Source organism: Ptychodera flava, chromosome 7 (assembly GCF_041260155.1).
Source record: "Ptychodera flava strain L36383 chromosome 7, AS_Pfla_20210202, whole genome shotgun sequence".
NCBI classification, from domain to species: domain Eukaryota; kingdom Metazoa; phylum Hemichordata; class Enteropneusta; family Ptychoderidae; genus Ptychodera; species Ptychodera flava.
This window is the reverse complement of record NC_091934.1, coordinates 9,471,220-9,532,167: the sequence shown is the minus strand read 5'-3', so window position 1 is coordinate 9,532,167 and position 60,948 is coordinate 9,471,220. Positions and strand designations below refer to the sequence as shown.

General features: G+C 36.5%; 2 protein-coding genes across 2 annotated transcripts; both read right to left on the bottom strand.

Annotated features, from left to right (window-relative positions):
* Window positions 1-2,435: 2,435 nt before the first annotated feature.
* LOC139136731 (acid-sensing ion channel 2-like) lies at window positions 2,436-11,992 on the bottom strand. Its single transcript, XM_070704545.1, has 9 exons — window positions 11,830-11,992; window positions 11,362-11,514; window positions 8,857-8,981; window positions 8,196-8,377; window positions 6,901-7,045; window positions 6,589-6,645; window positions 5,843-5,993; window positions 5,156-5,247; window positions 2,436-3,940 (listed from the first exon to the last, which is right to left on the bottom strand). The coding sequence occupies exons 1-9, from the start codon at window positions 11,889-11,891 to the stop codon at window positions 3,834-3,836; spliced, it is 1,074 nt and encodes a 357-aa protein (XP_070560646.1). The 5' UTR covers window positions 11,892-11,992; the 3' UTR covers window positions 2,436-3,833.
* A 9,700-nt stretch (window positions 11,993-21,692) lies between these two features.
* On the bottom strand, window positions 21,693-38,695 carry LOC139136729 (acid-sensing ion channel 2-like). The gene is made up of 10 exons (XM_070704544.1): window positions 38,380-38,695; window positions 34,781-34,948; window positions 34,345-34,497; window positions 32,374-32,498; window positions 30,726-30,907; window positions 29,544-29,688; window positions 29,245-29,301; window positions 28,801-28,951; window positions 27,093-27,184; window positions 21,693-24,626 (listed from the first exon to the last, which is right to left on the bottom strand). The coding sequence occupies exons 1-10, from the start codon at window positions 38,622-38,624 to the stop codon at window positions 24,520-24,522; spliced, it is 1,425 nt and encodes a 474-aa protein (XP_070560645.1). The 5' UTR covers window positions 38,625-38,695; the 3' UTR covers window positions 21,693-24,519.
* Window positions 38,696-60,948: the final 22,253 nt, after the last annotated feature.

Genomic DNA, 60,948 nt, shown 5'->3' with positions numbered 1-60,948 from the left:
TGCTGAAGCAGATTAATTGGTTTATGACAATACAATGCTTGTGCCATGATATGATAATGAACAAAATTGATTACTTCTGCATGACGTCATATTGTGGGTAATCCTTTTGATATGCCGCAAAAATGCGCTAAGCTACAGCTCTGGCCCTGCCAAGTGTGATGCATCGAATTGACTATAAATTTACATTTCTTATAAATGGTACATAAAAAGCATTAAATTTTATTTCTACTAGCATGTACTTCCTTTTTCATGAACTTTTAATGCCATGTCGGTTACATTCTTCAACTGAAGTACTAACCATGGCTATCGTATGACTTTAAGAAAACCACTTTGCCAGAAACAAGGTTTGAAAATGATGAAGTAAATAAAAAAATAGTCTCAGAACATATAAGCGTAAAATAAATTGCTTTTGTTTCACTATTTATATAACTGCTAAGAAGTAAGCTAAGCTGATTCGCAACAATTTCGTCTTGAAGATAGATCCTAATTTTATTGTCCGACTGCAGAAGGAAAAATAAGTCTATGATAAGTTGCAGAGCACCCTTTATCTTCACTCTACACTGCAACATATTACCAGTCTCGTTCTCAATTCCAACTGGAAGGGAAATACCTGAGTTCATGGCAATAATAACATAATATATTCGACATTGATGGATTACAGGCACGATTTGGCTACTCTCCTGATTAAGCATTGGGTTGCACACTATTGCACCAATTAATACATTGGTCACTGGATTATAAGTATAAGCTGCTCAATCCAAGTATGTCAAGGCTATGATGAACTTTCTTGATTCACACATGTCATCATTAGGGTAAAATCAGAAATTTAGGCCGGCAGGGAAGGACTGCAAAATTCCATCAATTTTCACATAACCTATAAAACTTCTCTAGGGGCGTTTCACCTTCCAGGCTACTCTAAAACATAAAGTGACGTGAGCCTGAGAATCTTAATACAACGTACGTTCTATAGTGCGAAAAAGATATGCACTAGGTCAAGAAATTGAATCAAAAAAGGTAGCTAGATATTTCACCATTATACTGCAGAAACAAAAAATTTGCGATTGAACTTTTTGTTTTTGTACTTGAGTTGCAACTGGCTGCGCTCAGTAAATGCGGGGACACGGCTAAGTTTTTGAATGACAGATGCTATCCTTGTTTGCTGGCCAATCGACAAACTCGATACCTTGGTACCTTAATATGGTGGCGATTTGCTACTTGACGAGTGGAACATTATCACATTGAACGTACATCTAATTACGTCAGACCTATGACGGCTATGCGATAAATGACGGTGGCAAAATGATGTGAAAAGAACAAAATTTCTAAAGTGGTATAATGAGATGACTGATAGGGAAAGCGTTTTGCTTTTAAGAAACAGCCAATAGCTCAATGTAGGACCGAAGTTAATGCATGGAGCGTCAACGAATCTGAATGTTTTCATCGAATGCAAGTGCCAGCAAATCAATGTCTCTTATCTCTTAAGTATATTCTTTCGAAAATGCTAGAGATTGTCCATCTGCTGACAATCGAAAAAGATTAAGTGTAACATTCATTCTATTTTGTATAAACTTATACAGCAGAGAGCAAGCTGTTGATATCGATTACTCAAAGCCAACCTATCATACCTTTAAAGCTTATGCATTAGATCCGTTGACGTGTTCTATTGATTCTTTCGTGTTTCAGTTGTATAATCAGTAAATATACAGCAGTACAGAGTATAACTTACGATCGTTTTACATAATGTTACCATAGTCCTAAATTGACCAATTATTTAATCGTTTCTGTAAATATAGCCATTGCATGACACTTTGACGCAATTACAAGTTTTCCATTCCGTTCCTTTTGTTTCTTAAATGGTGGACAAGGCATGCGAATGCCGAACCAGACAATTACTTGCACTTACAGCAAACTTACGTAATGCACAAGGCCCATGCAAATAGCTTCCAGCTCTGAGAGCAACCACACACCAAATCGTTTGCTATATACTGTAATGAGTCCGTTTTGTCAAGCCTTCAAGATGGTTGTCATGATATAGGCCTTAGTTCAGAAATTGTGCGACTCAGCATAATTTCAGAGGCTGCATTATATTTGACAACAATTTTATTGAAATATAGATAAATAAGATTAAAAAATTTTAAGATTGCATTGTTTGGTTGCCCTTGGCGTAATTCGGCATACGCGGGAACACGTAATCATCTGTATAAACCACCCACCTAAAAATATGTAGTAGTTTCCCATACAAACATCTGGCATTTTGTACTGGTCTTTCGTTATTGGTGATAATGATGTAAAATTTAATTTTTGACCACCAACAGCTTTTGCGCTTCACTTTGTGATGGACAGCAGTTTAAAATGCAAAATGGTTACCTCTGGACGCAACTGACGGCATACGATTGGTATAAAAAAATCTTGAGGCAGGATTTCACCAAGAAGCCTATTCCAAAACAATAAGCAAAGATAATATGTTGGTACAGACTTTTATTTATCAATTTTATAAGAAAAATGTCAATTTTCAGGAGTTGCCCTTGTTGTTTCTATGTGTTAGTCATACCGGTAAAAGGCCCAAGGCAACAAAGAGATGGTGCCTTTTATAACCATCCCGCGCCTTTAATGCCTTTTGATAGTATTAATTGCCTCGACAGAATGCATTGCGGCAGCCTAACTCTTTCCATAGAAAACATTAACTATTTAGTAGCCTTCATGTCTGTTTAAATCTTCAAAAACCTAAATAGTATAATTACATACACAGAAGGTGTTAGGTTGAGTATCATTCAGGTGGTTGTACATGCACTGCAAAAAAATTAAACAAATGTACTGTAAATACAGGAAATGTTACAATAAGAACATGTTCCTTTGCAAGTTTATAAGATGTTCTTTTGACATTTACAGTTATATATTAAGTTCGTGTTCCTATTGCGAGAAGTATTTGCTCTTAAAGTTTAAAGCAAGTTAACAAGTTTATAAAAAGTGATATATTTAACTAACTTGCCTTATCACCTTGTCTGTTGTAAGATACTGACCTTTACATCTGGATCAATTACTGACCTTATCATGTGCACGTAGTGCCATTTCAGAGGGGATTCTAGGCGACTTTACCTTTGTCTCTGAAATCTTGCGGCTTTTATATTGTACAACAAAGAAATTTTACACGTAATCTTCCAGTGAATCAATTTATTAATAAGGTGTGTCAAGTTGTGTAAAATAACTAGAAATCAAGCTGGACAGTTTTATTAAATGAAATTCAAAGATCATTGTCACCATAAATATTTTGACATGTTTTCTATGTTCTCTTCTCAAGACAAAGTATAATCCAGTCAGTTTATAATTGCAATCATCTCAAACCTATCGATTTATCTATGCAAGGCAAATTAAAAGCAAAACCGTAAACTAGTACTATGGAGTACAAGAAAGTACTATTGAGGCAGACAAAGTATAGAGACGTTGATGTAAAATGTCATTATATTACTATTGCTAAAGAGATACTAAAAAGTATCTGTAACTACAAAAACACCTTTCTGCAAAGAAGTTCAGAGGTATTTTAACTGTCACATGTGAATTATACTCTATGCAAGTAGATTCTCAATAAAAATATTGACATGACGTCAGCTTTGGGCTGATAAATAGTATCATTGGCAGCTTTGTGTCAACTATAAAGTCCTGGTTCCGACAGCATTGTCATCTAACAACAAATAATACCAGAGAGTCTTCCAGCATCGTTTATAGACATCTTTCACACACCGGTAAATATTGTGGTTTTAAATTACCAAACATGGTGAGCGTAACAGAAGATCGGATCCCGTGCGTGCTGTTGTCGAACACCGATGATGACATTGCTAGCGCCATGCAGAACCAAAACATCCTTTGAAGCAGATATCAAGGATTTCTATCACCGTGAGAATGCTTCCGCCAAGCCATAAACCAAGGGAGCCACCTATGTCACCTAAATGAGTTAAATATGTAGATTTTCAAAACGTATGTTTGATCGTAGAATGCTTATAGCATAGTTGATCTAATTACAAGTCTTAGACAGGAAAGTAGATAATACGAAAACAGCTTGGATGTTATTCTTTGAAACTGTAAAGTTCAAAGAATGCACGTTATCGACCAAAGCTAGATTACCACTGCCTACATGTTAACGTCCTTTTCCATGGAAACGAGCGTAATGACCCCCCCCCCCCATTTTTTATTTCATTGTTACACTCGCACAACTTCTGAGAATGACTGTGCAAAGCTCCACAAAAATGACAATATTGTTTTAATTTTGACGTAATTCGTCATACTCATCCTTAATGTACATAAATAGAAAAATAACTGCAGCCATCAATGTAGCCCGCTTTTGGATACTTTAAGATAAACTTTTCGAATTGTCTATACTTTTAAAGTATTAAATCTATGAACGCATTTACAGAAAACTGTGTTGTAGGCAAACCTCTATGTAAGACTTAACAGGAGAGTCATTTCTTTTCATTCTTGCTGCTAAATTTGATTAGGTCAAGACATGATTCAATAGTGGCATTTAATCATAAATTGGTTCAAGATGGTCCTACTTAAATTTGTAAATCATAAATGTCCCATGGACATGGTAATGTATTACACTGCATTAAAACCCAATAAAACTTAGTGCATTTGAATGGATTATTGCCTGTATTTTAGCTGAAGAGTGCATATACAGATGAATACAGTTAATAATCCATTGCTTGTATTTAGCAAACCTTTATTCATCTGGATTCATGTGAATTTACGTGTATCATTCTATAATACAGCCAACTCATTAAAGTGACTTTATCTGTATTATTGAATTTTAATGCAGTGTTACCTTGAATGGAAATGATTATTGGACCAGTTTAATGTCATATTGTCCTTCTATCCTATTCAATTATGATTTCTATTGAACTAATAATAATCTCTCCGACAGTTCTGCATGAGAAATATCATAGTAACAACCATAACAACAACAAAATTCAAAACAGAAGAGACAGCAACAATTTAAAAACGAAGAGCAGGAAGAGACCCAAAATTATGCTATAAAAATTGGTATTTTCAAAGGAACAAAACCATAGTAAGCAATATGTTTTGTAATCGTAGAATGTGTAAAAATAAATCAATACCAAATATCACAAATTAGACGTTTAATTCTGAATTACATATCACTTACATAGTAGTCCAAATATGTTGTAAGCCTTTTCTTCCTCAACTTCGTGAACAGCCAATTCTTGGAAGAATATATTGAGCTTTGCTAAGTTTTTCCTAGGAATGTATTCACAAACGTTAATATTTAACTAATGTGCAAGGAAGGACCAAGAAATTAAAAACAACAGAAAATGTTAACCGTAATACAAAGGTCGTTCTGATATTATCTGCCTAAAACGAGACGGTGCGCGACTTTTTTATAACTGGCATCCAAAATTTTGACCCAAAACACTGCACATATATCACAGTAAATACACGAAAAATCGTTGCGAGTGTTGTAAATGTACTGTATGTTTTTTAAAAGGGTAGCTAGAATCTAGATGCTCTCGTAAGTATTTTCACATACCTTGAATTGTCTGTGGTATTATGCTTATTTTGTTCCAAAGTCTACCCCTAACTTATTCATTTGTATTCCTCCTTCTTTTTCATGAAGATTTGGACCTTCACAAAGAGCAATACGTGAGAGGTGCAGCATTTCAACTGGACCAACAAACAGTTTTATAACACTCTGTGTTTATGAAGATCTTGATATAGATGGTTTGGATACAATTTTCAACAATAATAATGCACATTATAGATACAAGGGGAGTATGCAAAGCGACTATTCAGCCGTGAATCACGCAAGAAGCCATCAATTATTACAGCTACTTACTCAAAGTGCCCGCTGGGTAAGTGATAGCGGTTTTCTAGATGGGCGCCGAGGATATCAGACGTAAACTTTGCACCCGAAAGGTTTGGTTTATAGATCAGCTGTGAGCAAGGAACTGGGCATTCACAAGTACCATTGGTGTTTCTTAAAGTAACTGAAAAGATGATTTACCACGACTTAGACATTGCCAACGAAATAGAAAATGAGACAATAATTTGCGGCATTTACTAAACAAAGAAACTGAATTATCTACTATCTCATAGATTTATAGTTCGTGTTGATCATTGCAGTCGTAGCATAAATAATTGTACAGAAGTGGAGATAAGCTGCATTCTCTATGATAGATGATGGTAATTGGTGTTATATACGGTATAGACAAAACAAAAATATTTGAAATAGAAAATAAAAGATATGCTTGAATATTAATGTTCATATTTGTATTGGACGTATAATGAACACTATTAGAAGTTATCATAAAAACTACATTGGATACGTTGATATTCATAACACTGTTCGACAGCTTTTGAGCTGATCTAAAGAATAAGAGATAGTCTACAAGGCACGCTAATAACGTCACGCCTTTTTAGTTTAACTCTATTAATCAAACCAGTAGGTCAGCAATGTTCAAAATCAAAATACAGCAAGTACAACGTCTCACGCCTACATTCAAAAGAAGAAGTTGATAAGATGCGTTATCGGTCGAACTTTTGCGTTGATAATGCCGGCTATGGCGCTATAAATCAACTCACCCGACGCTGCTTGACCACAATAAAAAGACTGTTGGATGTCACATACAGTAATATTTCCTGTTGACAAATGAAATAATTACTTTAAGACGTTTAACGGACTTACTTTCTATCCAACACAATATGATAACGATGATGATCATTAACTCCACCAGTCCCTCTGCAACCATTTTAAAAACATTCTTAATCGTGCAAACACAAGACTTATATTAAAGAGACAAAGTGTTAATAATTGGAATAATAGATGAAGATATTGCTCTTGTAACTTCTAAGTGACATTTATCGTCAATGAAAGCAATAACGTCAATGCAATACCTGGCATGTAAAACAGTTTACATCCACACATTTGCACCATAAAATCTGTGGAGCACTCCATTCTGCAAGCATTTATCGAGTATTTATCGTAATATTTCAAAGACTTCTCTCCGCAACTACCATGTGGGGGCGTGATATTCGTAATCTGCAAAATCAAATGGCCATTCAAACACATTTACACCCGTGGCTACTTTACAGTAGATTAAGCCTACTTGATGCAGTCAGAAATTCTGCTTGTATAAAGACAAGACAGACCCTGCCAAGGGTTTTAAATGAGAGCTAACGATTGGCACCCTGGTGTTAACAATTGAGACACAAGATACCACTTTTATTTATTGAAGGCTCTATTAATTAGTTTATTGCGGCAAAACACCTTTATGACATCACTGCTATAGCATCACGCCAACTTGTGTGTCCCATGCAGACAGTGTGTCTGGGCAAACGGGCCCCAGAACTTGTGAGTAGTGCGCGCTGCAAATATTTTGCAAATTCTGAGATATTTTGAAAAGTGTCTTAACTTGGCCAAGAAGTGCTCCACTTTGTTTTGTGATTAATTATGATGTTTGTATAAATCACAATTTTCGTTTTAGCTGTAAAGTTACTATGTTTGCGATATTATTCATGTTCACGGGTATGTAAACAAACCTTAACTTTGTATCTGTGGGCAGTCACGTGGTTCAGCTTGAGCAATTAAAATGCGATGGACAGGGCATGGTAATATAATGTACAATATAAGAGTGTGTACATATGTTTTTCTGTCTGTCTCCCTCTCTGTCTGTAAAAAATATACATAAATGCATGCTTGCATACATACATACATACATACATACATACATACATACATACATACAAACAAACATACACACACGCATGTATGCACACATCGATACCTGCCTACGTAACATACCTACCTACCTCCCCACCTTCACATAATACCATACAGATATATACCCACACTCGCCATACAGACCAAGACCATCTGTCAAGGAGATTCAAACCACTTGATCGTGTATTATAAAAAGATTGATAAATATGATACAAATAAATTAAAATGAGAATATAAAAGCTATTTAGACTTTATCACAGGCCTCTGAACATCCATATCTTAACAAAAACTGATGAAAAAGAGGATGGTGTAAAGTTTGTTGTGCATGCTCATGATAAAAGCATACTCACCTCTTTCATAAAAATTGGTTTCATATGTCAGTATGCATACAGTAATATATAATATTGCACAGTCACATTCCAAATCTAGTATTTACATTCAGGCAAACGGAATTCTAATGTTTACTTACATTGGTCACATCAATACCGATACGCACTTCTTGACCGACCGATACAGCAAAGCCCAAGTCACCAACCAACGGAACGTCCCCTTGGCGATACAACATCACCTGAAATCCCACTGAAAACCGTGGTCCAATAAAGTACTCTGCCTGAACAGCATCTACCATAACACTAAAGCCAAATGATTCTCCTGTTTAATGAAGACAAAATGGTTGCATTGTAACGAAATGGATATGACTTTGACAAAGTAAGGTATGGTTTTTTTATAGTATTGGAAAACATAGCCTGTTGACACTGTATGCAAACAGAGCACAGAATATGACCTTAATCTTGATCCTAACCCAGAAAATGGGTGACACGTTACCGTTTGTACCACTCGGGTGCGATTTCAATGTCACGAAGATGTTTTCTGGCTACGTATAGAGTTCAAACTCATGTAACAATGTTTGCATGGCAAATCTTGTATCGCAGTAGGAATTTCATAAAATGTATTAAATGATAGAGGTTGTTGTGCTTTGATCACAAAACGGTTTATTGATTCAAAATACCATAGTGTAGATTAAGAACATAATCGGGTCATTATCTTTACCGACATAGACAATGTACGCAGCTAAATATGAAAGAACTCAAACGAATTTAGATTTTTTAAAATTTCAATAAGCATGTTACCTGTGTATTTGACTTTACGTATCTCGTCACCGTCTTCTCCTGTATTGAAGGCATAGCAAACACCGAAATCTGTCAGAATCGGTTTTAGAACGTGCACATCGATGGGTAGCCCTTGCCACAACAGTCTAAATGAACGCAAGGAAGTACGTCAATCAAATTACAAATCGGAGTCTTGGAACGAAATATATGTGTGCGTTTATTCAGTTTGCTTCTGATCTCTACAATATCATACTACAAGGCACACTTCTATTGAATCCCCAGCAAACAAACAAGTGTAACGGGAAAACTTCTTCAACGGGTGTTTGAATAAAGTTTGTTGCAATAATATTTAGATTTGGTTTCTCAAGGGATCACCCGAGCACAGGCTGACATACCAAAAACTCGATAGTTTAACAACACACTTACAGTTTTTCTAGAACAGCAATGGTATTCTGAGCGATACACATATATTATTGCTAAGTTATATATGAATCTATACATCAAACTTTTAAGTAATTAATTATAGCTTTCATTATATTCACACTAGCATCTGGCCATTCAAAATGATTATGAAAAATGCAATACCAACTGACATTTGTTATACACCCCGTATATATCCCATTCTGACCACCCGAACAACACAAAGGGAGGGCCATGTCCTATGTATTCCGTATGACACTCATGGGAAACAAATATAGATAATCAATTTTCTATACAGTATAACATGAGCAAGCAACGTTCAATAAGTTATTAATTTGTGTGTTTCCTTGCCCACTTAGAAGACAGACAATGGAGATGCCTCATATTGGTATCGTTAATTTGCAAAATTTTACATTTTCCTTTTCACTGCTAATGACCAAAATACAGCCTTGTGATCAAGTTGAGTGCTGTGAAATATTTTAGTTCGATATGTGAGAATGTAAGATGTCCAACCCCAGGATAGGCGCTAGACTGTGAACAGCTGCATGAGCCCAAGTTGTTTGCATATGACCCCCGATATTGCCCTGAAATAATACAAAACCCAATATCTAATAGCATTAAAAAAGAGATATAATATTGGCCACAGATACAGAAATATGCTTTGCAACCTTTGGTATGGCATTAAGCAATGTACAAACTTTTAAAAATTGCTATGAAACTGAATATGGAAATGACTATTTAGATCATCAAGATTTCAAAACAAGCTAAGCATCCCTGGGAACAATGACCACACTCCTAGCAATTTACCTATCTCGAAATACAGGTAAATTAAGAAAACAAAGTTTGTGTATATAATGCAACTGTTATTGCGCTCCTAGCAGCCACCAAATAAGTGGTTTTAATACTAAAACACAGTCATGATTATTTGAATAACTACACAAACACCAAGAACATTGTAGAAAGCAAAGTATATGGAGGAGTTATGATCGTGCTCTTTGCAGTTAACATTATTTCTGCATCGAAAGGACACTGTTGATGACTTTGTAATCAAAATACAGAAAAAAATCAATCTTCAATCATAATATTACCATCTACTAGCTCTTTACAGATTCCCTCGCAAAATTATTGCTGTATACCAAAGAATTATTTGTTTGCTCGGATATCTTCTTTTTTTTGAAAATAAGGCAACGTACAGTCTCCGCCATACACAATATTGAACTTTCAGAAATATGGTGAACGACGTTGGTCTGTTGTGACATCACAAACACCGAATCGCGCACAAATAGAATCAAGCCAGAACAATTGACTATTCTGGCCTCTCTTCTTCCGGACACGATGACTATCATCGAACCAAAGTTGGGGATTAAAAATTAATAAATGTAATTGATGAAGAAACCCTCGCCTTGGTTTAAAAATGCAAAATATGAAGGATCAAACAAATGAGAATCAAAGGTAGCCCAAGTCACATGACCAGTGAAAACCATCAATAGGATTCAGCAGCATCTAGCCACGTATCACGATAGCACAAAATTGTACAAATATGAGGACAATATCAAAAATTCTGTATTTTGTTTCGTCTGATATGGTGTTTGCTTATTTGGTTGGATTCTCAAGTAATCCTGATTGCTCTCCTCTGCAAAAACAACTGAATATTTTGTACTTGCTAGGGGCGCGATAACAGCTGTCATTCATTTTCATTTTGTGTTTACTTACCTTTTAATCCGGGTGTTTTGTTTTAGAAGGGTTGGAATTTAGCTCGTTGCTAAGGATATGGTTACGGTTGATGGACATACCTAGTTTCTTTTACAAGTTTGCTGACCAAAATACTTATCACAATCTTTGGTTTCGTCAAAACTTATAGTTATTACATATTGTTTTGCTAAAACATATCGGGTCCAGTGTTTATACACAATTGGTTAGTAGTACATATAGAATAAATTAATACATGCAGGGGTGATACAGCCCTTGCTATTCGGTGCAGCCCTTGACTCTCGATTGTGGGGAAATCATTCTTACATATACTACGGCACTTGCACAATGGCTAAGACATTACTTGCAGACTGTAAGCTATCGAGATAAGCTTGCTGTACAAATTGATCTACTTACGCATAAAACATTGAGTCGAGTTGGTGTGCAGATTGTATATAGAATTGTTCTGAGGCCGTTGATGAGATGTTAACACTTGTGAAATCCGGAAACTCGTATGAGTACATAGCTTCAAAAAGTCCACTGAGATTGGCTTCTGCGATGGCCGAACGTCTAATGGATACAATATAATTGAACACTGATGTCATTGATGAGACGTTACATTTCTGGTAAACGATATCCATGCTTGACTTGCTTTATTGTCAACTTGCAAACTCTCAAAGATTTACGATATTAAGATTGTTGAGAAATCTTTCTAAACGTTTAGATACAGTAACCAGACCACAAATATGCAAATATGTAGCATATAAAAACAGTTTACAAAGTTTTTAAGTAAAAGCAAGTATAGTTTCGTTATATACCGGTAGATGTGATGCCTTGATTTCTAATGCTTTCCATCATCTTATATAATGTTTTAGAGATACATACCTATGCAAGTTAAAGTTACAAATAGCAACGGCGGGGAAGGTCAGCTCGTCGACGTATTTCATCCTTACATTAACATTTACAGGGAAAGCGGCAAAGTAAGATATTCTATCCCAGATCTGGAATGACACCAATCCCAGTCCGCTTATCAAGACTAGCAGCCATAAGGTCCTATAGTTGGTCGATGAAAGTAAACGTCACCAAAGGAGCAGTTTAAAGGTAAAAGAGCCTGTAATACATTTCCCAGACAATCTTCATTGTACGTTAGTCTGCAAACGGGCTTTTATGAATGATTGTTTAAAATAGCAATTAATTTGTATGTTTGTTGCAAAGGAACATTGCCGGTTTAGAAATACAAAATGGAATTTTATCGTTTGTGTTTTGCTACGTATTGCGCATCACCATTCTGCTATTCACTCATGCATACATGATTCCTAATTATGTTACTCTTTCCATCCGGACGCTAGAAAGCTGTCAATTCCAAGGAACTTACTTATTTACTGTGGAAGGTGGTGAAGATCATACATGACTAGCCATGTTTTTCTGATTAGGTAGTTTTTAAGCAAAACTAATGACTAATACTTCTTCGTTGCGAGAACTCTAGATGAAGCGTACTTTGTGTAGTACATTGTCATGAAACCAGCTTGTGAGATATTGAGAAATTCAGTGCCGCATTCATAATATCTGAGAAGAATACTAGTAAGTCGCTTATTATTGGCATATGCTAAATGATCATGGACGGTCAAATATTAAAAGCAACATAACAGCTACTTTCAATCACTCTTTCTCTCTCTTACCATTCAATACAAAAGCAGCCGCCGATGCTGGGACTGACAAACGATATCTTGAAATGAAACTTTTTTATTGAATAAGAACAAATTGAAATTAGTAATGTGTTGTGGTAATTTCTTGTTTACTAAAAATATACCCCAAGTTTTGAAGAATATACAAAGTTGGCAATGTTTGATAGGAAAACGGTTGCACGTATATGTCCCGTGTATAATATATCTGGTAATAAGAATATTTCTAAGTTGGTTTGGAAGGGTTTGGTTTGACATTATGTGACATAAAATAGAGAAATGCAACAATAAAGGGAATGTGTTATTCTTCATACACTGCCATATCCCGACTATTTGCAGTATGTTTCATCCGATAAGTAGAGCATTTTTGTTCTTGAACACCTAAACATACACTGAATTGATGATAGTCCAAGTAGGTTCCTTGACCGCCTCCCTCTTTTGCCAAGAATACGCTTTCATCGGTGAAACCTTCATGAGATAGCCCGGGGAATTCTGATAAAAGTCTATTCTTACTGACATGATCTCAATAGGCAAGTGCACAGAGGATATCTCCATTCGGATAAGCAACAAGCGAGGACTATTTGATTTCGTCTGCACAATTGCCAACTCGAGATTTTCGGCATTTAAAAAAATATAGACACTGTTCGATGCTCACTTCCCTAACAGAGACTACGGGCGAACGGACCCAAAATCTATAGCAACAACTGTAAACTTTCGTCTAAAGCTTTGACATGGCTCGTCTCACTTTTGGGGATACATCCTGCAATTTTGGAAGAAAGATTGGTGCCTCATGTGTAGAGACTTTTATGGACACTATAAAAAGGATCATACAAGGGTAGTCTTTTCTTAAGACTTAATGCTGGCGTAAAGTTGTTGACGACACTTTATTTGCTTAATTCAGCTTTATCTTGTAGTTCCTATAGTTATCAGTAAGGCCCATAACGGTGTCTCACCTTTTATGTTAAAATCTCAAACTAACCCTCTTGGTTAACGACAAATTACGTGCCCCAGTGATTGAAGATCAAGTCCTATGTACCTCCAGCCAGAACGCATAGGTAATATTCCCCTATGAAAATTCAGTTCCATTGCCTTAATGTCTTATTTCATATCTCTGTGAAAATCGTTACACAAACACATTACACTTACACCTACACATAGATTACTCTTATCGCGAAGAATGGGCAAGGCAGCTGTAATCTACAACATAAATTGGCAATCGATAATAATTAATGGACATCTTTGACTACTTGAACGGTTTGCTTCCTTAATTGTTCTCTATTCAATGACGCAACCTTCACCAGCTATAATGGTTAAATTTGTTGTTAAACATAGAATTGAGGTTTTCGATCGATTGTTTATTCAGTTGCAATGTTTGTTTCGAAGCTAAACGGTCAGATGGGTCAAAACGTGAGAGAGGACTGTTTTTATATCAGGCACATTATTCTTTTGCATTATTTATATTAATAAACAAATTGACCTTTTTTATCAACTACCGAGATATGTTTTGTGTTATGGGCTACTTATTTTTCATACACCTTAATACAAGCACTAGCTGTATTGGGAAATAATGCTTGGTTAGAATATTTCACTTAAGCCAAAACAAACAGGCAACGGGCAAGGTCAAGGTGATTTTTGACATTTTGATAAACATTTAGGTTTGCATATTTTTTTACAGAAACCGACAGATGGTTGCTACATTCACTGTAAATCAAATGATTGGAACATATATTCTGGCCTACTGTGTCACTCATACCGCAGTTGAATAAGGAACAGTAATTAAAAGTTAGATATGACGTGAAAGAGTAGTCAGAGGGATGAAAGAAAGAGGATTTAAATAGAAGTGAATAATCTTTACGGCCCTGATACGGCTTTTGCGGCCTGAGGTCGTACGGCGGAAGGGCCCGAGCGTGCGGAAGGGCCCGAGCGTGCGAGGGCCCGTACGCCGTACGACCAAGGCCGCAAAAGCTGTAGGATCAGGGCCGTAAGGGTTTTATCATATACCTTATGGAATGATAAGCATTTAGTTTACATAATATTCAGCATCGTTTTGGAGATAAAAATGCTTGCGATATCAAAAATTCATTGCCATTTGATTCAATATTTTAGAAAGTGATGGCCGCTTCCCGTCGCGGATTGACATACATAATGACGTCATTTGTTTACCTGTAGAATTTAGAACGCGCAGAGCAACGTTCGTAGGCCTCCTAGTACATGACCAACAGGCTCAATATAACTTACAATAAATTGACATCACGCTTATCTTACACCTCGATTTCAGCCTGGATCACGGCACGCATGTTGTATACACAGGGTTTCACTAGATTTTGGAAATACAAGCCGATGTCACCGGCGCGGATCCAATGTCGCCACGCGCCACTACGATCTGAGCGAGTAGAAGTTTTCCTAAGCTCGCGCTGGCTTTGTGTACGAATTGAACGTTTGCGGATAGCAATGCGCGTAGTAACCAGAATCGAGTTAGTTCAGAAATGCACGCGATTGCCCAGATTTGGGCACAGGGCCGGGGCGTGATACGTAAAAAAATGCACGGATCTGAGGGGGCTCTCCCACAGGTTTACACAGGCACGTGAATGTATGTATATGATAATGATATAAGCAGACCGTCAGGAATCATTGTTTACAAAGAAGACAAACATAATCAGCAAATTCAACAAAAAAACGTTGGAATGTTTGCAAGGAATCTGAATTTCTGAAAGTGGTAATGGTCTGGACTGAGAAGCGCGGACGATCTGCATCTTTGTGAATGTCAACGATGCAAAGAAGAATATACTAAACATGATTGGAACGAATTTGGGATAATTGGATGGTGAATTAGTAATAATAGAATCTGCAAATGTAACCTCATCCTCTTTTCTTTTTTAGTTACACACTTGTTTGTATGAGTGATTTGTTATATTGCAACATTCAGCTATAGGACACCCAACACTTTTGATAAATTTGCCAAACATGAAGGTTAAAGTATTCCAAATAAGTTCTAATCGTTTTACTATATGATTGTCATTGAAGAGTTTATGCAGTCATACCATACCAAGCTGGGTGTGTGGAATATTGCTTTTTTATTTATTTTAGAGGGGTGAAAATTTGTCCTGAGCATTAAAACTGTGGTTTAAATTTTTCATTGTGCATTTGGTGTCTTTTAAAATTTTCAGACTCTCAAAGAACTAGCGTTTCTCCATCTCATCACACTTGTTTGGTTCATTCGCCGTCATGATCGAGAGGTTACAATCGAACGTTAGATTTTTGAGAAGTTACTTAATCCATTGAAGAGCCACCCATCGACGAGGACGTTGCTGAGATCTCGTGCTGCAACAAGCAGGACTTGGGAAAATATCATTTCATTCGTATAGGAAGATATAGGACTATTTACACAAAATGTGCCACTCTGGTCTGTATCACATCCGCTCTATGAGAAATACTGGTGTTGTGATTTAAAGATTTAACAAGATGAATCATCATCAATTGCATTTAAAACAAATATATAATTTTGATTTACAGGTGGGAATTTACAGTTTTTGTGGCACCCGAGGATCATTTTATAGAGCTCACAAAAATTGACATGTTCGAATGCTTTTGTCATTTTTAAAAGTTGAACATTAAGACTAGAGAGATACTTGCCTTCTCAGGAGGGTGACTGACGTTCCGAAAACGACCTTTATTCCAGCTATACCGATGCTGTCACTGACAGTGGACATGAACCTATAACGCTCTTTCTCTTCCTTGGAAGCGTTCGGTTTTTTGTAGGCTTCTGCAGACTCCTTTTCAATCACAAAGTTATTGATGGGTACTGGTAACTCGTCCCTCTTCTTCAAGTCGTCCTTCTCGCATACTTGAATTATGTGTATCTTTGTCTTCTTTGCCGACATCTCGATTTATGCACTTTTATCAAACGAAGTGAGAAATAAGGGGCAACAACGTCTGGCTGTCCAATGCAGTTTTCGAATGGCTAAGCTATATTGAAAAAGGTTATAATTAATCGACTGGCATTGGACTGAACAGTGGCTGTATTATTTACAAATTGGATTACTTCTGCATGACGTCATATAGTTCTCTTCGCGGCACAAATACTCAAAGCTACACGTCTTGCTCTGCCCAAGTGGGCGACGACAAATCATTTTAGCCTTTGATAAAATGAATTAGTATTTCTTCTTAAAAGGCACAATTTTTACAAACATTTTACTTCATTCATTTTAAAATACCTTGTCAGTGACATACTTTAACTTAAATATTACATATGGGTATCATATGGATCTAAGCGCATGACGTTTCTAGTAAGTTTGCATATTGTCTGACAACATATCGACGTAAAATCAATTGGTCTTATCTTGTTAGGGTTATTACAATAACAAAAGAACACATGACAAGAATATTAAGCGTACAAATAGATATCTAGCTTTGTTGTTCGACTAAACAAGGCAATTTGACTCTGTGATAAGCTTGTGAACACCCCTCATTTATTCTACACTGTAACGGTAGGACTGAAAAGACAGCATATTGATATAGGCATTACTCAAGCAGAGCACAAAACCAGCTCTTTCAATATTGATTCTATTAATTCAGCTAGAATCAATTTTTATATCGGTTAAAGCCATCGATACATCATTGATGCATTTACTTTCTTCACATACACTAATTGCATTTCATTAATCCATTCGAGACTCCTATCATGTTTGATCTAAATATTGCTACATTACGTTCTTTTCGATCCACCATCAGTATTAATGGAAACGTCACTGCATTGTTACATTAATGTACCAATCCCTGTACTGCGGCATTTTGTAATATGACGTATTTTGTAACAACTTACGCAAAATGTTATAAGAGTATCAACATTTTGTAAAAAAATGGTCTACGCAATTTAGAGTATCAGTATTTTGCAATAAAATATTTAATAAAATAAAATATATAAAATAAAATATATAAAAAAATATATTATATAATATAAATATATATATATATATATATATATATATAAAATATATAAAATAAAATATATAAAATATATAAAATTATAAAATATTGTTTACGCGATTTGTAATAAGGGTATCAGCGTTTTGTAAAATAACGCGTTTTGTAACATTACTTAAAGCATTTTATAATAATTATAAACATCCGCTGATATTGTAGGTATTTCATAATGCTTTTTGGTTTCTGAATACGTAAAAATGTAATAGCATATAATGATGTCGAGATGATATCTCACTACCAGTGCTACGTTATCATAATAACGCCAGATAAGGTGGTCTAAATTCAACTGATTCCAAGTATTAGTCCAACAATTATGAGTGTAATTGTTAGTAAAATAATCGTTCACTGGCGTTGGTTTCCTTATTTCAAGAGTCAATTCAACTTTCAACACTATTACGAACGGTTCTGAACAAGTGATCACGTACTTCTACCAAATCAACCTCAGCGGGCGTTGTTCGGACAAATATTAAGTGAGTTTAACTTTTTGTGAAATCAAATCTCAGGAAGATGGAACTACATTAAGGTAACGACTCTGCTCTTTCCCTGAAACATTTTTTCAACCCATATTGCCTAGTAAAGACAAAAAGGTTACCCATAAGTGTATTTTTACTATCAAATGCGTGTAGCCGAAAGTTATTCCTATATGTATCTTTACTTGTAAACCAGACGTGGATCGCTTCTGGGCAAGTGAATCCATATGTCAATATGACGTTCAAATTGATATCATCAGTCACATTTACTTTTTCAAACTCTTAATTTCATTCAAGACATCAGCTTACGTGGGAAAACAAGGCCAAACTGTCTTACCATATAAGCTGTCGATTATGATTGGCAACCTCTACAGTTTTATAAAACTGATCAAGTATACGTGATTGCTCATAGCATTGTTCTAACTCTGCGCAGTTCATTACAAGACGTTTCGTACATATTTTCTATAAAGAACAACTGAATATTTTAGACAAAATTATCAAGCAAAGCCGAGTATATTCTTTAAATTTATATTGCACGTCAAAATTGAGGCCGAGATGCACCTTTGTGACAGGAAACTGCTTTCTCATTGACCATGCTCTTCATAATCGGACTACCGCTAACTGAAGACATGCTCTCACTAGTAACATTTTCACATATATGAAGCGCGAAGTCATGACATTTTGTTAGAAAAAGTGAATTTGACATAAAACGGCCGATTAAAGTAGAAAATAAACGTACGAAAGGTTGCAGTATTCTAAGCAACTTCTATACGTATGATATGTGTTTCTCTAAAGTTGATTGTCGATAATTTACGGTAATAAGAGGGGAGGCGCACGTTAATATGTCAATGCTGACAGCTGATTTTCATCAAAATATATTGTAATAATCACTGACGTGAAGCAGCCAATTAAAATACTGAATTACAATTTATTTTATCATCTCATAGACAATGATGAAATAAAGCTCTATCGACAGACCTGCCACTTTTCTTCGTTTATAAAAGGTGACAATGCATATCTACTGAGCCATGGTTTTGTTTTCTCAGATCTATTTCTTTCCCGTTGTGTTCCTGTCTAGCCAACGCGCTAGGATAAGCTGCCCTGCAATACTATGATTAAGCTAAATTTGACTCGCTATCCTACTGTTTATACTTTCTAAATATCTGCCATTATCATTAAATGATAACAGACATAGAAAGACAGATAGACAGACAGACAGACAGACAGACACATAGATAGATAGATAGATAGATAGATAGATAGATAGATAGATAGATAGATAGACAGGCATACTCAGGCACTTTCCTCCCTCCCTCCCTTCCCACCCACATAGATGCAGAGATACATACATGGGCCTACACACATAGGCCTAAATACATAGATACATAGATACATACATGGATACATAGATACATCCATAGATACATAGATACATAGATACATACAGAGATACATACATAGATACATACATACATACATACATACATACATACATACATACATACATACATACATACATACATACATACATACATACATACATACTCAACAGGTCAGATATACTTCCGCTTTAGTAGCTTAACAAGTCAAATCACTAAAACATCAGATTATTCCGACCTTTTTTCGAGCTAATTTTCACTGCATGCAACTAAATAGAATTAAGTAAGACAATATGTAACTTATGTAACTTAGAACATTTCTTAAAAATACAATTAAGTTGTTGAGACGCCCTATATTATCGTGCTGTTCATTACATCTGACAACAACTTGAAGATATTTCTATCCCTTCTTTCATGTAGAATATGTGAACACTGATGTGTCGAGTGGTAAAATGCTACCTGTCTTCAATGAAGGGGATGAAACAGCAAACAACAGTAATCTGACGCTTAAAGTAATGGGACGCGATCCCAGGGTGTGGGAGTGGTTGTAAAGAATGTATAGGAAGCAATATTTAACATCGGGTTGAAGGTTTTTATCAAGGAAGATAATACCTACTGTTTAAGGAGATTCTAGTGCAGACAGTAGTGTTGAACACAAATATTTTAAGCCAAAATATCAGGCGATTGTAAAAAAAAAATGGATTGTAGTTTTCGGGATGGTAGTTTCTGGTGCAGTCATAACATGTTCGTTAGGACGTGGAGGGTCCTTTTTACCTTGATACGGAGATATAAGCGTTCCATTGTAACGCCCTGAAGTAGCACCATAACGAGTGGGTTGAAAGCCGGCTGTGTACACTACTGATGTGCGTTGCCTGAAACCAACTTCATAAATATGTCAGGTTTCAGAATGTTTCGGTTACGGTTTTGGTTTCCCAGTCCTCGTAAACGTTACAAAAGTAGAATGGCGTCGTAATAAGGTCGGGCGCGTTCACGAAAAAAGTGAATTTATAGTTGTTTAAAGATATATTGCATTTATGCTTTCATGTTATATTCGTGTTATTTGAAATTAATTGATTTAAGCTTTTAGGCACCTCAATACCCAAATAAAGCAGACCACTCGATGCAAAACTGTAAACGACTGTTTTGATCAAGGAACTATGTTTGGAATTCTTTCTAACACGAATCAAGGGAGTGAATATCGTCTTTATCGCCTGCATTTTCTCTAAACTTAAGTTTTGATTGCTCGTACATGTAATCTCGGTTAGTGACTCGCAGTAAAAGCAACTGTTTGACCATCAGCAACTTTTGCGCGTCACTTAGTGATTGGCAGCAGTTTGACACGCACAAGAGCCACCTCGTGAACGCAACTGACAGCGTACCAAAACATATTTATATGAATAACAAATTTGAAACAGCATTTTACCATAAAGCCTTTACCAAACCATTCAAGAAAGATGATATGTTGGTACAGATCTTTATTTATCTGTGTGGAAAAAATGAATGTAAATTTCCAGGAGTTACTCGCTATGTTTCTATATGTCAGTTAATCCGTACAATAAACCCCAGCTACGACTTATGATGCCAATTACAACCAGCCAGTCCCTTTAATGCTCTTTTGATAGTATTATTAGCCTCGACACAATAAATTGCGGTTTTGTTACTCTTTTCACGAAAATAAAGACAACCTAAATCCCTAGTTAGTGCGTTTGCAACCTGAATATTTGAAGTATAAGTGTCATTTTCGCTCTTTCGCACCTGACCTATATAACACTATGATGGCTTATTTACGTATCACAGAAGGTGCCTGGTTGAGTATCATTAAGGTAACTATACATGCATTCAAAAGAACTTCAATAAGAATAAATTCCTTGGCAAGTTGACGGGATGTTCCTTTGCTATTTCCAGTCACATATTACGTTCGTGTTGCAGTTGAGAGAAAAACATGCTCGTGACCTTTAGAGCTAACATGGCTATAAATAGTGATGCATTTCACTGGCCTTCATTATCATCCTGTCTCAGGTAGGATCAATTGCTGGCTTTATCATCTGAATGTTATGCAAAATCCAGGTGCCTTTCTAGGCAAGTTTAACTTTGTCTTTGAAATCTTGCGGCGCTTATATGGTACAATAAAGAAATTCAACACATCATCTTCGAGTTAATCATTTTATTGATAAGTCGAGTGACAAGATCATAGTTATATCAAATGACTAGAAACTAATTTGAATCTAGTAAGATCGACTAAAACAAAGATCACTGTCATCAAAAATATTTGAATTGTTCTCTGTATTCTATTCAGAATGCAGAAAGTACAAACATGTTAGTCAATAATTACAATCATCACATATCTACTGAAAATCGATTATCTACGCAATAAATCACTGCATCTCTACTTATGGAGCTCATCAGTGTATTACATCTATGTCTATTTTATATGACGCAATGTCACCAGATCACTTTCCACTCACTATAAATTGCGATTTTAATGTACTTCCATCATTTGATTGTAATAGTGGTCTTGATGATAAAGCTGAGAGCACGGTGAAATGGTCAAAGGGTAATGACCACCAGCGCAAGGTTTATTCCGATATCTCTGAAAGACTTCTCTGTAACATATCCATTCCTACAAATGCTTTAATTTGTAAGAATGTACATTGCAGTGATAAATCACATGTTGAAAGTATTTCAAAGTTCTGCAATGATATTATTGACAGTCTGTATTCCGCTAGTAAAAACGTAATTACCAATGTGCATAAAAGTAACAATAATTAGGTGCCAGGTTGGAATGATCACTTGAAAGAAATCCACTCTATTGCTCGCGATGCTTTCACTTTGTGGCGTGATTGTGGAAAACCTAGAAATGGTCCACTTTTTGAATTCAAATGTCGTACTCAAGCGCAATTTAAGTGTGCACTGCGAGTCTGTCGACGTAATGAAGATCAAATTAAAGCCGATGCTGCGGCTAAAAGTCTTCACTCTGGTAACAATAGTAATTTTTGACGTTCAGTTCATAAAATAAATCGATGATTTCTTCCAAGCCAAATAACGTAAGTGGCTGTAGTGGCGATGCAAATATTGCAGAAATGTGACGTGAGCATTACAGTAATCTTATTAATGTTATCCATACTAAAAGTGACCAGAATTTGGTTTTAGACATGATTGATCACTGCGAAGGTGATGTGGATATCATTATTTTACCCAATGATGTTCGTAATGCAATAAGTAATCTACAAACAGGTAAATCTTCTGGTCCAGACTCACTTTCTGCAGAGCATTTTGTGTACGCCAGTGACAAGGTGTCAGTTTTGCTTAGCATGTGTTTTACTTCGATGTTTGTTCATGCTGTTTGTCCTAATAGACTTTCGGATACCATCTTAGTCCTCATTGTTAAAGATAAGAATAAGAATACAAATGACAAAAATAACCACCGGCCTATTGCATTATCGACTCTTGCATCGAAAATTATGGAATTAGTTTTAATGAACAGAATTAAGTCCTTTCTTGAAACTTCACATTACCAATTTGGGTTTAAAAGGATCTTGTGCATTTTCATTCTGAAAGAAATCATTCACTTCATGTTGTAGCAACGTAATTGTAATTTCGTGGATGCTTCCAAAGCATTTGATCGTGTTAATCACTAGACATTGTTTAAAAAGTTGATTTTTCGTAAAGTGCCTATTTGCTTTGTCAGGTTTCTCTATGTTTGGTATAGGTCGCAATGTATTTTTATCCGTTGGGGCTGTTGCATTTCAGAGGGTTTCAACGTGAAAAATTGCGTTAAGCAGGGTGGAATATTGTCACCGAAACTATTTAATATTTATATTTATGATTTAAGCTATAGTCTTGAAACTTCACGAACAGGTTGTAATATTGGTGGCATGTTCATCAATCACCTCTTTATGCTGATGATATTTGTCTGATAAGTTCCTCTGTGAAAGGGACACAGAAATTAGTCATCATTTGCAGCATTTGTAGTAATACTCATGACATTGTTATCAATACGAAAAAGACCGAATGTTTGTGTGTCACACAAGATAGTTCTAAAGTTAAGCACATTCCCTCTGTTTACCTCAATGGTGTCAAAATTGTTTTTGTCGAAAGAAAGAAATATCTTGGTTTTTTGTTAACACATAACTTTAGAGACGATAGCGATATTGAGCGACAAAGGAGAGCATTCTATGTCTCAGCAAATATGCTGCTAAGGAAATTTTCCTTGTGCTCTTTTCAAGTGAAATGTAAAATGTTTAAAGTGTATTGCTCTCAATTGTACGGTGGCCACCTCTGGTTCAAATATTCTGCTGATGCCAGGAGAAAACTAAGAGTTGCCTACAACGATGCCGCCCATATTTTTGGGGGTTATGAGAGACGAAGTAGTGCCAGCTCCATGTTTGTCACAAATGGGCTATGCAACTTTGATGCTCTTCTTAGAAAACAAATGTATGGTTTTATAGTACGTTTATCACGCAATGGAAATATGAGTGTACGTCAAGTTTATGATTGCATGAGTTTTATTTCTGATCTCCGCAAAATGTGGATAAAATCACTTTTCCATTGAGCGGTTGTGGTGGGTTTTTTTTTTTGCATGAGAATGCACCACTAAAATCACTTCTTCAGTGTGTATTATGATATTTATTTATCTGTACCTTAATTCATTATTGTACTGAGTGCGATGGAGAAAGATACCGTATAAAAACGTTGATGTTAAATGGTTTAACTACTTCCAAAAGCCATAGTATCATTAGGAAATTTACTGTTCTATGTTCGTGACAAGAGGTTTGCTTTACATTATTATTATTATATAGATACTATTGGTTTCTGTAATTACCAAAATACATTTGCTGTAAACGAGTGAAATTGTGAAATTGTAGTCAATACAAGTAGCAGCGTTGTGTCAATTACGAGTTCCTGTCATTTAACGACAAATGATACGAGAGTCTTCTAGCATCCTTAATTTGCTTTTTTCACTCTCCGGGGAAATGTTGTGGTCTTGAATTGCCAGGCATGGTGAGTATTACAGTAGGTCAGAGGCCGTGCCGTTAATGAACATTGACGATGATGACAGTACTAGCGCCACGCTGAACTGCAACATCCTTTGAAGCAGATATCGAAGATTTCTATGACAGTCAGTATACTTCCGCCAAGCCACAAACCAAGGGAGCCACCTATGTCACCTGAATATGTCAAAAATATGTAGATTAACAAAATGTACGTTTGGTCCAAGAGTGCTTACAGCATTGTAGTTTGTGTAATATTTACAAGATGGGAACGTAGTCCATTCGGAAACAAATTGGATCTATTTCTTTGCCACTGGAGAACAAAGTTCAACGAACGCAGATATATTGACCACAGCTAGATTACAACTGCCTACACCATGAACACGATTGGAACTAATTTGGGAAAATTGGATGAGAGTAATTATTAGGAAAATGTAACGAAATCGAAATTTTTAAAGCTGAAATGATGCAAAATGATAAAAAAGTGTAAAATTTGAAATATTGTTGTCATCGGACAAAACAACGGAAACACAACGATTATTGCATACCTCTTTCACCGGATTCATTTTTATGAAAATAAGTTCATTTTGTATAAATGTACTGAAGAAACGAGACAAAATGCTTAAAATTTCTCTAATTGACGAATTTTGAGTCAGGGCACTTTTGAAATGCCCTTGACTTTTTCATGAATTTAAGGCTTCATAAACATAAAATTGAGTCAGGGCACATTTTAAAAGACCCTGACTGACTTAATGTAAATCAATCGAAAAGCTTCATTTTGGTCGAGGAAAAATGACAAACTGACATTATTACTAGTGTTTCAGTAATGAAGAAACTACAGACAAACTATCATATTTTCATTCAAATATGAATATTGTTCATATGTTTTGAACAATATTGCATTAGATACTATCATGCACTGATTTTTACTCATGAGATTTCAACAGCATCGTAACTCGTGTATAAAATTTTAAAGATGGTAAGCAAATATGGTGTAAAATTAGAGAAATTTCTAAAATTCTTGAGAAATTCTGCCAATCCAATTATCCCAATTTAGTTCCAATCGTGTTCACCATGAATATGCATTACTCCGATAAAGCTAGCTGACATAAAAAGAAGGGCGTCAAACTATCGCTTGGGCTGTGATAGAAAGTGATGATGAGATGTTACTGTGACGAAAACACTTCGTGGAGTCGTGACATGTTTGTATCGCACTAACGTACATCAATGGCAAAATAATTTTAGTCCAGGTTGTAGACCGTGTTTTGATATATAAAACTTTTCCCATTTTTCATATTTTTAAATATTAAATTTAGAATCACATTTACGCCGACGAAAATATTGTTTTTAGTTAGGTTGGTGTGGCCCATCATGCTCGATTTAGAATTCTTGTTGAAATTAAACATCGCATAATATTACACACTTCCTGGGTAATTCACCTCAAACTTGTTATCTGATCTGGCTGCATGAGCTTGATGGGGAAGAATGTGTACACAAAGTCACTAATAAGTATCATAGTGCCATAAACTAATTTGTCACAGGGGTTGGTCCACTGGATGTCATTTCTTAGTAAAACGAACAGATATAACATTAGTGAACATGAGTTTTAAACTGTAGGAGGTATGTTCGTACTCATCCGAGTATAAACCTCTGCTCGTGTATACGCCCCTCTACGTATTTCAGATAATTCTGAAAATCTGTACATCCGTATATAAGCTCCTACCCTAGTTTAACTCAAATACGGAAAGGTTAGGACATGATGACTGGTCGTTACAGTTGGTTAAATTACTTTTCAGGTCAGAGAAACTATTAAAAGATGTTAAAACAATGAGACATTGAAATTTCCGTGACAGCATTGTAAGGGAATATTACAGAGCAAAAGTCTCAGTATCATTTGTGAATTTGCTGGGCAATTAGCTTGTTTACTTTCCTGACAACATCGAAAGTCACTACAACAGCTTTGTAACATTCCATATGACGAACTTGTATGTAAGATTAAACAGGAGTGTCGTTTTTTTATTATGTAATGGAGGAAGTGTTTGGTGGTGTTTAATTGTGTATCATCCTTGTATCCAATGCGATTATGCTTTCTGTTGAACTATTATTATCAGTGACATTGGGCCTTAGTTGGTGACCACTACCTATTTGACTTACAGATTGATATATGGCGGGTACCACATGTGGTGCAGGATTGCACTTACTATTTTCGAAACACCTGACATCACTTCTTGGCCTTTTGGCCAGAGGTCCATATATCTTTCTTTCATGAATTTGACTTTGTTCTGTGTACTTTGTTCGGTGCTTTACTGCTTGTTCTGTCCTGTTTTTGTCTCTGTTTATAACTATAGTGTATTACGAATTTTGACCTACTGTTATGGATTACGGATGGGTATGATTGCGATTATTATCTCTCAACTGGTTCTTGAAGAGAAATTTCATAACAAAAACAACAACAACAACAAGAATTCAAAACAAGAAGAGAAAGAAGAGACTTGAAACTATGGTATAAAATTGTGTTATTTTCAAAGGAAAAATATTGTAAGAAATATATCATTCCAATATTGATATGGCAGATAGTGTAAAAAAAATTAATTACAAACATCACCAAGTTGACGGCAAATTCTGAGTTGAAGTAGCACTTACATAGTAGTCCAAATATGCTGTAGGCCTTTTCTTCATGAACTTCATGTACAGCCAATTCTTGGAAGAATATATTGAGCTTCGCAAAATTTTTACTGGTGAAATATTCACAAAATAATGTTAATATTGAAATCCTAAACAAAGGAAAATAACAAAGTTAAAAAAATAAGACACAATGCTTACAGTTAAAGTAATACAAAGATCGTTCTTATGTTTTCGGCGAGGCAAAAGATGCGATGAGCGACTTTTGTTGATGAATGTTGTAAATGTAGTATCCTTTTACAAAGATAGCTTCAATAATCTCCAGTAATGTTTTTAGGTGTATACTTGAACTTAGTATTCCATTGTTTGCACCGGAAGATCTGAACCTCCATAAAGGACAATACGTGAGAGGTGCAGCATTTGAACAGGGCCGTCACAAAGTTTAAAAGCAATCTGTATTTATGAAGACATTGATATTTATGGTTTGAATACAATTTCAACAATACCCAGATACTAACTGAAAGTGCTCACTTGTGTCAGTATAAATTTCGGTTGTCTGCAATTGAAACTTTTGCCACAAGTTTGCAACTTCATTGAAATTGCTATGATCAACATCATAAACAATATTCACAACAGATAATTCCTAAGGTCATTAAGTATACAAATACATAATCAGCTGAAATAAAATTACTAAATTTCTGCGACTGCAGTCATTGTAACGCCACTTTATATCGCATTTGTAATTGTTTTTACTCAAGTCCTTCCAGCTTTATATCCACATTGTGAAAGCTCATTGGATATGTAAATTATAGTTTAGCTGACATGAAAAGGCAAAATGTCTTTCAAAAATATAAATTAATGGTCTCATAAATATATACAGTAAGTTTCATAAACTTCTGTAGTGTCTTTCTAGTCTTGGAAAGTTAATTAACAATGCAAATTAGAAAAAAGTACGACTTCAAGTAACATTTAAACGTGGTATCTTCAATGAACACAGTGTAATTTGTACACTTGGATCAAGTGTATTCAGATATTTATCCCTAATTAGGAGAGTTGTTAAAATATGAAAAATTGGCAATTTGGCGATCTTAAAATGCTTAACAGCTTTTATTACTGTTATATTATAGTATCTTTATTGTACATGGCACATCTCATAAAGCTTTATTGAAATCATTCATATATATATATATATATATATATATATATATATATATATATATATATATATATATAATTAGGAAATTTCATCAAATATGTACACATCATCACCTATTAACTTTCACTTCTGATATATCCTAGTGTGATCAACATTTGTAGCTATAATTTTTATCAAATATAATGCTTATCAAAACTTGTCCCTCAGTTGCAAATGTATATCCGTTTTTTCTATAACGATTAATTATGCGAATTAGCTTCAAATATGCAAGCCACGTCTACCAAAATTAATGATTTCCAGTTTTAATTTGGAAACCAAATCTAAGCACAACATTTGGTTTAGATCCAATGAGCCGTTCTTTAGATATGGCGCCAACAGACAGACAGACAGACAGACGGACAGACAGACAGACGCACAAAGAGAGGTAGATACACAGACAGACAGACAGACATCGCTGCGACATTACCTCAAGTGTATTCACACGTGAGCTATGCACAGTACATACAGGGAGAGCAAAAATGAATTCTCAGCCGTAATTCACGCAAGAAGGCAGCAATTATTGCAGCTACTTACTCAAAGTGCCCGCTGGGTACCTGAAAGTGATTTTCCAGATAGGCGCCATAGATATCAGACGTAAACTTTGCACTCGACAGGTTTGGTTTATAGATCAGCTGAGAGCAAGGAACTGGGCACTCACAAGTAGCGTTGATATTTCTGACCGTAACTGGAAAGAAAATCGACTACGACTTAGACAACGAAATAGAAATTAAGATGACGATTTGAAGCATTCAATGAACGTAGGAATTGCATTATCTGCTATGAATAGATTTATAGTTCTTGTTGAAAACTGCAGTTCCAGTGTAATAATTATAATCAAAGGTCAGCTGCTATTTTCTACAGTAGACGATTGTAAACGGTGTTACATAATCAGAAAAATAGAATTACTTGAAAGATGTAGAATTGTTCTTACTCGGTTGATAATGATGACCATATTGCAGTCATTAAAAATCAACTCACCTAACGCTTCATGGCCACAGTAATAAGCCGTTTGGATGTCACATACAGTAACATTTCCTGTTGACGTGTGAAATAATAATTTGAAATGACGTTTAACAAATTTACTTTCTATAAAAAATGCAATGATTACAATGATTAATAGCTCCATCCCATCAGTCACTTAAAACATATTCGTGCAAAACTCGCAACGTTAATGAACGAGACAAATGTTGATGTTTGGACCGATAGGCGAGGGTATTGCTTCTGCAACGTTACAGTGACCTTTATCGTCAACGGAAGCAATGACTTCAGCCCAGTACCTGGCATGTAAAACAGTTTACATCCACACATTTGCACCATGAAATCTGTTGCGCATTCCATTCGGCAAGCATTTCTTGAGTATTTGTCGTAATACTTCAAAGACTTCTCTCCGCAACTACCGTGTGGGGGCGCGAGATTCGTTATCTGCCAAATAAAAAGTTCAATTCAAATACATTCAACAGTTGACATACATACCTGTATGAGCACATGCATGCATGTATGCATCCGTCAATCTGGCCATCTATCTATCCAGTATGTAAGTACATACATAAGTGCATGTACATACATACGTACATATCAACATACATATCAACATACATACATGCATACATACATACACGGATATCTAGCCTATATCTCGTGGAATCACGACGTTTGTCACACACACACAAACACACACAATATCAATTCTATCATACTTCAACAATTTCACTATATATATATATATATATATATATATATATATATATATATATATATATATATATATATATATAATATATATATATATGAAATTGTTCAGTATGATAGAATTGAAGGACCCCCATGAAAGCTGTCAAAGGCCCCTGAACAATGATGAACTGATAAACAAGCTTACAGTGTAATGGTTGTCTTATCCCAAAGACAATAGACGAAATTATTAGTCATCTCACTACAGTTTCAATTTAAATTTGAAAAAAACTACTGAGGTTGATGCTTTTATTTGATACACAGTTTCAATATAATATCTCAAATAAATTGTAAATCAGTTTAAGGTAGTATCCGCCTCGAAAGTGAAAAACTGAATCTTTTGCTCAAACTTTCGTTAAGGAATTTCTCAACCATTCTCTTTAAAAATCAAGAATAAAATTCGGGGGTTATTTGGTACTAGAGAGACAAATTACCCGACCTTTACCTATATTTAAAATCCAAATTGGCCACCATCCCTGTATTAACCCTATTGACTAAATAAAATGTTTGATTTTTCAAAAACTAGGCCGGTGAAAAGTTGTCTTGCATCAAGAGCTTTAAAATGAACCCCCACAAGTGGTAAGTAGATCAGAAAAAGTTCAGTTAGAGAGTCTAAATATCTGCCTCCGAGACGCGATCTACCTTAACGTATCATGTTGTCATTATAGGCACCATAATTTACCTTATATCGTATTTACATTCAGGAAAAAGAAATTCCGATGTTAACTTACATTGGTCACATCAATACCGACACGCACTTTTTGACCAACGGAGACAGCAAAGCCTAAGTCGCCAACCAAAGGAACTTCTCCCTGGGGATACAACATCACCTGAAATCCTACTGAGAACAGTGGTCCAATATTGTACTCTGCCTGAACAGCGTCTAAGATAACACTTAAGCCGAATGATTCTCCTTATAAATAAAGACAAAATATTTGCATTTTAAGCAAACAGACGTTGAAAAAGTAAGCATGGTTTAAGTCACCCTGGGAAGGCATTGTTTGAATAATAACAAAACACACACTATGTCATTAACCCTGACCCTAACGCAGAAAAAAATCGGTGACGCGGGGAACCCTCTGTACCACTGAGGCGCGGATTCAACGTCACGAAGATGTTTTCTGGTTAAGTAAAGTGTTTTTATAACACTCTGCTTTCTGCATCGAGCATTGAAATTCCCCATGAGGACATCCGTATACTTATAGATATATATAATGTATATATATATATATATATATATATATATATATATATATATATATATATATATATATATATATATGGAACACCACAATATATATATATATATATATATATATATATATATATATATATATATATATATATATATATATGGAACACCACAATATATATATTTAAAAACTATCTACTGTTGATTGACCAATCAGAGTGCTCAATTCCGGGTGTTTTATTTACTCGTAAAGCCTTGGTCACCAAATTCCAGAAACGAATGACAGCGCCGTAGTAAAGTACTGTCCAATCAAAAGTGAACATGTCATATTCTGTAGACATCTGGTACGTTTTAATATTCAAATTTGGTAACACAGCGTAAACCAGCTGCAACAAAAAATCTGCTGTGCCCTAGGGCATTTATATAATGTGCCCTAGGGCATTTATAGGATGTTCCATTACATTGGAAGGCTATTTCACAAATAAAAGTTTTAATTCATATCCTAAACATGTTACATTGACAAAGGGGACGGTTGACATAAACATATTGAAAACGAAAATATATCAGTTAGGGGTGATAGTTTTTAAGTCGGATAAAACCCTCGTACTCGGGCTCTTCTGGTATATAAAGTCTAACCCTACGATAAAATGTCTCGGCCTTCGGCCTCGACATTTTATCATATATATATATATATATATATATATATATATATATATATATATATATATATATATATATATATATATATATATATATATATATATATATATATGGAACACCACAATAGTAGTATACGTAACATATAACTTTGTGTGTGGAACATATCAATGCGTTGATATAAGCAACGTACATGTATATCTACTCTGAACAAGAGTATACGTAAAACATATTGTTGCAGGCAGAATAAAGTGTACATGTGCTGTTTTTTTGTAAAGACATATAATAGCTGACAAATGTACAGAATCAGTACATTTATGTATACAGCATTTTGCCAGGTGATATAGGTATTTCTTAATGTGTGTTAAATGGTATCGGTTGTTTTGTTCGCCAAAAAATTGTTAATTTGGTCCACAATATTAAATTTGTCGACTAAAACATTCTCAGCTCGTTATCTTTACTGACGCAGACAAAAGAAGCATTAACGTTCAAAAGAATTTAGAAAATGTGAAGGTCAATTAGCAAATTACCTGTGTTTTTTACTTTACGTATCTCGTCACCGTCTTCCCCAGTATTGAAGGCATAACAGAGACCGAAATCTGTCAAAATCGGTTTCATAACATTCACCTCCATGCGTAACCCTTGCCACATCGGACTAAACGAAACACAATTAGAAAATACGTCAATCGAATTTCATAATGGAGCCTTGGAATAAGATATGTGTATACGTTAATTCAATTGCTGTTGATTTAATATCTTTACAGTGACCAGGCATACTTATATTTAAATCCAATGCAAATGAAACAAATGTAGATGGATCAATTGTGTTCAGTGGTTTTTGAAGGAAGTTTGTTACTATACCATTTGAGTTAGGTTTCCAAATTGATCATCCGAACACTCGCAGTTGATCTCGATTGCATAACAACACAGTCTTTCAAGAACGACAATAGTATTTTTAGTGATATACATGCATTATTACCAAGCTTTATATGAATTTGTTTACATTAAACTTTAAGTAATCGCTTACACACTAATAATACATGTACAAACATCTTAACAGTCATAATTATTATGAAGAATGAAAAATGCCGACTTACATCTGACATTTGCAATGTCATTCATACACAAGGGGGACATGGCCTGTGTATTCTATGACATTAAGTGAAATAAATATAAAAAGGTCCCAGTTTCTATGTAGCACTACGTGCACAAGCAACGTTCAATAGGTTATTAATTTGTGCCCCAGTGATCACTGACATGACATAGTATGGAGATGCCACATTTTGGTAACGTCATTTGGCATGAATTTATTTTGTTTTTCAAGCTAAACTGAAGTTAAATTTTGTGATCAAATTGAGTGTTGTGAAATACAATAGTCCGGTATGTAAGAATATGAAAGAAGTCTAACCGTAGAAAAGGCTATAGACTTTTGGTAGCTGCATGTGCACTATTATCCTGTACATGTATATGACCCCACCATGTAATAATCACCCTAATATGCAATACTAACCTTATATGAAATAACACTAAACCCTATATGTTATACTAGCAACAAATTCCACACTCTAAGCAACTGATCAAGTTCATATGATCTTAAAGAAGAGATGATCATTTTTAGGTCAAGAAAAACACTGTTGAGGATTGTACTTTATATATCTCGGTATAAACAGTATGAACGACAATTTTACCAATGCCTCAATTTGCATATGGTGGAAAATAACCAGGCAAACATACTTTTTGTAATTTATTGATCAATGTTCTTTGAGAAATTATGTAACAAGTCAGTAAACAGTTTACTTTGATTGTTAAGTAAAATTTTCTTTTTATTTTGATTATAAACTGTATTTATCTATCAGATTTATTCTTCGGAGGTGGGAATGACGTAATTTGCTACATTTCATAGATTCGATATGTATTTTATTTGGTTTGGTATGGTGTTTTGCTTAATATATAGTTGCTCAAGCATTTTTGATAGTTTTCCTTTGCAAAAGAACCAACTGAATGTTTCGTGGTTGCTATGGGTGCGATAACAGTTCCCATTCATTTGTATAGTTTGTTTTGTTGTATTTACTTACCTTAACAATCTAGATGTTTTTAAAGATTGGTCAAAATTTGAATCGTTCCCAAGAGCATTGTTCTGGTTGTTGGGCATACTTTTTTTGTTTTGCTCGTATGCTGACCTAAATAATTATCAAAATCTTCACTTTCGTCAAAACTTTTGATTTGGATAGTATTATGTCTCCTTCTGGGTGTAATTGCATAGCGGGTTGACAAGCCTCTTCTTACAACTTTCGACATAATGGGTTAGTATTGCATATTGAATGAATTGTTACATATTGTGGAGATACAGTCTTCGCTTGTCGGGGTAGCCTTTAGCCTTCGACTCTCGGTGGCGGCGAAATCATTCATACCTATAATACGGCACTTGCACAATGGCTATGACATTACTTGTAGACTATAAGCGATCGGGATAAGCTTGCTTTACAAGCTGTTGAATTTACCGTTGCATCATTGACTTGAGTTGGTGCGCAGTCTCTACATAGAATTGTTCCGAGGCAGTCGTTGAGATGTTGTAGCTTGTGAAATCCGGAAATTTATGCGTGTACAAAGTGTCAAACAGCCCACTGAGATTGGCTTCTGCAATGGCCGAACGCCTGATGGGTACAATATCATTGAACAGGATGAGATTTTGAACGTCTGGTCTATAATTATAAACTTCATATTCTTTATTGTCAACTTGCAAAATGTAAAAGACTTAAGACAATACTGTATTTTGAAATTTCGCGAAATGTTTAGATACAGTGATAATGAATAATGCAAATTAAAAATAACATTTTACACAAATGTTTGAGTAAAAGCGTGTATAGTTCAAATAGATGTGCTGCCTTGATTTCTAACGTTTCCCATCATGCTACATATTTTTGGAGAATTACATACCTATGTAAGTTGAAGTTACAAATGGCAACGGCAGGAAATGTAAGCTCGTCCACGTATTTCATCCTTACATTAACATTCATAGGGAAGCCAGCGAAGTAAGATATTCTATCCCAGATCTGGAACGATACCAAACCCAGTCCGCTTACCAAGACCAACAACCATAGCGTCCTATAGTTAGTTGATGAAAGTAAATGTTAGCAAATATGTAGTTACAAGGTTCGAAAAAGTAAAACGGTAAAGGTTCACAGAGCCCTGAATAAATTTTCAAGATTACTGTATATTGAGTTTTGTCCGGCATTATTGGTATCAAAGAAGGATAGGTCACTCATGATTGGCATAAAGATCAGTGACGGTCAAATATTTAAAGCTGGGTAACAGGTACACTCTTTCCTTCGCGCGCGCACTCACACACAGGCAAACAAACATACACACACACACTCTCTCTCTCTCTCTCTCTCTCTCTCTCTCTCTCTCTCTCTCTCTCTCATCATTCAATATATGTTGAAATATTGAAATGAGACTAGTTTATCTAAAGCCCAGTATTTGTAACTTTTAACAATTTTTTCATATTTTTGATTAAAATGACATCCTCAGTATGCGAAAGTAGATCATAATTAATACTGAATCGCATCATTTGCATGTCCAGCCCACCTCACGGTTAACAGTAAAAGGAGTGTAAAATGACTTCTTGTCCGGACCACACCACCGCGCATGCTCAACCACATCTACGCAAGTTTTACTGTCACGTCCGTAGAAACTATACGCTCTTCGAAAAGGTCTGGTCCACCGATACTGGAGACTCAGCCAAAAACACGCGAAAGTTGGGTGAAATACCGGAAAGATATAAATATGTAGGTGTTTACAGATTGTTCCGACTATAATGAGCCGTGCAAGCAAACGTCTTGAACAGCTAAACTAACGACGGAGGCAGTCGATTGTAAGCTTCATGCAAGGCATTGCACGTTGTGACCGACGGTATGGAGATCAAGTTTGCTGAATGAATTGCGAGAGAAAAACATATATGAACAAAAATTCAACACTTCACCATTATAATCATTGTAGTAATTCAGCCGGCGACCATGGGCGATTACCAAGACAGTGTGGCGTGGCATGGCAAGGCCCCAGGAATGTTGCAGGCTCGATGATGTCACCAGTATCGGCGTTCTCGGTCACGTGCACAGCCTACAAATTGTCAACAAACCCGCGCGGCAATTCAACTCGATCGGGGCAATATTTAGCGTTTGTATGTCACTACAGGAGCACAAATTTGGCTTATTTCTTTACAGAAAAACATTTCACGATGGATGTAAGAGAATAACATGTAATTTCGAACATAAAAAAGTTAAATGTTACAAATACTGGGGCTTTAATATAAAACCACGGCTACGCCAGACGGGCCAGCAACTGATGTATTATAGTATCTTTCAACGAGAGATTACGCGAGTGTGTGAGTGAATGAGAGCGAAATAAAGAATGAGTGAAAGCGTGATAGTAATAAAAAGCGAGAAAATAACTATGTTATACTGCTCCATGGCTATGCCGGATTCTTACGCCATACGTAAACAAAACATCGATATTGCGAGTTAAGATCAAAGTTGTTAATAAAATCGCTACTTGCCATATAACATATGATGTTCTATAAGCTATGACATGTGATTTTACCTCGTTAACTGATACATAATCAGGTCGATACCAACATTTTGTATTCAACACGATTGGAACTAATTTGGGATAATTGGATTTTCATACTTTTGAAATTCCTCAAAAGTGTTCGGTGCCGTAGAGCTGAATGTTGCAATATTGCAAATTACTCATAAAAACAAGTGCGTAATGCAAAAAGAAAAGCAGATGAGATCACGTTTCTAGCTTAAATCGGCATTAGTTCACCATCCAATTATCCCAAATTAGTTACAATCGTGTTATTCGGCAATGTTTTGTGAAATCATTGATAATTCGTCAAAAGTTAGTCAAACATTTCGGGAAAAAATCCTGTTTTAGTTTCTTGGATCTGGTGATTTTCTTGCCTTGAATGATGATGCCATATTACAAACTGGACAACGATGATCGCTCTCACGGCAAGTCATGTTACTATTCACTTATTTACTACAATTGAGTATTTCTGGGGTGCATATTTTTTTTCAGGTACCCGGCATGGAAGCTGAAGGGAGACGAAACAAGCATTCGCATGCTTGTCTTCAAATAGACCCACAAATTTTCTCTTTTATACTTTTTTCATTTGTGGACTCCAGGTGGCGATCAGTGAGGAATGGGTAGTCTGGCATGGCTTATTGTCAGTTTAGGAACGCTCCCTGCAATATAAATATACTCTGGCAAACACTATCAAAAAGGATCAAAGGGATCAAAAAATTGATATAAGGGTAGTGCTTGTTTGTGTGAAGTTCTCGACAACACATTCTTAGCCTAATTTTGTTCATCGTTATCATGTAGCTCTTAGATTTCCTCGTAAGGCGTATCCTGGTCTGTCACCCCTGGTGTTAAAATCCCAAGCTCTACATCATATCCTGCTTGACGACTAAGAACGTGTCCCTGTGATTAAGGTCATGTTCTTTGTACCTCAAGCCAAGCCGAAAAAGTACTAGTCCTCTTTCAAAACTTCGCTTCCCTTGCTGTAATGTTTTACTGTTTCACACCATTTTAGAAAAATCGTTACACAAACCCATTACGCCTACACAAAAATCACTCTCCACCTCAAATAATGGGCATAAAAGCCTTAAGGCTACATTATAAATTAGCAATCGATATTAATTAATGGATATCTTTGACTTAGCTTTCTGCAAAATAAACTCGCACTTGACACCATCGTCACCATTTACGTTAACGGTCAATTTTGTTGTTAAACATATAGGACAAGTTTTTGATCGATTGCTTATTCATTTGCAGCCATTATGTTTGTATTGAAACTAAACGGTCCGATGAGTTCAAAAGTGTATGGTGGCAGCGTTAGTATACCAAGCACGTTATTCTTTGGCATCATTTATATCAATCAATAAAATTATGAACGTTCTTCCGTCAACCACCGAAATAGACTTCTCAGCGCTTCTCAGCGCTGACGTCAAGATATATTTTCTGTAATCTGGCTTAATTATTTCTCATACAGCCTTAACACCGGCACTTGCTGATTTCGGAAATTATGCTTTGGTGCAATATCGAACTTTCGTTACAACAAACAGGTAATTGGCACTGGCAAGGTCAATATGATTTTGATATTATGACAAATAGTTACGTTTATATTTTTTACAGAAGTCGACAGATTGCCGCTACATTCACTGAAAATAGGATGGTTGAAAAAAACTGGCATACTGTGTTACACCGAAGTTTGAATAAGAACTGTAATTGAAAATTAGATGTCATGTGAAAGAACAGCCAGCCGGACGAAAAGATAGAGAATTCAATTGAAGTGAAAGACGTGTAAACCATCAGAGAACATTGTTTACAGAGAAGACAAACAAAATTAGAAGAGTCAACAAAAAGACGCGGGAATGTTTGCAAGAAATGGGAATTTCTAAAACGGACAAAGAATTACTGTTTCATGGTATGTGATCCCATAAGTGGAAGTCTGAGAGTAAAGAGATACTTGCCTTCTCAAGAGGGCGATTGACGTTCCGAAAACTATCTTTATTCCAGCTATACCGATGCTGTCAGCAACAGTGGACATGAACGTGTAACGGTGTTTCTCTTCCTTGGTAGCTTTTGGCAGCTTGTGGGATTCCACGGACTCGTTGCCAATCACAAAGTTATTTATTGGTACAGGTAACTCGTTCCTCTCCTTTGAGTCGTCCTTCTCGCGTACATTAATTACGTGTATCTTGGTCTTTGCTAACATCTCGTACTCTCAACTAAAGCAGTTGATAAATAAATGGCAACAAAATTTTTCTCCTGTGCAGTATTCGAATGGCTAAGCTATATTAAAAACGCTACAATAGATCGATTGGTATTGGGTTAAACAGTGGCTGTATTATTTGCAAATTGGATTATATCTGCATGACGTCATATAGCTCTCTTCGCGGCAAAAAATACTCAAAGCTACACGTCTTGCCATGACCAGGTTGGCTACAACAAATCGATTCAGCCTTTGATAAAAATGAAATAGTATTTCTTCTGAAAGGCACATGAAAAACAAGGAAACTTGACTCTTTGATAAGCATGAGGACACCCTTTATCTTCACTCTACACTGTAAAGTATCTTCAGTCTACACTGACATGTAAGGACTGATCAAACAGCATATTGATGCAGGCAATTACTCAAGTAGAGCAAAAAAAACAGCCCTTTCAACTGTTATGTATTAATTCAGCTAAAATCAATTTTTATATAGTTTATGAACATCGATACACCATTGATGTATTTACTTTCTCCACATACACTAATTGCATTTTGTTAATCCATAAAACACTCTTATCACATTTTTCACTTCAAAGATTACTTCATTTCGTTTTCTTCGATTCATCATGAGTATTAATGGAAACAACACTGCATTGTTTCAGTTAATGTAGTTAGCCTTAGATATCCTCTGAAGATAAATGTTGACATACGAAATATCAACAAAGTTGACTTTAAGGCAATTTACATCATCAAATAATAACTTTGATAAAAAGATGTCAAAGGGTGTCATTCTAACGGACAAAGGGTTGTTAATCGACACCAGAAATTAAAAACGTTTATCCTAATATTTGTCCAATATATCTATTTCTTATTTGAAGATGTGAAGACAGCTGTCAAGGAGGTGGACATGCTTTAGGAAAAAGGTGATACGAAGGATTCAATTTAAAAATTATTCAATTATGTTCGTACCGAAAATTAAATTGCTTTTGGTACGACAAAAAATTCACACAACAATCTGTTGTGAAGCGACTCATGCTAGACGCCTATATAGTGCTTCGCACATGTTAATTACTAAACCTACCTAAGATGAGAGTCGATGACGCAGACACGAGAAAGAATTTAAAATCAGGTTTAATGAAAGCAATTTCATCATTCGGGTATTAATATTCTGGAAAATTTACTCTCAACGCTTCAAAATATTTTTCAAAATAAATCCAACGTCATTTTGTTTCTCACTTCATAGATAACTGTGGTATTTATGTCACAAATTAATTCTCTATCACAGCTTCCTCATACTATGGAAGTTGATGAAACTAGCACTCAATGAGAAGGTTTCCTCCGTGGTTGGCCAAGTGATGACATTATTAAGAATACTATCATAAAAAATTGGCATCTCCATACACCGTATACCTTATTTATTGCACAGGTGAAACATCGCCGACTATACAATGCAAGATCCGAGGTACATGAATATTCCACATTGATTAAGGGTCATTGGCATAGAATTTTAATACCGAAACAATGTGCATTAATGTAATCTGCATATTTGAATATCATTATACCTCGCATCTTGCACTAATAGACGCCGACGTTGAAAATGAGGCCCGAAAAAACTTTTGGAGTTTTCAGGTCAGATTATTGTTGGCAAGAATCAAAATAAGAAAAGGAGTAAGCAAGACAAATGTCTGATAACAGTGAGTACCGACAAGAACAGAATAGCCTGGCAATGGTGAGTCTAATTATTGGATTTGTGGACTTCAATTAACTGTGCTATATTTCCAAGCAATAGAAAGTGGTAATTAACTTGATATGCTACAGTTGAATGGTTTCCCTAATAGCTAGCCTCCGGTAAACTTTGCTTTCACAAAGCTACAATATGAGTTATTTCAACAGACACGCAGAAGGTTCAGGTTTTTAACAGTCCTGGGCACAGTTGAATGTTTGAATGTGGCGGAACGTTTTTAAAAAAGAACAGTCATCAAAACGCAGTTAAACTTGACATTCTCATGAAGAAGAGTTAAAGAATGACTGTGCACTAGGTCAAAATAAAGATGGTCTACTAGCTCGCTTTCTATTACAGGCCCGTGGCTTCAGGACGAGCAGAACTTACGTAGCATTTTTTATTACTAACAATGCAGATTTACAAGTAAAACAGAAAACCAACAAGCTGGACACGTGTCATCATTTATCAACGAATTAACTAATATACAATTACTGATTGGACCATAGACGTCCTACGTAGAGCGTTATTGGGTAATTGTAATTATTCACATTTGCAGCTGCAACAAAATCATATGCAGTTGTTATCCGAATATTTCAGAGGAGGCAAAACGTAGACATTGATCATTCAATTTGTGCAGCGTCTGTGCCATCGTTATCGTGGCAGACCATTTTTCTGAACCTAATTGGACAGATATTGACTTGGATTCGGAACATTTTAGTTACTTGTACTTGTGGACGATGCAGAAGACAGCCGCGCAGTGGTCCTCTCTACTGCTGCCAATCTGGAATGACTGTGTCTGTTGAGTGTTTTTAGTGTACTGCTTTGCTTCTGAACTAGCCTCATGAGAGCCAGCTTCGTCAGAGAGCCAAGTTATGGCCGTAGGTACATGCCTACTGAAATCAATCAATCAGTCTTCAGCTCTCTGTCTGGTTAACGTGAGGGCTTAGCACAGATTGGAGATGGTCATACTGTAGAAGAGATTGCCATATTCGATTCGTTGTGAGAAACCCGTCATCAACAAGTATATCATTGTGAGACGTTTGGTTTATACCGTGGCTAATTCTAATATTTAGTGTATTGTTTCGGTTCATTTTGTGCAATGTCATGCAGGTCTCTTACCAATTTAATTGGGTGCCTCTGTGTGTATGCTTTTCATTATACCCCATTCTCCAGACTTCCTCACAATAAGTTCGACTTTGACCTACTTCGACGTATCGGCAAGGCGTACTTCCATGCTAACTTGTGACATTTTTTACATTTTTGGCACTTTCCATATGTCAGTTCTCATTCCTGTGAACTCCAGGTGCTAACTTCATTTTATTTTCTCAATTGTATTTGTCAACAGGCAGAGGACACTTCTTTTGCATCTGTTTACCAACAGCGGATAGTTTCTTTGTCTAAAACAGTACTGATCATAAATTATTCCGGACACTTCTTTTGTGTAAAAGAGTAAGGATAACTGGAATGCAAAATTAATGCATGGCCGGGTAAGCTGTCCAATATCGAAGTAAGCAACATCGTTCAAACAATAGGTATGAGAAAAAAACACTTGAGTATAACTTAATAAACATACCATCTTAAATTTCTAAATGCTCACTGGAGAGCAGTAATAACATCTGGAACACTAATTTTGTTTCGTCTCGACAACTTTGTGTGATCACCATAATGCATCATAAAAAAGGCGCTAAATCGGCAAGAGATCACTCCCTCTTATTTGTCACGGCCAAGAAGGATTAACGCATCCACGCAAAAGGATGAATGCTTCACAGGCCGGCACTTCTACAACTGTAATGAAAGTACGAATCAGACTCCCTCAGAATGACTTACCAACGTATGATCAATCATAACAGCCTGTGTGACGATTGATGTCTCACCGTCAACAGTACCAAAACCGACTCTCTCCTGGATCTGTCAATGCAGTCAGCATCAGCCAACACGGCGGCCATGAATTAATGGTCATTACCATTAATTCATTCTCGTGTTGGTTTCATGCCTTGTGTCTAAAACTGGGGTCGAATATATGCATGGTCACCCATTCATTATCTTTCAACATGTCAAACAATATAATAGTATCTCATATCAAACCAAATTCATGAAAAATGTCCCTTTAAATAACAGTATTTCAATATGGGGTCACGATGGATGTGGATAATTACTACTTGCCTCGATGGGAGTGCAAATCAGTGCATTGATTTGATTAGGAACATCTGGGAAGTTAGCGGGCCAGTGAATAATGTACTGACCAGTTACCATGGTTACCCAGTCCAGTGAAACCCTAAGTTTTGACTTTTTCAATGTCCAAGTAGCCGCTTAATGCTTCATGCTTAACATGCATGCACTGCTATTTTGATTTTCATTAAAATCTGTTTGATGTTTGTCGATAATGGTAAAATTGTTTGAAAAAACACCCTGCATGTAACTAAATGTCATATAGCATTAACTACGACGAGGCATGTAATAAAAATATTTTTGCCTGAATACATGGCTTTATGTGCCCAAGCAGCAGGAGAAAATTTGCCCTCCTGGTGTCAGGCAACTTGTCACCTGATCTCCGGCACATAAACCCATGTATTCAGGCAATAATATATATTACTGCTCATGCATTATGACTGTTAGTTACCCCTTCATTTTACAAATATTAATGTGGCTATCTCATTGAGGAATTATGACACAGAGGATTGACACCATTATTATGAATATAAATATGCACATAGCATTCACCCATACCAAAGAAACATAAAGTATACATGTTGTATTGTAGTTCACATTGTCAGATATTTATTTATCATTTTACACCACAAATATCTATATGGCACTTAAGAAAGAAAAGGTAAGGAAACATGAAATCAGAGAATGTAATCAAAGCATGATTCCCAGGCTAATACAAACAAGTTGTGTCAATAAGGACATTTGATACGACTGTGGTTGAAAGGAAATATTCTAAAACCATATTTTAGTAAATTTTAGATGCCGCAGCTGAAATATTGCTAAAAAGACTTCTCAAACAATACGCTTGTGGTATGGTTAACATGTACATGTAGACTTTGGCTAATATAGCCTTGTGGCCAGGCCAAACAGGTGATCTATGGACATTGGTACAATTGCTTTTCCCCACATATTATGTACATGTACATGAAAAGAGATGACAATTGCTTGCTTGCTCATTCCAACTAAAAATGTAACTTGCACACAGTAGAAAAAAGACAAATGACACAAATTCTCTCTGAAGTTCAAAGTATGTAGTGTAAAAAACTGTCTGAACATACATTTGTGTTGTAAAGCTTTGATAGCTTGATTCAGAGCAGCCTACCCAAATTGAAAAAAATAAGATTCACTTTAAAAATACAAAATTAACGATTTCATTAAATTTGAACACATTACATTTAGCTCATACCTAGTAATATGTCTACCAAATATCAAAGCTGTCAGACAAGTGTTTTTTGGGGAAACCAATTTTTTGACCAAAACTTGCAAAATTGCTCAAAAATTACTAAATTGCAAATGTCATCAAAATGTCAATGTATCACATTTGCATAACCTGGACAAATTGAACAAATCAGAAATAGGCCTTACTTTTAGAGACCTACATCCCAAATATCAGAGCCGCCGGACAAGCAGTTTTAAAGAAGATGATAAAAAATTCACAAAACTTACCTAAAACACAAATTTACATAGTTCCTCACAATTTGAACAATCTTAATAAGGGCTTCCTTTTGGACCTGTATAACAAATATTAATCTTGTCGGACCAGCCAATAAAAAGAACAAGATTTTTTTGCCCAAAAATAGCAAAATTTGCCTCAAAATATACAAATTTTCAACATTTCAGTACAATTTGAATAAATCCGATTATTTCATCCCTTGGGCCCTGTGTTCCAAATATTGAGTGAAATTGACAGGCTGTTATGAAGAACAACCTGGAATGAAAAAAGGTGGCCAACGACACTACAATCTACCTACAAGATATTCTGCATTGCTGACAGCAGTGCTAACAAAGCTGAACAAGGTATCCCCTAGGGAATGTATACCATATATATTAAAGCTGTCGAACCAGCTATTAAGGAGGTTTTTGCCAAAACAAACCAAATCAGCGTAAAAACATATTTGCATATATTTCTTCACAATTTCGACAAAGCTGAGTGTGTACTCCATATGTAAAGGAATCAAAGCTGAGTGTGTACTCCATATGTAAAGGAATCAAACCACCAGTTCAGAGTGTAAAAGGTTGATGAAATTCACATCCCCTGTTAGACAAGCTCCATGTTAATGACAGCGGACCTAACAAAATGTTGAATTAGTAACATTTCTTTACATCTGGTACTCCATGACAAAATGATGTGAAAGACTACTGGTGAAGTTGTGGTGAGGGTAGGAGTAGGCTGAGTATCCATACAAGACTGAATCTCTCAGAAAAAAACATAGGTTTCATGGTCTACGGTAATACAAGTACCGTTACGGAAATAATTTGTTTAATGGAGAAAATGGTTTTAAATTAGCTCTTGCCAAATGAATTCAATCTGCATTACTAATCACTTTCTCTCATCTCATTCTCTGCTTCAATGTAGTGCTCCCTTAAATTAATTTGTGTATTTCTTGGCAGCACTCCACTATGGGTTAAGCTAAAGTCCAAAAGAAATTGCTGAATGAATCCACACTGATTCAATATTTGGCTTTCTGTTACGTCCTGCACCACAACAGGATGGCTTCCATGTCCCTGACCGTGACCCTTTATATCAGCGTATCTTAAATGTTTCTTCTTCTTCATTGTGTTCCATTACCTTACCAATTTGAGGTTTATGTTTGAGCTGTGGGATGTACACAGCAACTAACATGCCTTCTTTCAGACTGTCGAAGCTGTCAACATTCATGACCGCATTGGAGTCTAATGGAGCAGAGGCAGCACTGTCATCTTGTCTTTCTTCAGAATCCGGGTCTTTCTGCATTGGGATTGGTCGGAATGTTCTTCCAATTAGAACCTACAAAAATTAAAATGAGATAGTCAAACAGGCCATCATATTAAACACTGTTTCAAAACACTGCAGTGAGTAAGAAATGATGGATTACAGTACATCGTGTGTGTTGATAATTAAATAATATTATATAGGGCTCAGCCCTTGGTGTCGCGCCAGGGATTAAGATTGGTAATGTTATTTGTATTGATTCATGATAAAATAGAATTAATTGTTACTTGCTATATATGTTTGTATGACAACTATGCCCAGTTTCCCTCTGATGAAAGCGGTTCACGTACGTACAGGACGTCAGATTTTCTGTCATGTGTAAAAACTTTGGACAAAAATTGGCAATTTTTTACCATGATAACAGCCTATTGTGTTAAAAAAGGGTCGTATCATGCCATTATTATCATTGCAATGGTAACCGCACTGCCCACCTTCCACTTCCAACGAGAATGATAAAACTCCTTGGGAGAAAACTTGTGCCGTGATTTTGAAAGAGGCAAGTACATGTATAGATATCTGTACTTTGTTTCTTTATCAATCAGTGATTTTATAAATTGTGAATTGCTCACTTCACTCAATATTGTCCTGAACAGAAAATCACTGCAGAGATACTTTCTATATGTTACTGTTACTGTTAGTTGTTACTACAGCTGTACATTTTTGTACTTTCTATGTGATTTATGAAATACACTCATGATGTTGTGTGTGATTTGAAAAAAATGAGAAAGTCGCTGAGTTACCTGAAGATGTCAGCCACAGTCTCAATGGAAATTAATATGAAGCAATAATATTACACACTTGAAATTACTTGTAAATAAATAACACTGACATAAATAAGTTAAAATTTCCTGTAGACAACTCTTATAGGTTAGGTTCCAAAGATCTGTGTTTTCTCTTACAGTTCATTAAGTGTGTCAAATATGATAGTGTTATATGCGCACAATTATGAAAACAACCGTCCAATCATTTCTCAATGTCAATTTATGTTACAGAAGGTGGACAGTGCTATGATGCAATCAATATTTGAGATATCTTCCGTGGATGAAAATTATGAACTGATGATGTCTGTGATCGAGATGTATGAAGATGGAGCAACGAAAGGGCAGAAATTAAAAGGAGAAGAATTAAAAATCGTCCTGTACCCCCTTACAACAAACTTAGATATTTTTTCAGTATAAAAACTGAGGATCGGTGCCTTATTTTGGAAAATGTACTTGACAGCACTATGACATTTGCTGACATGTGCAAGGAGCATCAATCCTCAAAAAATTGACCTTGTCCAGCGTAGCTTCTGTCAACAGACACACTGTTTGGATGGTGGCTGGGAGGAAGCAGTCGAGCGGTTCCCAAAAGAGGCAACACGTGAGAGGCTTGAAGAATTCACCAAGCTGTCATTCTCCAGAGGCATCCCAGATAGTTTCGTCAACTATTGCCAACGGTTGCTTCGGTTGAAGAAGCATGAAGATGGCCAGAAAAACGCTGCAGCATATTCGAAAAATTGAACATATGCATTTTCAGTTCCAGAGACTATTTCAAATTTGAACAAGAGCAAATTGAAAGAGCAGTCTCAGGGTTTTCTGGAATTGACTTTACTTTAATTGATATGCCAAGGTAAGTAGTTATATTCATAATTTAACTCGTTAGACACACGGTCCTGTATACAATCATAGACCCTGTAGTAGAAAAGAATGAGAACTGTGACAAACATATACAAGTGATTTTCACCAACATACTGTCAACAAAACCAAAATCAAAGCAAAATCTGTTGTTCTTCTTCAACGTAATGCAATCAGAATTGTTGGATGAAAGTGCCATTGAGTGGCACTTTTAAACAAAAAATCTGACGAAACTTTTGTAGTACTGCATTTACAATCACTGACCAAGCAAATTAGTCTCAGGTGACTGACTACATAGTCGCATTATGTATTTGCACTGAGGGACCTTGAATAAACATGTCACATGGTATGGACCACACTTTACCTCATATGTTTATCATGATGTACTTTTAATGCAGGATTCTTGATTGTGAATCGTCATATGATCTTAATTGAATATTACTGACACAAAGTGTAACATTTTTTGTAGGACTGGTCTGTTGAAGACATAAACAGATCTGTTGTGATGATCAAGGCCATAAATCGTGACTCGCAGAAGAAGATGTATAACATTGCCCTAGCTTGTGATGTAGCGCACATCAGTGAAGTTTTGGCAGTGCTGAAGAAGGAGAAAAAACTAGTTTGTTCAACCTGCCTTTTGCCATATGGAAAACGGTATCAGAGGTAAGACTTCCTGCCTGCCTGTCTGTCTGTCTGCCTCTGTGTGTGTGCATATGTATCTATGTCAGTCTGCAAATTACATTTACGATACAAAATAGTATATTTCACGTTCTCGTGTACACACAGCTCTAACAAACAGTTGTGTCGTCTATTCTTGTATTTTAATCTGTAGGACAGAAATCTGGATTGGTGGACAGTGTACTGTGTGTGGCTGTAGCCTACTTCGGTGATTCCAAGCGGTATTTAGAAAATTTCAGCAGCACAGAACAAAATATGTGGTCAACCAAAACAGACAGAACAAGTGGACACAAACCTGAAGGCCTTTATAGCCAGATGATTACATGGTTCAGCCATCCTGGAGAGTGGGTTCTGCACTTCTCAGATGACGAAAGCGGTATGTATCTCCACTTGAAATAGCTCATATTTCTTTTCATGATGGCATTGCATGGTAACTCAGACATAACTGCCATTGTTACTTGTATTAGGTATTGATTCTCTCCCCTCACAGTTTATATTGTACACTTTGAAAAAAGAGTGAGCATAGTGCGATTGTTTTGAATTTTCAGAAATGTTAATGAAGAATAGACTACTGTAAAGTGTTGATTGATTCCCCACCCAACACAGTTTATATTTAACACTTACAAAAACTGTCTTAATTGTACAGTGATATTGAATTCTCAGCAAAAGCAATGAAGAATACACTGTAGTGAAAGGAGCCATTTTCTGTTTTTGTAAGAGGTCTGTTTTGGGGAATAGTGTTGCACCATCATTGAATAAGCAGTTACACTATGTGATTGTTGCCATATTTTAGATTGAAATAATATCAAGTTATCTTAGTATCAAATGCGTGTATAAAGATCGGAACTTTCCCTTGTTATCAGTGTACTTAAAGGTAACAGATGGTTGTTCTGTTTATTTTGTTGTTTCAGCGACAGGTATATTGGCAGCAGTAGAGGTCAGGAGGCACTGCATTTTTGCATCTGGAGATATGGACCATCTCGCCATCATCCAAGATGTGCTGAATGCCATGATGGACATGGAAACAGAACCAGACGAAAATTAGGAGGACCCCCAGTCTGCAGGCTGACATCCAGAACTGATATGTTGAATACAATGATATTTTCAGTTTTCTCTTGTAAATATAGTGTCAAGTGCCTAAGGAAAGACTCTGTGAGAGATATTCACATTGTGACTGAATGTGCGGTTGTTTATTATTTTGCTGCAAGAAACAAGGACATTTTTGCTAGAGAATGTGGCAGTTCAGATCAAAATGCAGTGAGTACAGCACCAGCTACACAGATTTTGTAAAAGATATATATGCTATTCGATATGTCCTCAATATGAGCTTATAGCAGAAGTCAGCCTCAGTCCGATTAGACTCAGATGTATCTGCTTCTTTCCGTCTTTACATGATTTTCTTCCCAATGTGGTTTATTGTCCACTGTGTCGTGTACATTCAATGCCTCAACACTACATCTGAACCCATGCCAACTGGGATGCATTTCTGTTCACAGAACTTGTCAAATAATTAGATTGGATGTCAAACTACCACTTACTTTGACATTGTCATTGGCAACAGATTAAGTGTTGAGCTATTTGATAGAAAATGACACAGTACATAACAAACAGCAAATACAAAGAAAATCAGTGAAGACAGAAAGAAATAGGTACACACATATGATTTTAATCACATTGTAACCAGTACCTACCATATGAATGTACGTTGACTGCAAACAAATTGAGAGGGGTTGTACATATCAAATCAGCATTTGGTGTACCCTCACATATAAATGTGCAATTGCTGTAAACTTTGCTAGGCAGGTCCATAGGGGTATGTTAGTCAGGTTGTTCAATACAAAGTGCAATTTACATATTGCATATTTATGCAAATATGTATGTGTTTGGGAAACTTGCCTAAACTTGCCCCAATTTTTGAAAAATTGAGGTGACATAATGTACATTTAAAACAGCTATTTATAAGGTTTAATTAATTTTTCATGAACAAAACACTAACCAGAAAAGAATTACAATCATGATTTTCAAAGTAAGCAAATTTTCATGTTTTAACCCCAGGTGTAATCGTGATCCTCTGAAATTGTAGTCTTCATCAATGTACGATCATAACTGTCATTGCCTTCTAAACACAATATTAAGCAATAATGCACCCCCTCCCGGCTCATAATGGACGAAAGCAAACTTTGCACGACATAATGTACGAGGCGAAGCCGAGTACATTATGGAGTGCAAAGTTTGCTTGAGTCCATTATGGGCCGGGAGGGGGTGCATTATTGCTATTATTTTATAGTTTTGGCAATGCCAGTGAATTTGTAGTTGTAGAAAACGAATAAAAAGGAAATTTTAACTGAGTTTAAAGCCAGTGAGCGTCGTCCAGCATGATCGGCCCTGACTCTGTACATATTACATGCACTCCACACTGCACAGTGCACTGCCACTGCACTGAACACGCACGTTCAGCACAAAAAAAATGACCAGCACTTTCACGGTTCATTTTGAATTGAAAAACGATGTATTTTCGAGGGAAATGAAAAGTAACTGCATCCCTACCGTCTATATCAAACTTGAAACATCACCTTTAAATATCATGCCATTCAAAACAAATCGACACGGTGAAATGCCAGAGATGAAGAAAACAGAATGTTCATGCATCGACATCAGCATGATCAGCGAGCTGCATGCCATGGTATCAGCTGATCAATACGATCATTATTATGTCGCTAGTAGTACAGCATTCATTGCAAACGATATCAACAGAGTTCAACATTGTTATTCAAATGTTTATATTTCAATAATAACTGTGTCTATAAATTTAATTTTCGATGGCTCCTTGAGAAGGGCTATTTTATTTCGGCGAACGACAGAACTTGACGTAAACGGGTGCTTGAAAGGTACAGTTGACAAACATACTAGAGGGTTTCGGTACCGTCGCGATATCGAGAACAAGGCAAGGTAAAATCACAGACATGGAGAAAAAAACGATGAATGAAAGTTGTCTCCGATTACAGTCAGTGCATCAGAATTAGGTGGCCGAGATGTTAGATCAACGGAGAGTCCACGGTCGTCATGATTGTTGGTAGTAGCTGACCTTGAACCGAGACTTTGAATGGCTCCGTAGTAATTTCCGTAGACACTTCCGGTCAAGGTTGATGACAGCAAGCTGCCGTTGTTGGCCCGTTTACGACTGGTTCGAGTAGCCTTTCACGCTTGCATCGTTTACATGGCCACTGACATACATAAAACCATGTGTCAAACCCAGTATCGTCTAGGAGTTTGCAAAAGTACTGGGCTCTGTTTCACCTATACGGCAACGAAGCGAACCATGTTGTAAACAAACGTAGTAGTACAACCAGCGTATCGGACGGGGACTGCATGCTGAGCGCCAGCCAGACAGACGGCAAGTGCGTGCGTGAGGACTCAAAAAATGTAATAAATCGTACAGTAAGACATTATTATCAATATTGTGAACCATTGTCAAGATTTATAAGTTTTGTTTATTACATGGTTTATCCGATATTTCCCCTCCTTTTAAATGCGCAGTCCTATTTTCGTTTTCCAAAAAAAACTTGCTCGCTGTGGGGCCGCAGTGCTGAATAATGGAATACATTATCAGTAATAATGTATGGATATGACGTCACAAAATTCACTGGTATTGACAAAGCTATAATATAATAATCAACATGGCCTTCAAAATTAGGGGACGTGATATTTCTCACATTCTTGGCCGCTGGGAGTGTGGGATTGACAGTGTGGGAAAAATTGATCCCACACTCTGCAGTAAATATTACACGAGCTCTGATTGGATGATGAAGAGTCGATTTCGTTACACGTTCAAAATGTTATCCAATGGCACGACGAGTTACACACGGGCCGATACTACAAAGTAAGCAGGTCAGAGAACAAGCAGACGACAAAGTTGTCACAATTTTTGATAATATTGTACGTGTCCAATGTGAATTTCACGCATTTTGTGGTCATGTGAGAAAAAGAATCACACACCAAGGACCTGGGATCAGATTTCTCACACTCGTTGGGGATATTTTGTCTCACACTCACCTGCAGCTTGTGTGAGATAAAATATCCTCAACTCATGTGAGAAATCTGATCCCAGGTCCTTGGGGGTGTGAGATTCTATTAATCTTGGCCCGGCCTCAGGAACAAAGGCCATGTCAACAATGACCTTGAGAAATAGAGGACCATGTATGAAGTGCCCTTGAAATATACAGGATCATGTTTAAGGTGGCTGTGCAAAATAGAGGGTCATGTTCAAGATGGCCCTGAAAAATAGAGGGTCACATCCAAGGTGACCCTGAAAAACCAGGGTCATGCCCAAGGTGGCCTTGAAAATACAGGGTCATGTCCAAGATGGCCTTGAATCATACAGGGTCAAGTCAGATGTGGCCCTGAACAAAAACAGGGTCATGTCCAAGATGGCCTTGAAAAATAGAGGGACACGACCAATGTGGCCTTGAAAAATACAGGGTCACGTCTAAGGTTGCCTGGAAAAATAAAGGGACATGTCAATGGTGGCCTTGAAAAATACAGGGTCATATCCAGATGGCCTTTAAAAATACAGGGTCATATCCAAGATGGCCTTGAAAAATACAGGGTCATATCCAAGGTGGCCTTGAAAAATACAGGGTCACGTCTGAGGGGGCTTTTTAAGCACAAGGCAGGAATCATCAGAGTATTAAAAAAAAGGATCATAAATTCATGCTGATTTTTTGCCTTCCTAATTTTACAGGGATATTTTATTCATGTAAGATGGTGTTTTATGAACGATTTTTAGATTTTCAATGTAAAATTTAATTTTAATACAAATTTTTCACCAGCTACCTGAACTCCTTGTAGTTTTTAAGTAGATAGAATAAAAAAACTTATATTGTAAGTACTTTACTTTGCCATATTGAGGTACTAACTTAAAAAGTATGAAATAACTTAGTTTTTATGAATGCCTACCACATAATGAAAATGACAGATCGGCAAAATACAGAGAGTTTACGATGTACTGGCAGCATTCAACAATATAGTGATTATAAATGTTTGAAAAATCGCAGTCTGACAACCGTGATAAATCAAAAACAGCTAAAGGATGAAAATTTGTAAGATTTAAAACGTTCTGCAGAAATGTATGACAATGACAGGTTGGCAAAATTTTTGTTTATAAAACTACATTAACTTTTGCAAAAACAGCAAATTTGACTGGAACTAGTCAAAAACAACTAAGTTAACTTTGTTACCTAGTAGATTGGACAAAATTCAGAAATTTACCTTAATATGTACCGACAAATTATGGTCCGGTACCTTATTTTTCAATAATTTTCGACGAACTGTTCTAAATCCCATTAACCCAAAATATTTCCCATCGTGGTATATTTACTTTACTCAGGTTCACGTTGCGTCACAAAATAATCACGCCGTTCTGTAGAGTGTTCGTAACTCTGTGACTATGCATCTTGTAGTCGGAATTCCCTAGAAGATGTGTCTGTTCTTCAGAAAACGTAACTGAACGAGGTCATGAAACTTATCGTTGGTGGCGCGACACTCAATTCAATGACAGTTGCCGAGTTATGCCATTCATTACACATTTCACAATGACACAAAAATCAGCATCTTCTTGGACGCCTGGCTAATTTCAACAGTACGTACTCTCTGCAGGAGACCTTGGCTTCTTTCATTTGAAGGTCTGACTGTACATTTGTCTGTGTATACGAGTGTCTGTCTTTCTGTCTGTCTATCTGTTCATTTATCTGTCTGTCTGTCTGTTTGTCTGTCTGTCTGGTCAGTTCTTGTTTCAGTCTTTCTCCAGTCTTGGCCTCACTAGCAAAGGAAGTGTCCGGTCCGTTTTATAAAACGCAAAGACAGCATTCACAAACACTAGCTACGCTCTATTCATTGCTTATCAAGTTTATCAAATAAATCCAGGAAAATGACCAGTGCAAAGAATTTAAAAGCGACCGACTGCGTGCGTTAAAAAAATACAGGAAGTCGACGAGTGTATAAAATGGCTCGATTTATACAAATTTCTATAATAGAGCACTCAGTCTGGTACATTATCGTTATGAACATAAAAATATCAGCAACGTTTTCCCCAAGGGGCACACATGAAAATTTAGAACAAAATGGCAAATGAAAACCGTTTTTCCAAAGGAGTCTCAACTTGTTCACCAGGAGTTAGTTTCAGTGGACAGTAACTTCCTACGGGATCCAACTTCCATTTTTCTCTATGCTTTACACCAAAAATTACTAATAAGTTCTCCCTTTTGTTACGTGCAGAGAAAACGAACAAAAGGGTGAACTCAGCAGTTTCCGTTTAAACAAAATTTATTACGAAAACAAAACTAATTGCTAAGTTAGGGACAGAGTACAAGCTTTAAAAGTGTACAGACTACTTATCTCAGCTGGGACGGCAAAGCTCCAGTCTCAGAGTTGTAACAGTCAGTTGGATGAATGAACAGTCCTTTGGCTTGCAGGCTTGAAGCTGCACAAAGACCACAGTATAAATCCAGCGTTGACAGTGAAGGTCTTGAAAAGTCTTGAGAATGACTACTGCTGGAGTTTAGTAACACACAAGAGACACGATCCCAAAAGTCTGACTGGAAGCTGAGCACGTCCCTTTTATAAAGGCATATAAGAACAATCTAGAACTTTTATTGACATGCTAATTACTGTTCTAAAATTATCTCCCTTACACAACTAATCAACTTTCCAGAACATTCCAAACATGACTAATTGAATTCAAGGTTGTTAGGTCATCAAGGGCAGTGACCTTGAGAATGTTCTAGACTAATTGAACTCAGGTCATGATGAGTGTGGGGTAAATGACCTACATAACACACCCCCTCTTCAAAAAAGAAAATTTTTCAAAGAAAAATCTTTCTTTTACAAATGTAATCTTGAAAAAGATTTAAGTACTCAAAATTTTTTTACTCTAAAGTAAAATTTCTTGAAAGTGAACAACAATAAACTCTAAATACGAGAGAGACAGTCTGCAATTAAATTGTCTCTGCCTTTGATATGTCTAATATCAAGATTAAACTCCTGTAACATTAAACTCCATCTTAGCAATCTCTGATTTTTGCCTTTAAATTTCTGCAGAAAAACAAGAGGGTTGTGATCAATATAAACCACTATTGGCTGATTTGAAGAAGTAACATAAACTTCAAAATGCTGTAAAGCTAATATCAAAGATAAACACTCTTTTTCAATTGTAGAGTAGTTTCTCTGGGATTGTTAAATTTGCGTGAAAAATAGCAAACAGGATGATCTACCCCATGACTATCCTCTTGCAATAAAACAGCACCAGCAGCCGTATCACTAGCATCCACAGCTAATTTGAATGGCAAAGTGAAATCTGGTGCAGACAACACTGGAGCACTTTGCAGTATGGCTTTAAGTGTATCAAATGCCTGTTGGCATTGCTCTGACCAAACAAACTTTACTTTCTTTTTAAGTAAGTTAGTCAAAGGCTCAGTAATTGTGGAGAAATTTGGACAGAATTTTCTGTAGTAACCAGCCATACCGAGAAAGCGCATCAGTTGTCGTTTGCAGTTTGGTATGGGAAAACTTGAAATGGCACTGATTTTGGCATCAACAGGTTTTACCTCACCCTGTCCTACAGTATGTCCGAGGTAAGTTACCCTCGCCCAACCAAACTCAGATTTGGCAAGGTTGACAGTCAACATTGCTTTGCTCAGTCTCTCAAAGAACTTCCGCATGAGCTTGATGTGTTCCTCCCAGGTGTCACTATACAGGACGACGTCGTCAACGTAGCTGCACACCGTCTAGCCCGGATATGACGTCGTTGATCATCCGTTGGAACGTTGCCGGAGAGTTCTTCATTCCGAATGGCATCACCTTGTACTGGAACAATCCGTCTGGTGTAACAAAGGCGGATATTTCACGAGCACGATCCGTCAGAGGGACTTGCCAAAATCCCTTCAGTAGGTCAAATTTTGTCACATACTTGCTTTTCCCACTCGGTCGATGCAGTCATCAATCCTCGGGATTGGAAAGTGTCTGTCTTTGTTAAGTGTTGACCTTCCTAAAGTCCGTGCACATACGATAACTGTGATCTGATTTGGGAACAAGTATGCACGGCGAACTCCAGTTACTTTTACTGGGTTCAATAAAGTCATTGTCCAGCAGGTATTTGACTTCTTCCTGGAGATATTTCGCTTTGTTGGATTCAGTCTGTATGGATGTTGTTTTACAGGCTTACTGTCCCCAACATCAACGTCGTGATAGATGACGTTCGTCCTCGTTGGAACATCTTGAAACAGGTGTTTATATTCGTGGAGCAGTTCTTTCACCTGTTGTTGTTGTTCTGGCTGGAGGTGTGCCAACTTTGTAGACTCCAGCTTCTCCAGGATTTCTGAGTTTGAAGCTTGACCGAGCCCAGCTTTGAGTTTAGAGTATTTTCACTCAAGTCAGTTTCAGTATCACTATCTTCATAATGGCTTGAACTGACTGCACTGACAGGCTGAGTTATAGTAGGATTATCCCTATCCAATATGGCTTAAGCATATTTATGTGACATAGCTGTTTTTGTTTTCGCCTGTCAGGTGTTATTATGATGTAATTTAAATCACTCAATTTCTTATCAATTAGGTATGGCCCAAAGTAACGAGCATGGAGTGGTTTGCCAGGAATTGGAAGTAGAACAAGAACTTTTTGACCTGGTTCAAACTTCCGTTTTGAGGTGTTTTTATCATATTTGGTTTTCATTGACTGCTGAGATGACTCAAGATTTTCTCTGGCTAATTCACATGCTTTAGAGAGCTTTGTACGAAAATCTGAGACATATTGCAAAATATTCAGACAATCATCATCGTCTGATAGGAATTTCTCTTTAACGAGCTTAAGTGGGCCACGGACTGTATGTCCAAATACAAGCTCAAATGGGCTAAAACCAAGAGACTCTTGAATTGACTCTCTAACAGCAAAGAGCAAAAAATGAATTCCTTCATCCCACTGCTTCTCTGTGTCAAAACAGTAGGTCCTAATCATGTTTTTCAAAGTTTGATGAAATCGCTCAAGAGCACCCTGACTTTCTGGATGATAGGCGGTGACCTATACTGTTTAATGCCTAGCTGATCCATTACTTGTTGAAAAATTCCAGACATAAAGTTGGAGCCTTGATCGGACTGGACACATTTAGGGAGGCCGAATAAAGTGAAAAATTTGACTAAAGCTCTCACTATAGTCTTTGTCTTTATATTTCTCAGTGGTATGGCTTCGGGGAACCGAGTTGATGTACACATAATTGTCAACATGTACTCATTTCCTGATCTTGTTTTTGGTAAGGGCCCAACACAGTCTATTAGAATCCTACTAAATGGTTCTTGAAATGCAGGAATTGGCTGTAAAGGGGCCTTTGGAATGGTCTGATTCGGCTTTCCTACCATTTGACATGTGTGACAAGTTTTACAGAAATGTGTTACATCCTGCCTGAGATTAGGCCAATAAAAGTGACTGAGAATTTTATGATAAGTTTTCCTGACTCCTAAGTGACCAGCCCAGGGGTTTAATGGGCCAGGCGCAATATTTCAGCACGATAGGGCTTTGGAACCACAATTTGATGTTTTATAGCCCAATCGTCATCAACCAAAACATCTGGAGGTCTCCATTTACGCATGAGAATACCAGATTTTGTATAATAGGAAACAGAGCTATCTGAAGTTTTACCTTCATCATCTACCCTGTCAAACAAAGACAAAATATCTGGGTCTTTGTGTTGTTCTGCAATGAGATTTGATCTAGAAAATGTCTGACTTTGGTCAGCAGAAGTTTTACTGGAAGTTTCAAATCCACGAGGGATAACGGAATGATCCGTGTCAAACACCTGACTGAGAAAGGTGTCATTTAAGTCAACATCTGTGACATTATTTTTGAGAGTATTTTGATTCTCGGAAGTTTTCTTTGACATGGCTCGAGTAATGGCACATGAAGGAAATAAATCGGGTATCTCTTGTTCAATTGGCTCTGGATCCTGATCTAAACTAGGATTATCAGTCACAAGTGGATTAGTGATGACCTTGTCCCCAGCAAGGTCGTTTCAAGAAGAAGGTGAATCCCTTCAAAAGGCAAAAAAGGCCTAATACCTAAAGCCACAGGTCCAGAAACAAAGTCCGAAGACAAATAGACATTATGGAGAGGAACAGGAATAAAGTCATTGCAATCTACCCCCTTAATAAGAACTTTAGAACCTGAAAATGACTTTTCAGAAAACGGCAGGGTATCTGCCAACAAAAGAGACTGGGAAGCCCCGGTATCTCTTAAAATTTTGACAGGGGTAGCGGAAGAAAAATCACTAGAAAGTGATATAAAACCATCGTGAATAAATGGTTCGAAAATACCCATAATGCTATCTTGAGAAGAATTGACCTTGACCTCATTAATTGGGGATGAGAGGGATTTAACCTCAGAAAATGTGTTGCACACATTATTAGACTCTAATCGAGTTGATGAAGAAATAAAGCCGGTGGGCTTAGATCCACTTTGACTACTTTGACCTTCACGTTTTCTTTTCAATTTGAAACAATCTGACATTAAATGGCCGTCTTTCTTACAATAATTACAAGAAAGTGTACCGAACTGTTTGTCAGAAGGAGATTGAGACTTGGGATCTGATGATGTGGGAGTGTTACTTGAATTTTGTGAACCGTTGTCATTTGATTTTCTACTGTCCTTTGAGAAATTCTTGGATGAAAAGGAGGAGTTAAATTTACCTGCATTGTTTCTGTATGAAAAGGACTGGGATGGTTTGCTGAGAAATGAAGATTTGTGAGTCAATGAGTAATCATCGGCCAAACGTGCAGCAACCTCCAATGTATCTGCCTTTTGTTCATTGATAAACGTCTTGATGTCACTCCGAATGCACCTTTTAAATTCCTCAATCAAAACAAGTTGTCGTAATTTGTCATAATTCTGACTGACCTTTTCAGAAGAACACCAACGATCAAACAGTTGTTCTTTTGTTCGAGCAAATTCAACATAAGTTTGATCCTTCACCTTCTCACAATCCCTAAATTTCTGACGGTAAGCTTCAGGCACCAACTCATAGCCCTTGAGAATTAATTCCTTCACAGAATCATAATCTGAAGCCTGCTCTACTGACACTGAATGTAAATTTCTCTGGCTTTACCCACCAAAGCACTCTGCAAAAGCATAGACCAGGACTCCTTAGGCCAATCCAGACTCTGAGCAATTTTCTCAAAATGAAGGAAATATTTATCAACATCCTTTTCTTGGAAAGGGGAACTAACCTGAAATGCTTAGTGATGTCAGACTTGTCTGAAGGGAAGAATTTTCCTGACTGTCCAAGCTCTAAACGTTTCATTTCTAATCTTCCTGCCTGTCTTTCTCTCTCTGTCTTTCTTCCATTTCTAATTGCATTTGTATTTTTTCTTTTTCTAATGCCTGTCTCTCTTTTTCCATTTGTAATTCTAGTTTCTTGATCTCCAAATTTGTCTGCAATTCTAATTCTAATTTTCTGAGTTCAGAGGTAGACTCGGGCTCATAATCTTTCAGGGTGGATTCCTCAAATTGGCCTAAATCAACTAGATGTTTGGCAATACGGTACTGTATTTCCCTCTTGCGCATAGATCTTTTGACTTCTACTTTAAGGAAATTGGCCAGTGCAATGAGGTCGTCTTTTCTGAGGGAATCAAATGTGTCCTGATCAAGGTCATCCATTTCCTCTGGTTTAAATTCCGCCATGATTAAATTTCGCTGAGTTCACAGAATACTGTAGTTTTAAAAAAGGCAGGCAAAATGTTGTCAAACGGCTCAAAATATTCGTATCCCGGACAAGCCCCCAATTTGTTACGTGCAGAGAAAACGAACAAAAGGGTGAACTCAGCAGTTTCCGTTTAAAACAAAATTATTACGAAAACAAAACTAATTGCTAAGTTAGGGACAGAGTACAAGCTTTAAAAGTGTACAGACTACTTATCTCAGCTGGGACGGCAAAGCTCCAGTCTCAGAGTTGTAACAGTCAGTTGGATGAATGAACAGTCCTTTGGCTTGCAGGCTTGAAGCTGCACAAAGACCACAGTATAAATCCAGCGTTGACAGTGAAGGTCTTGAAAAGTCTTGAGAATGACTACTGCTGGAGTTTAGTAACACACAAGAGACACGATCCCAAAAGTCTGACTGGAAGCTGAGCACGTCCCTTTTATAAAGGCATATAAGAACAATCTAGAACTTTTATTGACATGCTAATTACTGTTCTAAAATTATCTCCCTTACACAACTAATCAACTTTCCAGAACATTCCAAACATGACTAATTGAATTCAAGGTTGTTAGGTCATCAAGGGCAGTGACCTTGAGAATGTTCTAGACTAATTGAACTCAGGTCATGATGAGTGTGGGTAAATGACCTACATAACACCTTTGACCTTATATAGACTTTAGAACCATGATTTGTGTCTTCTGAATGCATTACAAATATTGTTTCGAAGTTCAATGGCGGAGCAACACTGATCTTCAAGTGCATTCAGACTCCATCAGTGGTGAAGGGTTTCATATCATCACAGACAAAGATTTGTCTGTGATATCATCACTAAATCCATCGTGAACAGAACGTGTGGAAATGCCAAGCCTTAGACAGAGTCAGACAGCGTGTCAAGATCAAAGCTCAAAATCATCCTAATGTTTGAGGGTTTCTAACATGAACAGCATGGGTAAGAGTCTTGCGATGTCCTGCAACAAGGTAGCACGGAAATGGAAAAAGTGATGGGCAACCAAGCATTTCGAGTCCTACTATTGAATAATACGGGTACTACGACAATGCTCCGTGATAAAACCATTCACTCATGTTATTAACTGCTTTGCTTTCAGGCGAGCCTACAGAAATGCCGGAACTAGTTATAGTGAACACATTGTTAAATTTAAGCAATAACAAATATAAATTCAATTATTTCAATATATAAGAGGTTGCTTCATTTTATTGAAGCAGGCAGTATTTGCATAGACATTTTCTACCTTGAAGAGATTGCTTCGAGTATAAAATATGAGAAATGAGGATTGCACAGCCATAGAGGGAACTGTTATTTAAGCTACCGGGCAAAGTGATAGGATATACAATATGAGGCCACAAATACGTAAAAATATATACCAAACAATGATGGGAAGAATACAATCAACATCGCGGTTTCGTCCACCCCATACAAGACGACTTTATCAACTGTACCAGCAACAGTGATATTTTGAACTGAAATTCAATCTTACTTCTGGATATTTCTCCATACGGCATCAGATTAAATTTAGCGCAACAAATATCCCAAGCCATTGGAATAGAATAGATCTGTTTGTCCTAACGTTACTTAAAAGCGTAACATACCGGAAG

Bases quoted from the DNA above. Each gene is read 5' to 3' on its own strand.
- LOC139136731 (XM_070704545.1), bottom strand. From the start codon at position 11,891: ATGAAATACGTCGACGAGCTGACCTTCCCCGCCGTTGCTATTTGTAAC. The intron at 5,994-6,588 runs GTGAGTTGATTT...TCATCTTTTCAG, and splicing joins TTGTGGTCAAGCAGCGTCGG to TTACTTTAAGAAACACCAAT. The intron at 5,248-5,842 runs GTAAGTAGCTGT...ATACATTCCTAG, and splicing joins TTACCCAGCGGGCACTTTGA to GAAAAACTTAGCAAAGCTCA.
- LOC139136729 (XM_070704544.1), bottom strand. From the start codon at position 38,624: ATGTTAGCAAAGACCAAGATACACGTAATTAATGTACGCGAGAAGGAC. The intron at 29,689-30,725 runs GTAAGTTAACAT...TTTATTTGGCAG, and splicing joins TCGGTATTGATGTGACCAAT to ATAACGAATCTCGCGCCCCC. The intron at 28,952-29,244 runs GTGAGTTGATTT...TTTTCTTTCCAG, and splicing joins CTGTGGCCATGAAGCGTTAG to TTACGGTCAGAAATATCAAC.